Raw genomic sequence first — 72,089 nt, 5'->3', positions numbered from 1 at the left:
ACGGCCCCTTTAGCACCTTTTTAGGATCATCAGGGCGGACTTGAAGGACGCCCCTTGCCCGAGTAACTACACTGGACGGGCGCGTACCAGTCATTGGAAAGATCAAGCGCAAACTGCTTAATCTTCAAAGGAGCCACAAAGGTTGGAATTCTGCAACAAATGGTGGGCACAAACAACACGATTGGAAACCAATCGCACAGGAACAGGGGCTTGAAGATAATTGCTCAAACAAGAAAGGGTTTAAGCAATTTTGGAACGGTCTGTAGCTACGAAAGCTTCCTCCAAACCGAACACTTGATTCAAACGGCGAGAAAGAAGTTCAATGGAGACCTACCCGCGCCTCGCGGTGTGGTTTGATGTCCTGACCGAGGTCCGAACTAACTTGTAAACGAAAAGTGAGAAGAGGAGGGCGACCGACGCCGATTTGATGTCAAGTCTCTACAGAAGGGGGTTTGACGAAATGCTCCGATCAACGGTAAGAGAAGATGACCACGACCGTTCCTTGCACAACATAACACGTTCCAAAAGGCACACGACAACCGATCGAAAGTGATGGAGGATGTTGGCCGACTTCCGATGTAGAAGCGCGGTCGCGACGAGAATCTGTGTCATTTGTGTTGTTCGTGCTGATCGTGCCGAATGTGCAGATCATGCCGATTGTGCCGATCGTGCCGACAACGACCTAAATATCCGATTCATAAACTATAATCGTGATTTCTCCTGATTCATCCGTTCAAATTGAAATTCCTTCGTTCAGATTGTAGAGGGGAAAGAGACGCACATGCTGGAGAAATTTGAGATCATTCCGACGTCATAAGCTTCGGCGGCGTTGATGTGCCGGTCATGCCCGATGTGAGAAAAAAAATCTCTTGAGAACATTTCTCTCTCAAGTTGCGTTTTCGACTTTGCCTCTGAAGAGTTCACTCAAGAGGACCTGATTACTACACTCAACGACGTGGTCATTGAGTACATAAAATTGTTTGACCTCGTTTCAACTCAACCTGACAACATAACTGGTGAAATAAATGAACTATCCTATGAAGATGAGAAGCTCAAGAAGACAATTTAATTGTTAACCAAAGAAAACGAGAGAACCAATTATGTGATTGTTGCTTGGACAAAGTATGGGGATGCGGTCAACTAGATGGAGAGTCAACCGAGGCCTGCAAACTTTAAGTTTCGTCTATGATATGACAACAGTAACCCAAACAAGTTATGTAAGAAGTTGAAACCCATGAAAGGAAAACTTCCTCCTATAAGTTTTGTCAAGGGTACCTCAACTGACACTCAAGCGAGTCATAATGCAGATGAGTTAGTAACTAAAAAGGAACTAAAATATGTTGAGCCAACTAACAAGTCACGGTGGATTAATCTTGGGAGAAGGAAAGTCAGCTGGTCGGCTGGACATAAACATGACAAGAGGCCGAAGGGGTCTCATCAAAACTCATCCTCAAAACATTATGACTAATCTAAAGGTAGACAGATAGATGTCAAGCATAATGCAAGCAAAATTATAAAGACTAACACAAGGAGATCCATCAAAATAACACAAGTGTGGGTCCCCAAAGGACTGATTAACCGTGGACCCAATTAAATGTGGGTACCAAAGGTTTTAAATAGTTTTATTTGCAGGTTAAACAAGTCACTGCCTTGAGGATTCAAAATGGTACTTGGATAGTGGATGCTCAAGGCATATGACCGGAAATAGAAAGCTTCTAACCAATGTTGTAAAGGAATCTAGATCAAGAATCACATTTGGTGACAACTCCAAGGGTAAGACCGTGGACAATGGTAAGATTTTCCATGGTAACCTCACCATAAACAATGTGCTACTTGTTGAAAATCTGTGCTACAACTTGCTTAGTATAAGTCGAATGTGTAATATAGGATATCTTGTTGAATTTCATAAACAAGCGTGCATAGTCGAGGATCGACAGGGAAGTACCCTATTGACAGGGCATAGGACATGTAACGTCTATAAAGTAACTGGAAAAACAAATCATCTAATCCTATTTGCATGATAACTAAGAATGATCGAAACTGTCTGTTAGATAAAATTAGACCGGTTAAATAGAACTTAACAAAAACAAACTTCCTATGCAGGAACAGTTAAAGAATCCAATCGGTCAAGTAACTCAACCGGTCAAACAACTCAACCGACCAAGAACCTAACCGATCAAGAAGATAAGACCGGTCAGATAAGAAGGCCAAAATCATTGGGCATTCGGTCAATCTGAAGATATGAAAAACCGGAAGCCATCTGGTTAACCCAAACAACCGACCGATACAAATAGATACTTCGAGTATTTGTTGAGGATGATACCGAAGGGACAGACTTTAGTATTGCCATATTCATACAAGTCTGAAGACAATCTGCAGGCTGCAGAAGATCGTCCGACAAGATCTTTTCACTCTAGGATAAATCAGAGACGCAATCCTCCAGGTACAGGCAACTGTCCAACCGACAGTTTACATACTAAGTAAAAGACAAACCTAGCCGATTTGACCTATACACTTGAAGTCTAGACCGCCAGGTCTGAATCACTGAACCTCTGCTCAACCAATTAGATTCAAGGAAATGAAATGTGACCGTTGGCACATTTCACCTATAAAAGAAGGAGCTCAAGAGGAGTAAATGCGGTTACCAGTCCTACCAACTACAAGCTCTAAGATTAATTACAAGTTTATCTCTCTACAAGATTTAGAGCTTAAGTATTTATTTGAAGTGTGATTACAATTTCGGTGAGAATTGTACGAGTGTTTATCGAGCAGAAAATAAGTCTCGATCGGATTGTGTTTGTGTATTCTTTAGTGAATATCCTTCTCGCGGTTTCGAGAGGAAGGGGTGACGTAGGAGTTTATCTCCGAACATCCATAAAAACCTGTCTTGTCATTTACTTTCTGCCGGCCTTGCATTCTAACTGATTCTACCTAACCTGACTTACTGAATCTCAAACCGACCAACTATACACCAAACCGACCTCACCTAAATCCGGTTCTGTCCATCCAGTGTGTGCTGCTTCAACCTGAAACAAACCACTTCCGCACTTGAACTCGGTTCAAGGGTTTGTGACAGTTTGTGTAGTATTGAAACTCCGGTGTTAATATCTAACCGGATTAATCATCAACCTTTGAGTGAAACGCGCTAACCGGCCAGACCCCGGTCCGCCAGCCGCGACCTAGATCCTAACATTGTCTTTGGTATAAGAGACTTAACCATCTAAATTTTAAGACTATTAACTCTATCTTCTCTAAGGAATTAGTTGTAGGCATTCCAAAATTGAAGTTTCTAAAGATAAAGTTTTTTCTACTTGCTAGATGGGCAAACAGATCAAATCAACTTTAATAGTTAAGGTTAACATACAATCTGAAAGATGTTTAGAATTTTTTCATATGGACCTTTTCGTTCCAATTAAAGTAACTAGCTTAGGAGGCATGAGGTACACACTAGTAATTATTGATGACTACTCTAAGTTTAATTGGGTTATTTTCCTATCTTCTAAAGATCAAACTACTCCTAACTTGATTAAAATGCTTAAAAGAGTGCAAAATGAAAAATCGGTAAGCATAAATAAAATTAGAAGTGATATGGGTATTGGGTACACTAACATGACTCTATCTTCTTACATTAAGGAGTCCGGTATTAGACATGAATTGTCTAGTTCCAGAACTCCACAGCAAAATGGCTTGGCTGAAAGGAGAAACAAAGCCTTTAAGGAGGCGGCTAGATCACTGATAGCTGACTCCGGAGTGGCTCAAAAATTTTGGGCAAAGGATATCAACACATCATGTCATACTCAAAATCGGTCAATAATTAAAAAAAGATTTAATAAAATGCCTTATGAAATATACCATGGAAAAATTCTAAATGTTCTCTACTTTAGGATCTTTGGCTGTAAATGTTAAATTCATAACAATGACAAGAATTATTTGACCGATTTTGATGCTAAATCCGATACTAGTATTATGTTAGAATATTCCTCAGTCAATAAAGCCTATAAAGTATATAATAACAAAACTCTAACTGTTGAAGAATCATCCCATGTTGTGTTTGATGAGTCTGTCGAAAGTAACACCAACATATCCATTGATTTGTCTAACAGAATGGAGGATGTTACTCTCCAATCTGATAGCGAAGATGAAGTTCAGGTCAATCAAAATTCTACTTATGACCGGACTACTGAAATGGTTGAAGCTCAACAAGACCAGACTGTTTCTCAGCAGGAAGCTGATAGTCTAGATAATGCTGAACCAACTGATCGGTCAGATCTCTTAGAGCCAACCGGTCAGTCAAAAGATAATTTTGGGACCAAACTTCAAAAGGAACATAAATTATCCTCCTGAGATAATAATAGGTAACCTTTCTACGCATCTTAGGACCAGACATCAATTGTTAAATGAGTATGCGATCTCTGCTTTCATTTCTCAAATTGAACCTAAGAAGATTGACGAAACATTGCTTGATCCAGATTGAATCCTTGCAATGCAAGAGTAGCTAAACCAGTTCGAAAGAAATAAAGTATTGCATTTAGTTCCAAGACTAATTAATCAATTTGTCATTGGAACCAGATGGGTCTTTTGCAACAAATTTAATGAAGATGGTTTAGTTACGAGGAACAATGCTAGATTAGTGGCCCAAGGATATAGATAAGAGGAAGGCATTGACTTCGAGGAGTCATTTGCTCCTATCGCCAGACATGAGGCCATTCGAATTTTTCTAGCATTTGCTACTTTTAAAAACTTCAAGGTTTTCAAATGGACGTTAAGAGTGCCTTTCTTAACGGAATAATTAATGAGGAGGTCTATGTTGAGAAGCCTCTCGGATTCAAAAACCCCATATTGATGAACCATGTTTTTCGACTAGATAAAGCATTGTATGGTCTTAAATAGACTCTTAGAGCCTAGTATGACACTCTCACTAAATTCTTATTTTATCATGACTTTACCATAGGTTCTATTGATAAAACATTTTTAAAATTTGTCAAAGATTCTCATATTTTACTTGTTCAAATATATGTTGATGAAATTGTTTTTAGGTCAATTAACCCCAAGCTATATGAGAAGTTTTCTAAGATGATGACAGATAAATTCGAGATGAGCATGATGGGGAGCTAAGTTTCTTCTTAGGACTTCAAGTTGTCAACTTGAAGGAGGCACCTTCATAAACCAGGCTAAATATACAAAGGAGTTGCTGAAGAAGTTTGGCATGGAGAACTGCTCTACCGAATCTACTCTAATGAGCTCACCAATTAAGCTTGACAAGGATGAAGAGGGTTATTCAATCGACATTACTACCTATCGTGGGATCATCGGCTCCCTACTCTATCTAACAACAAGCATGCCAAATATCCTCTTTGCTGTTGGCGTTTGTGGGAGATTTCAATCTAACCTAAACAATCTCATTATGTAGATGCTAAAAGAATTTTAAAATATCTTAAGGGTACTCAAAATGTGGGACTGTGGTGTTCGAAGGATTCCAGTTTATATTTGATTAGCTACTCTGATGCAGAATATACAGGTTGTAAGGTGGACATGAAGAGCACTAGTGGAACATGCAAATTCCTTGGTGATTGACTTGTCTCCTGGTATAACAAGAAACAGACTTACATAGCCACTTCTACAACTGAAGTAGAGTATCTTGCCGTGGGCTATTGTTGTACTCAATTACTATGGGTTCAACAATAATTAAGGGATTTCGGTATTCAGGCTAATGAGTCTCCTATCTTTTGTGACAACACCAGCACCATTACCATAACCTACAATCCGGTATTGCATTTGAGGAACAAGCACATTGAAATCAAGCACTACTTCATCCGAGATCACGTTGCCTAGAAGCATATTCAACTTGAATATGTATCAACAGATCAACAAGTGGCTAATATCTTTACCCAAGCAACTCCAAGAGACTAAGTTTTCTTACTTTAGAAATATTTTGGGTCTTCTAGACCTTAACTAAATTTTCTAAAAACACAGAATGCACTTAGGGAGAACCTTCTTCTCTTAAAACTGTTTTTATTGCATTTGTGCTTATAAAAATACCATGCATGAATTTAGGGAAAAGATGTCTCTATAAAACTGATTTTACTACATGATTTTATAAAATATTTCTTGCATAAACTTAGAGGGAAATAAGTTAAGACAGAAATAACCGGAGGATTTTCTCTTTTTGAAACCGGCCAGATCATTCGACCGAAACAATTGTAGATCAAACTGAACCGCTTAAGTAACTTGGAACTTAAGCTGGTCAGTTATTTACAATTTCAATAAATACCGCTCGGTTTGTACTCAATATAAGAGAAAGCGGTATTTCTCAAATAAATAACCGATCTCTTAAATACAGGATATGTAGACAGCTATTTCAGCTATTTACATGAAAGTTTCGGTAGTCTCATCTTCGGATCAAAATGGGACAGCTGTCATATTTTGTCATTATCTGTCCATGTATCCTTCCCTCTTAGAAATTGAATAGTCATATTTTGAATAACTTGAAGACACGTGTCTCTCAAAGTTAAAAATATGACTAACATATCTGATGAATAATATATTTGACGATCATTTTTCCTCTATTTCTCTTTGTCTAATAGACTTTATGACGGTTCTTAAATGATGTTTTCCCTATTAAATGATGACTTTATTGGGAATACATTTTTTTATTGATTCACTATCCTTGAAATCTTATCTTTCCTCACTCTAGAAATCTCCTTAAGTTTAGATCTGCTGTCAACCAAAATTCATCTTCCTCATTTAAAATCAAAAATTGTCTCTTTTGCTCGAAAAACTCTGCTCATAAATTTCGAACGTGTCTCTTCTGCGATGATTGGACTGATGGTCAAAATGTTCGAATCCATCGAAGCTTCAGGCTTAAAGAAGTTCCTCGGGGGATTCCCTGTCATTTACGAACAAGTTGTTCTTGAGTTCTTTGAGTCTGCAAGGATAATAGGAGATAGGATTATCCTGACAACATTAAAAGGAGAAGAAGTCTCCTTCTCTGAAGAAACATTTTCTCTATTCTTTGAACTTCCATCGGAGGGGTTTTCAGATTTTCCCACTTATCCAAACGAAATTCTATTCGAGATGAAGTTGTTCTTCTTAGATACCTCCATTCCTGTCAAAACTCATGGAATTAAGTCTTCCCTAAAACTTGAGATTTCTCTTCTCCACGGCATCATTTCTAAATCTCTATTGGCTAAAGAAGCCACTAATGTCTACTCCAAAAAGATTTTTGAAATGATGGTGGCTATTACCAGGGATATACCCATCAACTGGTCAAAAGTTCTCTTCGATAACTTGGTAAAGATGATCTCCTCTCCAAGAAATCCAACTGGATATATTGCTCAGCTTAGCATGTTCTTCTTCTATCTTCGAGTTCATGTTAGACCCGGAGTCCGCATAAAGCCTTCCTATGTTTTCAACGATGACGAAGTCTATAACTATATCCATAGAGTAGAAAAAGCTAAGATCAAGAAAAGAAGACTTTTAGGGTCCCAAAGGAATTAGAATTTTAATATTTCCGATGATATCAAGTGTGGGGAGATCCTAAATGTCTTCGGTCTCTTTTTAATTATGAACTCCTATGAACTGATATTATTGAATTTCTGCATATAATTAATTTCTTTTTTTATAATTTTGGTAGAAATGCGGAGTAATGTTTAATTTTTAATTTTCGTAATATAAATGTCACAGGATTATTATGATTGATATAATGGGTTTTTAAAATGGAGCCTTTTATTTTCAATCAAAGCGTTTGGGAAATATGCGTCATTAATGTGACAGTTCATTTAGCATTGAGTGCGGTTTGAAACACGCTTGTCTTGTCCATTAAAAATATAGGGTATGCCAAACATTTCGCTTTACGTTTTCATTAAGATTTTCTGAAATCCTAAATTTCAGATTGTTTTGCCTTATCTCTAGAAAAATCTTCTTCATCTTCTTCACTTCTTCTAAACTCCTACTATGGCTTAAGAAACTGTGTTTTCTAACAATGTGATGCAGGTGGATTTTGAATCCATCTACGAATCTGGGATACTGGAGATGGTGACAGTTTTCCGATCTATTGAGGGTTCCGACCTCAGAAAGTTCTTAGGGGTCCATTTATCAGTTACGATGAAGACGTACATGCTTTCTTTAATTCTGCGAAGATTATCGAAGATTCTATATTAGCGAAGGGAAAGGGAACTGATATTATTCTTTCTAAAGCCAATTTTTCTAAGATTCTGAAGCTTCCAACGATTGACTTGGACTTTTCTAAGGCGATTCCCGACAATATATTATTCAAAATGAAAACCCACTTTTCCGATATTGATGTTCCTGCCAGCTGCAACGGGAAGAAGAATGATCTAAAGTGCGAGTATCGCATTCTTTGCGATATCGCTGCCAAAGCACTCCAAGGAAGGGGAGGAGCCTTTGACTCGATAATTCAATCTAAGTTCGAAATGATGGCTGCGATAGTAAGGGATGAAGAGGTTAACTGGGGATCCATATTATTTAACCTTCTCTGCTAAAAGTGTCTCCTCACACCAAAAGGAGTCTGGCTTTTCAGTCCAGATTGGCTGGATCTTGAAGCATTTGAACATGCTCACCAGTCTAGTTACTCCCCTTAATACAATAAGGTTGTGTCTTCCAAATTGATTGTACGATATATCACCAGAACAAAGAAGGGAAAGGAGTCTAACTCCGAGGTCTCCGGACAACAATCGAGTGGTGGTAAATCGACAAGTTCTAAATGTATTAATATTTCTGACCGAGTAACGTTTGCAAAGAAACTCAAATCTTCTGGAGTCGAATCTATTGCGAGCTCAAATAGTATTACCAAAACTAGTCCTGGAGAATATGGTGAAATAAACTCATCCCGTAAGAAAACTCGGTTTGAGGTAAATATTCATGTTCCTTCTCTCTTTGATGTTTCTTCTTTGCCAATAGAAGACTCTATATCAAAATCAGCCCAAGCAAAGGTTGCAGCGCCTACTGTCACTCCGTTTGAACCTGTGGTTTTAGAGGTTCAAACGGTAGCTGATTCTATTCAAATCGACGTGCTCGACAATTTTCAAACCAATTGGTCAGATTCTCTTCAAACCGACCAGTCGAATGCTCTTCAAACCGACCGGTCAGAAAACGTGGAAACCGGTTAGCCTAATACTATTCCTATTATCCAACAGGAAGTCCTACATGCGTTTGAGGTTCCCTCAACAAGTAAGGATGCTGATAAGGTGGTTGAGGTAGTCATTGATAAGGAATTAGTTCATATTCCCTCCACTCAGCAAGAGGTGATGCTATCTTTTGCTGCTTTCAATGTGGAAGTGGAAGATGTCACAAACAATTTAGAGATTACAGGTGTTTCCTCAAAGAGATTTTCCTCTTTTGATCAGATGAGTCGAGTCAGAGGAATTGAGATTAGAGAACATGTAGCGGTTCCTATACATGCCGAAGTTGTAGGGAATGGGAAAGGCCTTGATGAACCAACGCCTAACTCCCCTCTTGTTGCTAATTCTTAAGTACAAGCCTATATTAATCTGATAATTGAAGAGGTTAAAGCTGCTGCATGTGTCAAGATCGACCTATTCAACATGTGGCACCGCGCAAGACTTTTCACAAGATTCAGCAATGTGCTTCCAGACATTGAGGAATATGAGAAATGGTCTCAACTGTTGAAATTGGAAAATACTATCTTTTAATTGACCTAAACAAAAGATGTGTCTAAAGAGTATTTATGGCAGCCTATTCGAAAGGCCGTACCTCTTTTCCTTACTATACCAGCTGTAGAAAGAATACTATCCGCTTGCTAATACTACAAAAACAGATGTGGAGGTAGTAAAGCATCTTAGCGGGTTAATGGAGGAGTATTGCTCAACTACTCTTCAATTCATGCATGGCACATAATCATCGAGTTTTGATGAATCTCGGGATTCTACTCCTCGGAAAGATATAATGTACTATGATGAGGATGAACCAATGGACTCCTTTGAAAATATGCTACCCCTAAGGGAAAGGTTCGTTTTATCTACAGATCCGAATAGATTTTCGAAGGAGAAGATGAAACATCAAAGAAATACTTAATTGAGTAGGAGAGGACTTCTACAGAGGAACGTCATCATCAAATGTTTCACATTTATGATCTAAAGGGGCCATGTATTATAAAGAGAAGTATCATGTTCCTAAGGAAGACTTTGAGCGTATTCGAGAAGCTTTGCAAGTAGAGGAGCCTTTCTCTGGTGAGAATGTATCAACGGGTGTTACCCTTTCTGAGTCTGAAGAAAGTAAGAAGGAAGATGGAGAAGATCAAGCTTGCTCAAAACTATCGTCCGTAATTGACAAAGATCCATCTTCCTCTCCGAAAGTTGAATCAACTCATCAAGAAGAGCAGTCGGCTAAAGAGAAAGAAACGAAGCTCAATGGTCCAGACAGCCGACTCCTGCCCATTCTCTTTCTGGAAAATCTATCAAATCTAAAGAAATATCGGCCCATGAGATTCTTGAAGAAGAGGTCGGTCATCAAGCTATAATCTCTGCACCTCAACCTCCACTCCAAAATGTAGAACCAGAGTTATCTCTTCATGTTAGTTCTTGTCCTGATCCCATTCGATCTGTCCCTGTTGGCTTCCACCTCTCTACTCAGTCTCATTCCGAGGAGGAGTTTCCTAAAACAATGTATATCCTAAAAATCATCATGGAGGTTATGGCTCCGAGGCGAGAAGCTTTTTAATTCTTCACCTCAAGGTTTGATCGGATAGAGAGCTCGTCTGCGTCATCAGATGGAAATGTTTTGAAAAATACTCAAGAGCTTTATAAGATGAGATAAAAAAGAAACAAGATGGAACCTCTTTTCAACAAGACTCTCAATCTTCATGGCGAGACTAAGTCTTCAATTGATATTATTGCTTCTCAAATGATGGAGATGGTCAAATCTCTCAATGTTGCCGATGCGGAAACAATGGAAGAAGCTGATGCAGTTGCACGCAAATTTTAAGACAAAGAAAATGCAGTTACTAAGGCTGCTAAACAATCTTAGGTAGCTGATGAAGAAGACAATTTGACTTTAACAGAATAGGAAAATTAAGGGAATCTTCTTTCTCATAGCTCTCGTTCTAGACGTAGGTCATCTCAAGGAGATTTTACGTATCCTTCACTTGATCCCCTCGCTTCACGAGGCGGTGGCTCTCAAGCTCCACGAGGAAGAGGTCGTGGACGTGATTCTGGCGGTCATACCAGTGACAACTTTGTGACTAAATTTATGAAAGACATTGATGAAAGAACTTCAAGGGAGGGACACTAAAACTTCTTTAATTTCTGTCTTTCCTTGCTTCTTATTTGTGAACTCATTGAATTAATTTTGTTGAATCCTTGCTCTTGACTAATTGCATTTCTTGTTTGGGTTATCAAACAGGGAAAATTGAGTGATGCATGTTTAAAAACTTAGTCAATTGCTAGTTTTAATTATTTTTTTAGGATAAACAATCAAAAAGGGAGAAATTACTAAAGATACATCACTGGCTTTGATACTTTATTCTAAACAATCAAAGATGGAGAAATTATTAGATTAAAGTATCTAATTAACTTAGGATAATTAGTCAACGTTATAAAATTACCGGGTTTTGATAATTTAGTTTAAATAATCTAAAAGGGAGAAATTGTTAAATTAAATTATTAATTATAAGTGTATAAATAAAAATAGAGTTGTGTTAAATTAACTATGTGCAGATTGAAGAAAACTGGAAAGGAAAGATATCTGGTAGTTGATCAAATTTGTTATTTGATCAACTTCGGTTTCTACATTAGGCGCTTCCGGTTTTATCTCCAATTTGGTATTTCTCCAATTCGGTATTTTGTTCAGATCGGTTTTAGAGAGACGCTTTCGGTTTTATGTTAACTTCGGTATTATGAAGAAGCATGTCTAGTAGTTTATCTAGATTGTTTCTAGATAAACGCTTCCAGTTTTATCTCAAATTCGGTATTCTTTCTAAATCGTTATTTAGAGAAGCGCTCCGGTATTTTGTTAGCTTCCGGTTTTATATTAAGTTCGGTATTTTACAAAAGCGCGTCCGATATTTTGTTAGCTTCCGGTTTATATTAAGTTAGTTATTTTATAGAAGCGCGTCCGGTATTTTGTCAGCTTCCGGTTTATATCGAGTTCGGTATTTCATAGAATCGCGTTCGGTATTTTGTTAACTTCGGTATTATACTGTATTATATCAACGCGTTCGGTATTTTGTTAACTTCAGTTTTATATAAGCGCGCCTGGTAGTTTATCTAAATCGATTTTTGGATAAACGCTTATGGTTTTATATTCTCTTCGGTTTTATACAAGGCCTTCAGGTATTTAACTAGTCCGGTTTTATATCAAGGCGCTTCCAATACTGATTAAATTCGGTATTTAATCAAGTTCTGTTTTTATGAAGAGTTTCCAGTACTTGATCAAATTCGGTATTTGATCAAGCATCCGAAATACATTTTCAGCGCAGCATCAATTCGTTATTGGCAGTCTGGCACAACAGTAGAGCTAAACATATAGAAGACTGCCACGTACCAATATAATTCAAATCTCATGCGTTGTACGTTCCCAGTACACCACATCCAATTAATGAATATTATGTGCACTACATCCAGTATAGACACGATCAAAAGCGCATATTCTTTGATGTTCGTTGCATATTGCCTATTTAAGAAGAAGCTGGAGGACAATTTGTTTCACCGGTTTTCAACCTTTTTACATGAGTTTGTGATTACGATTTCTAACGAGTTTTAAGCCTTTCTGAATCAATCTCTCAAGCGCTCAAGCTCTCAAGTTCTTAAAGCTTGTAAAGTTTACTAGTTTATTACGTTTTATTACATACTACTCTTTGTGTGTGAGATTATAGCATTGTAAGTTGATAGAATATGTTCTATTCAATATAGTTTTGTGTTCTAGGAATTCGAAAACAGGCAGTTTCTAAGTCCTGGTTGTCCGACTGGGTTTGTGTAAGCATTGTACTCAAACCAAATCTTCTATTGAATATCCTTCTCAAGGTTGAGAAGAAGGGGTGACGTAAGAACCTTTACTCCGAACATTCATAAACAAACTTTGTATCTTGTGTTCTATACTTTCCTAATCTTCCAACCCCTTTATTTGTCGCTTCAAATCCAAACAAACAGTTGCGCACTTGATTCTGTTCAAGAGTTTGTGAAAACTTGTGAAAAATAGAAACCGATATTAACTTCAAATAGAGAGTTAATATCAAAGTAAAGTGTATAAGCGTTCAATATAGTCCGACCTCGTCTCTATTGTTGCACCCAATCCTAACCGTATTAAAATAAAAGACTTATATATTTAACAAAATAATTTTTTTCTCATGTTTTAAATTTTTTTATATAAATAAAAAATAAATCTATAAAATAAAATAAATACTTTATATTTATATATATATATATAATATTAAAAAAATCAGATTAATAATAATATATTACATATTTATTATTATTTATAGATTCATTTTAATATGTATTTATAGAAAATAAATAATATTAAAATATTAATAAAAAGTCAAAATAAAATATCAGTGATATATATATATATATATATATATATATTAATTTTTTATTTTACATATTTATTAAATAATAAATTTAAAATATCATTATACATATTTAATATTTATTATTAAATATCTTATCAAGTTAACAAAATTAATCATAATTAAAAATAGTTTAAAATTATTATTTAAAAATATACTTAATATAATTTAAATAATTTATGATATTTTGTTATGTTTTAAAAAGTTAATAAATAATTATTATTTTATATTATTATTTCATAAAATATATATATATATATTTAAATTTAATATTGAATAAAAATATTAAAATATTTTTTAATAAAGTAAAATTAGAAGAACTAAAAAATGAAAGACAGAATAATAAAAAAATTAAATATAAAAAATATACATTTATCTAATTATCTTAACTTTTAAAATTAGTTTTTAATATAATTTAAACTTTTTATGAGTATTGGGAGAGTCATCTAATTATGTATTTTAAGAAATAATATTAAAATTAATACAAAGTTAGGTAAAAAAATTATAAAGTATCTTTAAATAAAATAAATCTTAATCAATGTATTTTTGTGAAAAAAAAAATATATTTTTCTATCTACAACACAAATATGGAGAGAAACTAAACAAAATAAATATATTTAGGTTTTTTGAGATAAGAGTCAAAGCAACTCTCTTTCAATTGCAAGTTTGCTTAAACTATGTTATGCCGCTTTGAGCTCTTTTAATATTTGTCTGAGCATAACAAATTTCCAACGTAAAATAATAAAATATATTGTTTATGTTTCAACATTATTCATGAAAATAAATTGTCAAAGAGTTGGGAGGCCTAATGTAAATTCAAATTTTGTGAACTTATAAAATTAAAAAAAAATTTATAATTATATATTTTATAAAAAAAAATAATTAACTATATAAATTAAATATATAACAATATTAACTAGTATAAAAAAAATATTTCAAAGGATATATCAAAATTATTAATATAATAAGTTATAAAAGATAAAATATACCATAATAATTTATCAATTAACTAGTATTCATTCAACAAAAATACTCCTCCTTGCATATTTTGAGGCCCAATTTTCAATTAAGTCATTATACGCTAAACACTCTTTTTCAGTTAATACCATAGTCAATCCATTTGTGATATATTGTGTATTATATCTCTATAATGAAAAAAATATAATAGACATTTTTAAATTAGAAGAGATAATGAAGATAAATATAACAAGAAGAACAATAAAAAAAAAATTTAATTTAAGAGCATTAAAATTAACCTCAAAGATGATTTTCACAATTAAGGTTGGATTTATGATAAAAAAAATTAAATTATTAAAGATGGAAAACAACTAAAATATAAACAATATAATTAAGGTTAATATATAAAAGTGATATAATAAGAATAAATAGAAAATGAGCTTAACATTGACTAATATTAAGGATAAAAAATAATGAAATATTTAGATATAATATGGAGAGAGAAAAATTATTATATTACATATAATAGAGAGAAATAAGTAATATATATTATTATATAATATGGAGAGGAAAAAATATATATACATTATTATATATAATATTGAGAAAGAAAAAGTTAACTAATTATAATTATAAGGAAATAAATATAAAAAATTTAAATAAAAATAAGAGAATATTATATTATATACTAAAAATTTGAAAGATTTGGGGGGCCCTAAAACGTGGAGGGCCCTATGCAACTGCATTGGTTGCATTGCCCTTCGGCCGGAGCTTGTGACATCACAATACTTAAAATATGTCATTAATCCATTATGAAGTGGCGTAAAAGGATAGACTAAATTTATTGTTAAAATTTTGAAAAATATAAATATTAATTGGCTAAAACTTATTTCAAGTGAAAAATCTTATGAAACATTCCTAATCCTAATTTTCTGGACTAAGATAGAGATGGAAAATTTTACTATACTTAAACGGAAAACAGTAACATATGCGGAAGCGTTTTATACTTTATAATGAAGTGGCGCTACAAATTTCGATCTTTTATAACAAAATACGGTCATTTACTACAAAAATATGGTCTTTCAGACTATGTATCAACAATTACTCGGTCTTTACAAAATACGGTCATTCAGTATCGATCCCTCCTTCCACACACATCCCATGCACCTTGTCCCGCTCCAAATCTTCATTCACCTGTCAATTAAAAAATATTGTTGTGTACCTACACCACACAAGCATTGTGAATATAAAGATCAGCAAATATTTAATATTTCAAAACCAGGATGTGATGATTTACTTATGCATAAAAAGTTCATATAAAAGGTATTTAAAAGCTTCTTTGAATCAATGTGTGGGTTTACAAAGTATATCATCATTAGTGAAGGTACAATAACATCTTGAGCACATATTTGGCCCTAGACCTTCAGAGTTGATCCTGAAAATGAAGAATTTGTTTTGAGCACATATTTGGAAGGACACTCTTCAGAGTCAATCTCTAAAGTCCACAACTTGTTTAGAAATTTTTCTGTATGGGTAAGATATTCCAGAGCTCATCTTAGAAGTCTAGTCCTATAGAACCCATCCTATATTTTGGAATTAGACTACAAGAGCTCATCTTGAATAGCACTTCTCCCATATCCGTCAATTCTTCATCGATACTTTGAATCCATAATTCTTTTTAGTAAACATATCATATTTTGGAAAACAAATCACACTTTAGAAAACAGATCATACTTTAGAAAACATATCATACTCTAGAAAAACATAGTTTAATCTTTGTTCATCATTAAAACCCCGAGTATGCAATGAAATCATGATTTAAAGACAACATGCATTATTTATAGAATATACATGAATTATATAGACCTGTGTAGGTTTTTAAAGACTTTTTTAGAGAAGTTTGCTTGCCTTATATTTCAAAGTTGTTAAGAATAACTAGTCTTCAATGGCTTCTAAAGGTTGGTTTTTGTTTTTTGTTGAAGAGAAAATATATTATCTTAATGGAATGAATTCAGGGTGAAGAATATATATGATAGGATCGGCTTTATCGATAGAGACGGGGGTCTGGCTAAGGATGAAGGCTTATGAAAAACAGTTTGAAAGAAATCCTGTTAAGGATTTAATTCGCTTTCTATTCTACGCAAACTTGTGTAAACACTTGAAACGGATTCAAAGCGGAATTGTTTACATGGGTTTGAAGCACAAGATGAAAAATGAAAAGATGACAGAAAATGAAGAACACAACAGTTTGTTTATGGATATTCAGAGAAACTCTCCTACGTCACCCCTTCTTCCAACCACCGGAAGGATTCATTATATGATGAGAATCAAATACAGTTTACACACACACTTAGCTCACTATTGAACAGAACATTTTCTGTTCAATTACAAGAAGATGAAGAATATCACTCAACTAATGGTGTTTTGATTCTAGCTCTCTCTCTCGATTCACACACAGTACAATCAGAAAGAAGCTTCAAGAAAGTAAGTTCAGCAAGCAAGATGATTGAGTAGTCTCTCTCTGCAAAATTAGAATGCTTGTTCGTTGTATGATACTTCGGTAGATCGTTTTTTCAGTGCTTCGTCCGTTGCTCTAAGGATTGGTTAAATACTTATCAAGAGCTAACGGTTGAATCTTCAATAATTAAACGTGGCGCTCTTCCATTGGAAAGCCTCCATTGTACACAGCATGTTCTGAGCACAACGATCGTGGCCGTACCGAACTTGTAGTGCGCCGAATATTCCATCAGGGATGTACCTGCAAAACGGGTAATGTGAGGAAAATTCTCTTATGTGGCATTCCTTGATTGGATGCATATAACTATTGTACTAATCTTCACAGGAAAGTGGAGCAGAAATAAGGTACAGCTATAGCACGTGGGTGGGAGAAATGCTAGATTCAAGCATACTACTTGAATTAGAGCATTAAACGTATTTCAGTTAGACGGATCAGTCTAATGAAATAAGTCAACTCCTTCTGATGAAAAACGTCTATTAGACCGCCTGGTCTAATGTACTTAGACTCGCGTCTATTATCAATAACCATTAGACGGGTACGTCTAACTCCACTGAGTTAGACTACCACGTCTAATTTCGGTTCTACCTCAGACTTGTCTGAAGGAGTTAGACTCACGTCTAACTTTCAATAATTAGACAACCCGTCTAATTATAATAACCATTAGACCGGTACGTCTAACTCTACTGAGTTAGACTACCACCTCTAATTCCAGTTCTACCTCAGACTTGTCTGAAGGAGTTAGACTCACGTCTAACTTTCAATTAATTAGACAACCCGTCTAATTATAATAACCATTAGACCGGTACGTCTAACTCCACTGAGTTAGACTACCACATCTAATTCCGGTTCTACCTCAGACTTATTTGAAGGAGTTAGACCCACGTTTAACTTTCAATTAATTAGACAACCCATCTAATTCCGCGTATTCATTAGACTACCCGTCTAATTCTTTACGTCTATTAGACTTACACGTCTAACTCCGATGAGTTAGACTGTATGTCTAATTCTATTAGACTCGCGTCTAATTCCGTGTATTCATTAGACTACCCGTCTAATTCTTTACACGTCTATTAGACTTACACGTCTAACTCCGATGAGTTAGACTATATGTCTAATTCTATTAGACTCACATCTAATTCCGTGTATTCATTAGACTACCCGTCTAATTCTTTACGTCTATTAGACTTACACGTCTAACTCCGATGAGTTAGACTGTACATCTAATTCTATTAGACTCACGTCTAATTCCGTTTATTCATTAGACTACCCGTCTAATTCTTTACACGTCTATTAGACTTACACGTCTAACTCCGATGAGTTAGACTGTATGTCTAATTCTATTAGACTCACGTCTAATTCCGTGTATTCATTAGACTACCCGTCTAATTCTTTACACGTCTATTAGACTTACACGTCTAACTCCGATGAGTTAGACAGTATGTCTAATTCTATTAGACTCACGTCTAATTCATGCGTCTATTAGACTGCTTCGTCTAACTCCGTTGAGTTAGACTAAGCGTCTAATTTCATTAGACTTGCGTCTAACTTAATGCGAATGGAGATCAAAATCGGTCTTATGATTCTCATTAGATCCAAGTCTAAAGATATGTTGTCTTAATACACCTGTATCAAAACACATAGATTATTTCATCATCAAAATTGCAGTGGGTAAATTATTTCAACACTTAGTCAAAATAATTTGACCCAACAATATATATATATATAGTTGCATTCAAGGTCGGTTGAGATAGAATGAGGTGGTATCTTACTACTTAAGATTGCTTGTCATAGCATGGGGTGGGTAAACTTACTACTTAAGATAGCAAGGTATGGGCATGTCTTAGTATGAGGTGGGTAAACTTACTACTTAATATGGAAAGGCATTGGCAGGTCTTAGCATGAGGTGGGTAAACTTACTACTTAAGATAGTTGATCATAACATGGGTTATTCATAACATGAGGCAGATAACTTAATACTTAAGATAACAAGGCATGGGTAGATCCCAGCATGAGGTTGTCATAGCATGAGGTGTGTGAAGCATGATATGGGTGAAGCATGAGGTGGGTGAAGCATGAGGTGGGTGTCGCATGAGGTGGGTTAAGCATGAGCAGAAGTCTCGGTCAAACCTCTTGGTCGGATCTCTGAGTCCTAACTCAGAATATCGGTCAAACCTCTCGGTCTGATCTGTCGGTCATAACTTAAGAATATCGGTCAAATCTCTCGGTCCTACTCAGATTTCCTTGGTCAGGACCAAAGATATTCGGTCAGATATGGATTTTAGGGTGTTACATCTTATATCTTCAACAAAAGTTAGATACACAAGTTTCACAATCTAATTCCCCATTCTTTTGCGCAATTTCAAACTCTTTCGGAAAAGGTATGTTTAGATGCACAATTTTAATTATAAAGTCATCGTTCAATTTTATTTGAAAAAGAGAGAAAAGAAAGTGATAAACGCAAACTTACATGTTATTAGTTTGCACGGTGATGGGTGACAGAAAAAGGATCAATATATATTTTCATGTTCGTCCAGTCCACATTATATCTCCTTCATGTATTTGAACATTTAAATAATATTTGTATTTTTTTGTGTTCATAATTTTTAAAAAATTGAAAAATTAAATTTTGGCCGAAATGATCAAAATATTTAAATTTTGATAGGCGAACATGTATTAACCCATAATAGTTATAATATTATTGGAGCATAAATTCTTCATAATAATTTTTAATAATTGAGAATGAAATCCTTCTTCCAATATATTGTCTTCATCTATAATTTTAATGACATTCACATTTTTAATTGTCATTAGTATATGGGTAACCACAATTGTGGATTTTCTAAAGTTAACATTTTAGCACACTAGTTCGTCTCAAGGTATCTTGTACAAACTCTACTTCCAGCACACTCGTCGTCTCATCAAGAAGTAGATGTTATTATTTTTGTTAGTCTTGGACTATGATCCTAAACAATTGGTTAGAATTTTCTTTAGTCCCGAATCTATAATTTTATTGATAATATCTAGGTTCGATCATGAATCATAACAGAATCATAAATCTCTATGTCCATAAGTTGAGATTATTAACTAAGTGTAAGAGTACATAAATTCATTGACAAAAAAAATTGAATTATCAAAAGTTGACTATTCCAATTCAATACACCGTCTCTCTTATTTCTCTATAACGATGGAGATTATGAGAAATGAAACTATCGCCTATGAATTGGGGGACTACAACTCTATTTATATTATCTTTTATTTATTATTTAATCCATCATAAATAATAAATAAATATATGGTTTTTACACATAATAAACTATACCATACCAACAACCAGACGCGACTTAGTCCAATAATTCAAATACTTTAATGATCACTTTATTAATTAAGTTATGAATAAACAATAACTCAAACACATATTATTTACATATATTAGCCCAATAAATCAAAATCTCATACTAGGGAAATATATGTAACTATATGAGTTCATCTCTATGTGCAAATAATATAGCTATTATAAATTAAGTCACTCCAAATCAATCTTGTCCATCAATTATATCAACATTGAACCAAAGTGATTTTAATTACATTAGTTTGTAATTGAATCCATCAATGATCACAAAAATTAATATAATTAAATGACATAGATCATAATACGAATGTGTAGCATAAAAATAACATCCAATGTGATCCATCATGTCACAATTTAACTGGCCCTATTGAAATCAAGATTTTCTATAAAATCTAGTTGTTGTTTTAGTTGGAATTTTATTAAGAATATAAGTTGTAGTCTTTATTGCTTCTCCCTAGAGATATTCAGGTAAGGTAAAATGAGAAATTATGCTTCTTACCATATCCTTAAGAGTTATTTTGTGTCTCAGATACACCATTCATACTTAGAGAACCTAGCATAGTGTATTGAGGTATAATTACACAATCCTATAGGAATTTAGCAAATGTTCATGGACGTTGTTCTCCTGATCCATCATATGGACCATAGTATTCAACATCATGGTCAGATCTGATGGCCTTAATTCTTTTACCAAGCTTATTTTTTACTTCAACTTTGTATTCCTTAAAACGTCCAATGTTTGAGACTTTTCATTGATGAGGTATATATAACCATATCTTGAATAATCTATGAACAAAATAAAATATTGTTGACCATTCAAAGAGGCCGTAGGGAATAATGACCCATATACATTAGTATGTATGAGTTCTAAGACATTTGTAGTTCTATTGGTACCGAATTTTTTATGTTATTTGCTTTCCCTTAGTACATCCAACATAAATCTCAAAATTTGAAAAATCATGGGAATAAAAAATTCCATCACTTACAAGTCTTTCAAATATGTATTTCGATACATGACATAAATATTTGTGCCAAATTGATGCAAATTTCTCATTTGTTAATTTTATTTTAGTATCGCGTGTACTTATATGCAAAGTTTCATTATATGAGGAAACCGTATCAAGTAAATATATCATAAACCGATAAAAAAAACTCGTTACAATAATACTTGAATTTAAAAAAATAATAAACTAACTATTACCAAATGAACAACAAATATCAAATTTATCCAAAACAAAATAAATAAAAAATCGTCTAAAAGACGGTACAACAAAAGTGTCTTTAAATCCAATTAAAAATCAGTTGTTAATAATAATCTAAAATATTCAATAGCCTAAATATAAACCGATTTTCTATCGGTCACGAAAATGAATCTTTCATCATTACTGGCTTTTGGCAGCTCTAACAACCCTGCATAAAAATACTAATGTGAGTAGTAGCACCAGAATCTACCCACCAAGCGCGACTCGGTACTAAGTTAAATTAACCTCATAGTAAACTAAAGTAAGAAGTTCACATTTCTTTGCATGCCACACATGATATTTGGTGTAGTCCCTCTTCTTGTGTATGGTTTGTCGACAAAAGAAACAACTGAATTCCTCATTTTCTTTAGTTTGTTATTTCGTGCGGGATCACTCACAACTTATTTAGGGTTATTTATTTTGTTTATTTATCCCTGAAGCTATTTTCCAAAGTCAAGTGAGCACTTTCAGTCTGATCTTGCTTCAATTTTTTTTCCTCTTGTACACAATAAGAAATGAGCTCATTAAGAGCTCATTTCTCTTTCTGATAGTTATAATTTATCTTAAATGGTTAAATTGTACAGGAAAAGAGATCAAAATTCACGAGTAGTTCATTAGAAATCATTAACTGTAGTACAATTAATTTTGATTCAAGGTGAGACATTTACATAATATACTCCCATATATTTCATTTTTTTATTTCATTGAGGTTAAGCTCTCAATAAGCATGCTAGTTTCAGCTTTATAATTTTTTGAAAAATGTTTCTCAATTTTCCTTAATGAAATCCTTAGCAATAATAACTTTAGAGAAATAACCCCTAAATGATTCTGGAATTCCTCTTTTAATGATCATCATATTGAAATTAATTCCAATATTTCAGGTATATATTATAGAGTAATTGTATATTAGTTGTTATCATATAAAGATTAAATCCTAATTAATTTTATTTATTAAATATAAATGTTATGAGCTTATTTAGACATCTATAACAAATATGAGGACATATTTGTGTAGAAGAAAAATACCATTTACAATTTTGTTGATGAACCGAACAGTAAATGAGTATATTATGGCTAGTTCCACAAACTATAAACAAAAAACTAGAGGTATTGTTCACTCTCAAGAACACTTAAGGGGCTATCAATAGAAGGTTGGAAGGCCTAAACTCACACACATCACACAATTTGATCAATGTCCACATCAATAGTTGGAAGATCCAAGATCAAGAGAAGATAAAAAAAACGATTTAATGAACGGTTCTTCATTAAAGATTCAGGTAAGTTTTTGCAACTAATATTTACCTCAATTTAACGATATAGAGTGTTAAAATTATAAATTTAAGGAATAAAGATCTAGATTAAATAATCTAACAAGTGGTATCGGAGCCTTTTCTTTATAGATCTATTGAAATTTAGGTTAATAAATTTTGTTTTTTAAGAATATGTAAAGACATTCAAATATGGTCTTAATCTAATTCGACAAGATTTAATAAGTTATGTTTCTCTCTACTAATGTGAGCATTTTTTCATGTACTTTGGTCGGGGACCATGAAGACTCAAATGGTTTATGAAAATTTCAAAATTTTGTGCTTTACTAGCCACACGTAGAGACGAAATTGAGTAACTTCACATCCACTTCCTACTATGTCATTGCAAGTTCACTATATGCTTGATTGAGGACTTGTTTCATATGGAAGAAGATGCATATTTTTACTCAAGAACAAAGAAGATAAAAACTCTGTAATCGGGAAAGAGATTTCACATTTATCACAGCTTGAGTTATTACATCTTATTTGTTTAATATAAAATATGTCTAGAAAGTATAAGATATTAAAATAATCATCTATATTATATACATATTAAAATAAATACCCTAAACTTTTATAGAACAAATATAAATTAATAATTTTAATATCTCCTCCTCAAGTTGCAATCTTGTGAAAATCTCTCAAATTTAACCATTTAAGTAATTTTTGATTTCTTAAAATATTTAATGCTTTTGTATAGAAGTTTGACGAATGGTCTTCTGAATATACATAATTTGAAAGAATAAAACCCACTTTGAATTGATCTCAAATAATATGATAATCAATATTCTAATGTTATGTCCTTTCTTGAAAATTTGTATTTTGTGTTATATGAATAATGGCCTTATTGTTGAACCAAAATAGAATAGGTAGTGATGTCTCATGCATCAAGTCCTTCAAAATATAGGATATCTATTGGATCTTGCAGACCGTTGTCGCAAGCTTCTGGTTTCAGCATCCGTCGAAGATCTATACGGTGGTTTGTTTTCCAATTTACAAGTGAGATTTATCTATGAAAAATATGAATCATAGTTCGAAGAAGGAGAATGATCCCTTTGTCTCGCAACAAATAGAAAATGATTTATTCAATCACATAGTTTAGGCTCCTAGAAGATGATGCCCTTACCGGGAGAAGATCTAGTGGATACGGGATGGGGCTTGTAGCTTAGAGGATTTTAACACAGTCTTTTATGAATCCGGTGGTGACTATATCAACACCAATGTGAGTAGGATCGCTTAAGAATGCTTCATAGTTGAAAAAATGAGCACTGTAGAAATACACGTCACTCAGTCAAAGGGTTTTTTGAAATAAATATAGGAGGTAAAGTCATTGAAAGGTGTTCCTAGCTTCACGCTATACCCATAATAGATCTTCTACTCACTTTACATGTTTTCCAATTTGCATCTCAATATCCTTCAAATTGAACTATTTTTTTTAGGAAAAACGAGTTATCGTCATTTCATTACAAATTCTCAAAAAAGGAAAAAAAACACGAGTTTTACAGGATCATTCTAGACAGGCCTAGAACGATTTTGAGTTCGTAACAATTTCTGAATAAACTCTAAAAAGCTAAAAATGAAAACATATTATCTCATTACAATGTATTCAATTCTAGTGATTTATGTAAAAGGTAGATTATAATTTCTACATATATTCTAGTTTTGCTCTGTGCTTGGAATTCTCCTCCATGTTCCCGCGAGGGTGCCACAATCCAAGATGATTTCTCTCCATAGCTCTTCAAAGCTCCTTCTTGTTCTGCCATAAACTCTTGTGTTTCTCTTCTACCATATGTTATAGACCACTACTTCAAAGCCACATTTGAATACGTTTGTTGCTAATCTGTTTCCTTTGGATTTGAGTACTGTTATCTACTTGATTTATTTCCATTCTTTTGGGAAACTGATCAGCTCTAGACTCTTTGCAAAACGATCCCAAAGCTCCATAACGATACTATAGCTTCTAAACAAGTGATCAGTGGTTTCCTCGTTTCCATTGCATAGTAGACAATTCACGTCCGGGATGCTCATATACTTACTAATGCGGTCTCGAGTGCTGAGTCTTTCCCAAAAAGCGAGCCATGGGATTTGTTCAGACCACACTTTCAAAAATATCCTTGAATTTGTAATTTTTCATCCAGAAGTTGAAGAATTTGAACCTTTCCTTCTTCTCCCATAACAGTTTTATCAAACAATGGTCAGAGATTCCTGGGTTCAGAGCATGAAGTTGACTTTTTGTAAATTGGCTGATCCATTTCTCGTTGACCAGACATTTGTCAATCCTGCTCTTCCTGATGTGCTCATCCCCTCGCGTAGAAGACCAGGTGAAGAAGTTCCCAGAATTAGTAGGCTCAATGCATCCCATATCTTTGATGTAGTAATTGAAATCGATCATATCCTGAATGATTTCAGATTCTAGACTACGAACGGTTTCATTTCTAATTACATTGTAGTCACCGAGTGCGGCCCAAGGCTTATCACCACCAATCCAACTCCTAAGATAATTCTAGAGAAACCTCTTGTTTGTGCTCGAGTTGATATAATATACAATAGCAAGATGAAACTCGATTCTAGAGATTGTCTCTGACCTCTACCAGAATGGTTTGACCATTGGAGAAGAGAGGTTTGACCTCAGGAACCTTGTTGACCCAGATAACCCAGATTCTGTCTGTTTTGTCATTTAAATTATGTATAAGTTTCCAGCTACTATCAATACACAACTTACTAACCTTCAAATTAAACTTTATGGCTTGAAGAGTAAAAAATCCCAAATATGGTGTCCTTTTAAATATTTCGTAACATGTAAAGTCGCTTTCCAATGTGGCATATTTGGCCTAGGAATAAATTGGCTTAATTGTTGCACACTATAAGCAATATCGTGATGAGTAAACTTCAAATAAATCAGCTTTCTAGTCAAACGCCTTTATTGTTCTAGATCTAGTAGTCTTACACTTTTGAAGTCTTCTAAATCCAAACATTTAATCATTGCGTCTTAGTTTCTTTAGCCCCTGTTAATCTAGTTTCATTTAGAATATCTAGAATGTACTTTTTTTTATTTATTTATGAATATCCTACTATGATATGAATACATTTCAAAACCTAAAAAATATCTAGCTTCACCCTATATCTTTTACTGAAAAATAGTTCATCTAGATTTATTCTAACTTTCTTGATTTTATCAATATTATCTCCAGTAATTAAAACATCATCTACATAAACTAATAAATCTATAAAACTAGATGATTATTTTCTAATGAAAAGGCTATTATCATGCATTGATTGTTTAAAACCATAATCAATAAGACATTTAGAAATCTCTCTTTGTCCATTATATGGACGCTTGTTTTAAGCCATATAAATATTTTTTAATTCAAAATTGTCTAGGCTTGGCTTCATCGAAATGATTAAGAGGTAACATGTAAATTTCTTCATCTAATTTACCATGCGAAAATGTATTATTATTTACATCAAGTTTGTAAAAATACCATTTATTAGAAGCAACTAAAGATAATAAAATAATCGTGACTATTTTTGCAATTGGTGAAAAACTATTAGTGAAGTCAATACATTCCATTTGGTTGTAACCCTTTGTAACAAGTCTCACATTTCTTTTCTCTATGGTTCATCTGCTTTAAATTTTGTTTTGAATACATATTTTGTTCCAATCGTCTTCTTTTCTAGAGTCTCCAAAATCCAAGTTTTATTTTCATTTAGTCTTTAACTCTTCATTCATTTGTTTTTCATTACTTATCATTTGATGCCTTTTTTATATAATTACGGTTCCTATATCAAATTAGCATTTGACAAAAAAAAAACATTGTGTACACAATCTGTGCATATTGTCTCCAAAGAAAAAGTTAAAAGATTGTATTTGGAAGTCATTTTCTATTCTTTTTCACTTGAAAAAATATTTGTGACAAAGTCATTCATCCGGTGATGGTTTTGTTTTCTCTCTTGTACTTCTCCTAACTTCATCACTTGTTTTTTCATTCTTTATTTGATGTATTTATAATGTTTCTAATTTTGTCACATTTTCTATTTCTGATATTTCAATAGTTTCTAGAATCGAGGCAATATTTTGTTAGGTTCTTTACTTATGAGCGTAATAAGTAAGTTATGGCCTCTCAATACTTTTCGAGAAAATGATCATTCAATGTCAATATGCCTGTGTGTTTCTTCATTTTGTTTTAAATTTATTTCATTTGTCTTAAAGGGAAAAACTGTTATGAAAAATAACATCTTTTGGCACTATGACTTTGTTATTATTTAAGTCATACAATTTATATCCCTTTTGCCCTACTAAATAACCTAATGTAACACACTTAATACTCTTGGTTCAAATTTTGATTTTTGAGACCAATTATTCGAAGCAAAACATAAACAGCCAAAAGTTTTAAGACATTCATAGTATGGTTTAACTTTATACAACTTGGAATATGGTGTTTCCCATCCTAGAATTTATGTTCTCCGAATGATGAGGCGAGTTAATACTAAATAGAATAAGGCCAAAATTTTAAAGACGGTTTATAATGATACATGAGTACTCTAACTACATATAAAAGAAGTCTAGGCTTTCTTGTAACAATGTCATTCTGTTGAGTCGTATAAGCACACATTTTTTTTATTAGTTACTCTCTTAAATTAAAAAATGATTGACAAACTCTACTTGTGAATTTTGATCCACTATTGGTTCTCACTATTTTGATCTTTTTCTCAAATTGGGTCTCATTTGCTGTAAATAAAATCATCAACGTGTTTAAAACATCAAATTTATGTGACATCATATGTTATTTTTTTAAATAAAAGAGAGCTAGCATGACACCCCACAGCCAAGACTCCCCGCTTAAACTAAAACATATGTGTCCATGTATATCTTGAAAAATCATCGACCATTGTTAACATGTGGGGTATTTGTTATGCAATTTTCACTATATGAGCCCAGAGCCGGCCCTGGGGTAAGGCAACTAATGCACTTGCATAGGTCCCTCCACTTTTATAGGGCCCTATTTTTTTATATTTAATAATATTATTTTTTCCTCTTTTTTCTCCTTTAATATTAAATATATATTATATAAATAACTTTTTTATCTTCTTTTTAGTCTCGTATTATAATATATTAATTATTTATATTTTATTTTATTAATTAAAATTAAAAACAATATATTTTTTTTACTATTTTAGGGGCCCAAAATTTAAATTTGCATAGGGCTCCCAAAATCTCAGGGCTTAACTTTGACTCGTGCAAAGAAAAAGTTATTCTATGTTGCTTAACTTTAACACAATGTTCACAAACTTACATATCATTCTTTAAACCTGGTTGAATATGTCTTATTACAAATTCAGAAGCATGCCCTAATCTATTATGTCATTTACTACTATAAACTGAAAAATATCTTTGAAGTGGATCATTAAAAAAAATTAAAAAATACAGAATAGTCAACTTGGTTCCATGTTCCAAGTTTTTCATTACTTTTAAGGTCTTACAAAACAAAATTTTTATCAAAAAAATGTATCTTATGTTCTCATAATCAAATTATTTTGAAATTGAGATTAATTTGTATTCAGAATTAGGTACATATAAAATATTTGCAAGTTTAATTTTTTGATTTAAATTAACACTACTTAATATTGTATATTTTTCTATTTTATACTTATTTAAAAAAGATTTTATCAAAACATATATGTGAACTATCACTTGAATCAATGATCCACATGTTTTTCTTTTCTATACTAGCATAAGCATAGTGATTTGATTCAATTTTACAATCATCATGCATAAAAGCTCTAAACATGTTAAGGCTAAAACTAGCATTTTCAACTTTATTATAATGTTTAGAGTTAGGTTCAGCGGACTTACCTACTAAATTCAAGTACACTGGATTGTTTCCATTACCAAATAGTGTCACTAATTTTCTTAAGACATCAATTTCCACATTTGAATCTTTTTGAACTGTAGTGCTACCATTTCCTCTGTCTTTCATTCATAGTGGATTATTGCTCATAATAATATTTATTGCATTCTTGTCTTTTTTTTTCCTTTGAACTAGTCGGGATACCCAATTATTGTGAAGCATAAATCTTGCAGGTGTCCTTTAATTCGATAATTATGGAAATAACTATTTTTTTTATCTTTGTTGACTACAATTCTTTTCCTTTTTTATATGACATATGTTGCAACATTTCTTTGTGCCCCCTTTTATGCTGTATTTTTGTTCAATTATTTTATCTCTTTAGCCATCATCGAAATATTATTGTTCAAATCTTGAGTTTTATCTTTATTTTATTTTTTCAACATTTATAAGCAATATATATGGTTCCACTACTGTTGGTGGATGATTCATTATTAGAATATGAGTTATGGTATACTCATAATAGTTATTTAGTCCTTTTAAAAATTGAATCATGTTGTTGAATTTATTATTTTCTTGTAGTATCTTCTTGATTTTGTCGGTGCATATACCAAATGCTGAACAATAATAATACACCGTGAAACATATAGACTGTAAATCATCCCATAATTTATTCATTGCAGAATAATACTCTCTAATTTCATTGCTCATTGTTTTATTTCTCTCTGTTGATAATTTAATGGAACATTCCTCACTCCGTATCTGGTCGTTATTTCCTTCCAAAGTTCTTATGTTGTAGTCGCATGGAAAAAAATTATTTAAATTAAAGCTCTTTATGTTAGAATCTTTATTCTTTAGTTCTATAATCTTAATACTCTATGTCGATAAATTGAGATAAACATAAGTTGCAGAAACATACCTGAATCTGGAATGAAGAACGGTTCATTAAGTTGTTCTTCGTTATTCTTTTCTTCTTGATCTTGGATCTTTTCTTGATCTTGAATCTTCTTGTTCTGGATCTGGACCTGGATCAGAATGTGGATCTTCTTGTTCTGGATCTATACCTTGATTGGAATGTCTGATGTGGGTGAGTTTTAGTCTTCTAACTCTTTATCAATAGCCTTCTTGAGTGTTCTTGACAGATGAGCATAAACTTTTTGTCTGATGAGAAAAACAAATTAGGTACACTATCTATATGAGTTGGGGACCTAGCCCTAATATACTCATTTATTATTCGGCCCATCAACAAAATAATAAATGGTATTTCTGTTTTTACACAAATAATCCCTACATTTATTATAGATGTCTCAACAAGCCCATAATCTTTATACTTTAATAGATCACTTTAATTGGGTTTTAATCTTTATTATGATAACAACTAATATACAATTATTAAATAATATATGTACCCAAATATTGGAAATAATTCCAGCACTTTAGTCATAGAATTCCATACCCACGGTCACACTAACACGTATGCTTTCACCCATTTATCCTGAAGTTTTTCTTCAACTGGACATGGGTATCTCTCTTCGATAAATTTATCCTTTGATTTTACCTATAACGCAGTTCAGATAGATAACTTCCAACTTATATAGTTATCACCTATAAGTGAAATCGTAACTAACGATGTTCATGGATTATCCATAGTTTGAATCGTCATTGATTCTTCATCGATCCTTATGATTGTAATTTCAACTTATAGAGATATGGTACTCTCATATAAGATCTCTTAGAAATATGAATAAAATCCCCAATAACTTCAAGAACAAAAAGAAAAATTGGACTTTTTTTATTATTATTATTGATGCTGTTTAGCTAAAACTGTTAGATTTTGGATTTAAATATATATGTAGAACATATTATTAGATTAAAGTCATGGACTTAATGACTATGAAATAAATAATTGTAGATACTCGTTTAGTATTTGTTTATTTGGTGACGTGACAAAACAAGTATTAATAATATGGTGGGCCTTCTTATATTGTGGGCTTTAACAATATATGGGCTTCAACTAGGGTTAGGTCCCCGAGACAAGTATTATTTAAGAAACAGGAAAGGGAGATACAAAGAAGAACTCTCATGCCTTCTCTCTCTCAACTCTCCTCCGTTTTAATGTCCTTTGATTTCTCCCGTCAATATCAGAGGAGAACGGATAATACTTAGTCTTGGAAGACCTAACCGTTCCTTTCAAGAACAGATCAATCCGGATCTACAATGGGATCATCTTCAGGTACACTTCCGCTACGTTATAATTATAGTCTATATTCATGATTAGGATAATGATAAACATTCAATCAGTTGGTATCAGAGCTATCCTATTTATGAATCGATAATTTTTATAATGATCGTATTTGAATCTATATTGGTTTATTTATTTATTTATTTTTTTAATTAATAATAAATAAAATATATTATTTTATTTTTATTGTCATTACTATTAAACTACAAGATAAATAAGGAAATAATATTCTCTATTAAGAAAATAAAATAAATAAGGGATTGCTAATATAATATTTATTATTATTATTAAATAAATAAGGAATTGATAATATAATATTTTTTATTATTATTAAATAAATAAGGAATTAATAATATAATAGTTTTTATTATCATTAAATAAATAAGGAATTGATAATATAATATTTATTTTTTATCATCATTAATAAATAATTTATATTATATTAAATAATATTAACGACTAAGAAATGAATTATTAGAATCTGTTTTATTAAATTAGATAATAATATTAATAATCTAATATTTATTCCATTTAAATAAAATAATTTCATCTTCAGATGTCACCAAAGTGGCCTCTATTTCGTAATCATTTTATTTAAATTCTTAAGGATGGTTGTATATTTTTTTTATTTCATGCGTTTATTGATTAACCCAAAGGTTAATCAATACTTGGCAAAATATAAAAATACTCGTGGTAATAAATTTGTGATAGTTATAAAGTTTTCATGTGGATTATATTTTTATCTAAAGATAAATTTATTAGTTTTACAGAATTTATTGTCAAGATTTTATTATTGCAACAAGAGTACCGCTTACAATTAAAATTATTATCCAAAGATTTGGTTTTAATGTTGTGTTTGGTATCTTGCGATGGGGTTAACCATAATTTGTTTATTATTTAAATATTTGTAATAATGTTAGTGTTTATATTTTTTGTTAACTTCAGGATCTGGTTTTTTGATATCTGCTAACTATCCAGTCCCCATTTTATCGGGGGATAACTTTAAGAACTGGAAAGAATCCATTTTGATTCATTTGGGCTGTATGGATCTGGACTTAGCATTAAGGATAGACCAATCCGCTCCCCTTACGGATGTAAGCACTGCTGATCAAAGGCAGATGTTTGAGAAGTAGAAAAGGTCTAATCGTTTAAGTCTGATGATCATAAAGAAAAGCATTTCAGAAATATTTTGGGGTACAATATCTGATGATATCACTAAGGCTGAAGAATTTATCATCGAGATAGAAAAACGCTTTACTAAAAGCGATAAGGCGGAAATGAGTACTTTTCTTAAGTCACTCATTACCATGAGGTATCTCGGGAAGGGGAACATAAGGGAGTACATCCTTAATATGTCCAATGTCGCTTCAAAACTGAGAGCACTCAAGTTAGACCTTTCAGAGGATATGTTAGTCCTATTGGTGCTACTCTCACTTCCTGCTCAATACGATTAGTTCAAAGTTAGTTATAACTGTCAAAAGGAGAAATGGACTCTTAATGAAGTCATTTCTCACTATGTTGAAGAGGAAGAAAGAATGAAGCACAAAAGGACTAAGGAGGTACATATGATTGGAACCTCGAAAAATGTCGACGGCAATAAAAGAAAGTTTAAGGCCGTGAAGATTGAGACTGCTAAGGCTCTAGTCCCAGCTCCTTAGGCTCGTCCTATGGAGAAATCTTGCTTCTTTTGCAAGAAGACTGGACATGAAAAGAAGGATTGTGCCAGCTATCATAATTGGTGTGTGAAGAAAGGTACTGTTCTTACTTTGGTTTATTCTGAAGTTAATCTAGCTTCAGTGCCTCGAAACACTTGGTGGTTAGACTTTGGTTCAACTACTAACATCAGTGTTTCAATGTAGGGTTGCCTAAGCCACCGAAGCCCAATTGATGCTGAAAGACGCATTTACTTTGGAAATGGGGAATCGGTCGAAGTGGAAGCAGTTGGCAATTTTAAATTGTTCCTAAGTAATGTGCATTTTCTTGAATTAAAAGACACTTTTATTATACCGTCATTTAGACGGAATTTGGTTTCTGTTTCTTATTTGGACAAATTCGGTTATTATTGTTCGTTTGGAAACAATGAAGTTACATTGTCTTTGAATTCAAATTTGGTTGGTTTTGGTACTTTTATGTTGAATGACAATTTATACATGCTTGACACTTTAACTTCATATCATGAAACCCTAAATGTGCAAACGAAAGATACTAAACGAAAATTAAATAATTCAAGTTTATTATGGCACAAACGTTTAGGTCATATTTCGAAAAATCGAGTTGAAAGACTCATTAAGGATGGAATCCTTGATTCCATAGATTTTTCGGATATTGAGGTTTGTGTTAACTGCATTAAAGGTAAACAGACGAAAGTGAAGAGGACAAGTGCTTATCGAGCTACAGAAGTCTTAGAGTTGATACATACAGACATTTGTGGACCATTTTCCACACCTTCGTGGTATGGTCAACAATACTTTGTATCATTCACATATGATTATTCTCGATATGGCTATCTTTACCTCATAAGGGAAAAATCTGAGGCAGTGGACATGTTCAAAGCATTTAAGGTTGAAGTTGAAAATAAACTCAACAAACGCATTAAGATCATCATATCTGACCGTGGAGGTGAATATTACAGTAGAAATGATGGATCGGGTGAACAACGTCCAGGCCCTTTTGCTGACTTCCTTAAAGAGTGTGGAATAGTCCCTCAATACACCATGCCGGGTTCTCCTAGCATGAATGGTGTTGTAGAGAGACGTAATCGTACATTAAAAGATATGGTTCGAAGTATGATATGTGAAACTACTTTGCCAAAAAAAAATTGGGGGGAGCATTGAAAACTGTAGTCTACATTCTTAATCGAGTACCGACTAAGGCGACAATCAAAATACCTTATGAACTCTGGACTGGGCATAAACCCAACTTACGTCATTTTAGGGTGTGGGGATGTCCAGCTAAAGCAAGGAATTATATGCCAAATGAACCAAAGCTAACATCTCGTACGGTGAGTAATCACTTTATTGGTTACTCAGAACGGTCAAAGGGGTATAAGTTTTATGATCCCACATCAAGAAACATTTTTGAGACGGGTACTGCCACGTTCTTTGAAAATGTTGAGTTTGGGGAAGAAATACAGTTTTAGACTTTTCTTTAGAGGATCAAGAAATCACCAAAATGATTGACCTGACACCTCAAGAAGGATTAGTCATTCTAACTCCCATACAGTTTCAAGATACAATTGATGAACCCATTCAAATTGAACGGGAACACCAAGTTGTAGCTGAAGAGCAAACTCAAGAAACTCAAGAACATATTGTTCAAGAGCCAACGTTATTACGTATATCCACTAAAGAACGGAGAAATGTCATTCCAAATGATTATGTGACATTTCTTCAAGAAAATGAGGACAATGGTGGCATGACTGAGGATGATCCTATCAACTTTTGTCATGCCATGAAGGGTCCTAATTCGGATAAATGGATCGAAGCAATGCGTGATGAGTATAAATCAATGCAAGACAATAAGGTTTGGGAACTTGTCATATTGCTAGAAGATGCAAAACCCGTAGGTTGTAAATGGATTTTTAAAACCAAACGGGATGCTAATGGAAATATGGAGAGGTATAAAGCACGTCTTGTAGTTAAAAGTTATACTCAGAAAAATGGAATTGACTATAAAGAGACTTTCTCTCTGGTTTCTTCGAAAGACTCTTTTAGGACAATCATGGCTCTAGTGGCACATTTTGATTTGGAGCTTCATCAGATGGATGTAAAGACAGCGTTTTTGAATGGTGACATTGATGAAACAATCTATATGGTACAACCTGAAAGTTTTGAGGTCGATGACCCGAAACAAATGGTTTGTAAATTAAGAAAATCTATCTATGGACTAAAACAAGCGTCTCGCCAGTGGTATCACAAATTTCATCAAATAATTCTTTCATACGGTTTTGAAATGAATGTAGTTGATGATTGTGTTTATCAAAAGTTTAGTGGGAGTAAATTTATTTTTTTGGTTTTGTATGTGGATGACATTCTGCTTGCCACAAACGATATGAGCTTCTTGCACGAAACTAAGAAATTTCTTTCGAATAACTTTGAAATAAAAGATCTTGGTCAAGCATCTTTTGTATTAGGGATCCAAATATACCGTGAAATATCTCAGTATATTCTTGGGTTATCTCAAATGAGTTATATCGATAAAGTGCTGGAATGATTTGGCATGTAGAATTGCAAACCAGGAAATACCCCAGTTACCAAAGGAGACAAATTCAGTTTAAATCAATGTCCAAAATCAAGTTTAGACATCCAAGAAATGCAAAAGATTCCATATGCTTCTGTAGTTGGAAGTCTTATGTATGCACAAGTATGTACGCGTCCAGATATTGCGTTCATAGTTGGTGTGTTAGGTAGATATCTCAATAATCCTGGAATGGATCACTGGAAAGCAGCTAAAAGGGTGATGAAATACCTAAAGAAAATAAAGAATTATATGCTCACATATAGGAGGTCAGACCATTTGAAGATCGTTGGGTATTCTGACTCCGATTTTGCAGGTTGCCCAGATAGTGGGAGATCTACATCTAGCTGCGTTTATACATTGGTTGGAGGAGCCATTTCTTGACGTAGTGCCAAACAGACACTTGTTACCAACTCTACTATGGAGGCTGAATTTGTGGCATGTTTTGAAGCATCACATCAGGGAATTTGGTTAAAGAATTTTGTCACAAGGCTGCGCATTATTCCGGGGGTCGAAAGACCTATTAAGATTTTTTGTGACAATAATTCAGATGTTTTGTATTCCAATAACAATAGGAGCTCGTCGAAGTCAAAGCATATTGACATTAAGTTTCTACGTGTGAATGAAATGGTACAAAGTGGTCAGATTTGCATCGAGCATTTAGGAACAAAATCTATGTTAGTAGACCCCCTAACTAAAGGTGTAACACCTATGGTATTTTACGGGCATACTGCACGTATGGGTGTGTTACAATTTAAGAAAGCTTCATTATAGTGGGAGAGTATGCTACAAGTAATTTTTTGTCAATTGCGCGATATTTTCTAAAGCACTTTTCTGATCAGAAATAAAGTTTATTTTTGACACTTTTGTACATTATATTCAAAGATAACGATCTCATTAAGTTTGGACCAGAGAAAATAGACATATTCAGGTCACATTAATGTGATTTTCTCTCTACATGTTTCATAATTGATCTATGTCGTTTGATTGTAGTAGTATCAGTGATTATTGTTAGTTTATCCATAAATATGACGAATGCTTCTTTAGTCTATATTGCTATGATTGATGGACCGGATTGTTATAAGCCCTTTATTTTTATTGACTGATAAATTGAGCTCTTGAAGAATAATGTGTTCATTCGGATACATATTAATTCCAGTGGGAGATTGTTGGATTTTGGATTTAAATATATATGTAGAACATATTATTAGATTAAAGTCATGGGCTTAATGATTATGAAATGAATAATTGTAGATACCCGTTTAGTATTTGTTTATCTGGTGACGTGACAAAATAAGTATTAATAATATGGTGGGCCTTCTTATATTATGGGCTTTAACAATATATGGGCTTCAACTAGGGTTAGGTCCCTAAGACAAGTATTATTTAAGAAATAGGATAGGGAGATTCAAAGAAGAAATCTCATGCCTTCTCTCTCTCAACTCTCCTCCGTTTTCTTGTCCTATGATTTCCCCCGTCAATAACAGAGGAGAACGGATAATACTTAGTCTTGGAAGACCTAGTCGTTTTTTCAAGAATAGATCAATCCGGATCTACAATGGGATCATCTTCAGGTACGCTTCCGCTGCGTTATAATTATAGTCTATATTCATGATTAGGATAATGATAAACATTCTATCAAAAACAACAGAGGTTACAAGAGGTGATATACCCGATAAGCAAATTTTGATATACAAATTAAAATCTCTTATCATTTATCTCTTAAACTATCTTATAATATTTAAAATCACCATCTAACTTATTAAAATGAAATAACTAATTCTAAAATAAAATATAACTATATGCAAATAGATAAGTATCATTAGTATTATTAGTTTCTATACAAGAACCCAATCTGAATCTAAAAATGCTTCAAGATATATCTTGTTTTGAAAAGGATAAAAAAAAAGTTGATTGAAAGAGTTCCTTTTAGATATCTTACCAAGTAAAGAGTAGAATTTCAATGACACATAAGTGATTTATGCATATATTGAGAAAGTTGTTGTACTACTTATGAAATATTTGAACGTGTGTAGTTTAAATAAAAAAAACTTACCAATTAGTCTTTGATATTGAGATGGATCCTCTAAATGATTTTGAGATTCATTCTCAAATTTTGTACCCTTTACCATCGACGTTTTAACAATTTTGCATCCCATCATTCTTGTATCATCTATTAAATCGAGAATGTATTTATTTTGATTTATACATACCATTTTTGTCTTTTCTGATTTCCAGTCCAAGAAAGAATTTTGCATTTCCTAAATCCTTAATTGGAAATTTATAATCAATAAGTTTCTTTGTGTTTGAAATCCCTTCAAGATTATCTCCTGAAATTAAGATATCATCAACATATAGTAATAGACCTCTTACACTATAATCATTTCGATTGAAATACAAACTCGGCCTGTAAGCGGTTCGGTTTGGTCGGTTTATAGACCAAAATTTACAATCAAACCGTTAGGTCGGTTTGCCTAAATTATAAACCATCGATTTTAGTTTATTGATTGGTTCGGTTTGATCGGTTTGATGATCGACTCGGTTGGTTATTCGGTTAGATCGGTTTTTAATAAAATAACAAAATTTTAAAATTAATAAATTAGCAAAAATATATTTTTTCAGAATCTGTACCCATTACTAAGTTCAACAAGTCAAAAAGAAACTATAACAATGACCAACAATTGAACAAAAATTCAAGTACCCACTTCAACAAGTCAAAAAGTAACCATACCAGTTTTAAGTTTTCAATAATTGAACAAAAATTTAGTTAACAAACAACAATTAAACTCAAAAATAGAAATATTAAAATTAAAACAAATACCAACATAGAATTTATCACTTTCAACTTCCAACCTTCAACCTCCAAATATCTGCATAAAAGTAACAAAATTAAAAATTAAATATGTTAACTTTGATTATATAAAATAAAATACCAATAAAAAATTAAGCATAGTTAAAAACATAAAACTTACCAATCGAAGTCTTCAAAACAACTTAACCAAACTTTACAATTCATCATTCAGCACCAACTTAATCGACAATTCTATAATAAAAAGTTATAACAAATAATTAAACAAATACTAAGATTTAAAAAAAAATATGATACCTTCTTCAATAGCTTCAATATTGTCCAAATCAGTCCATTTTTGTCTATTTCCGATACAATAGGCTTATAAAGTAACTAGTTTTGGGTGCGCTTCAACTGCTGTGGGAGTCATCGAGCTAGGAGAGGGATCAAGAATTCTTCCTCCCGTGCTAAAAGTCGGTTCTGATGCAACTGAAGAAACTTGTACAGCTAAGACGTCTTTATCAATTGAAGAAAGTATTGGATACTTGTATCTGTTCTCTTTCCACCACTTCAACAAATCAAATTTGTAATCCAGACTCAAAACTACAATACTATCGGATAAATATATTTCAATCTCATATTTAATTTCAAATGAATCCTCTTCCATTACATGTTGCATGAATTGATAAGCAAGTGAGAAATCCTCCACAATATTTTCATCCATATTATTTGCACTGATAGAACTATCAGCATTCATCAACTTCATCTTTTGCTCATAAAATTCGTACAATTTAAACAAACAATCTCTAACTAAGTTGTTTTTTTCATTTGCATCACATACATTATACATATTCCGAAAGAAAAGGTTGACATATCTAAACTTAAATTTGGGATCCAATATAACTGCAACTAATAATAACATATTGTTTTTCTGTAAATTTCTCCAGTACTTGTTGAATTTTAAATACATCATCTTGGACATCCGACTAAGTAAAGGATCTCCACTCTTACACATATTGCTCAACTTCAATTGAATTCCCATAAGCTCATTAAAAAATGAGCTAGATGTGACATACAAAGTCGCTGAAACATTATTAGTAGAATCATATAAGAGTTTCAAAAATGGTAAGAAATGTCTAGCATTTTCCCAATCAATCGTCGACGGAGGACCCAAATACTTTTTCCTCTTTCCTTTTGCCTTGCCATTTTCATCAATTAATCTTCTTCTTCCATAAAATATGTCAAAAACTTTTGATCTTCCGTTAAGTGATCAAAAATTTTTTCAAATTTCTCAATTGCTTCAAGCATCAAGTAAGTAGAATTCCACCTTGTGGGGATATCTTGATGCATCATTTTTTGGTGGAAAATTTCAATTTTTCCTCTACATTCTTAAACAACTCTAACCTATAAGGTGATGATCTTACAAAACGTATCGCATTACAGATCTTCACAATTGATTGGTTTTGCTCCTTCAACCCGTCTTTCACAATTAAATTTATAATATGTGCAGTACAACGAGCAAGAAGATATTTGTTTTCTAATATCGTGGATTCCCCATTCTTTGTCACTCGATTTAAATGACTCATTGCAACGTCATTCGCACTAGCATTATCAAGCGTTACACATAAAATCTTTTTTATTCCCCAATCTACCAAGCAAGTCTTTATTGCATTTCCTATTGTCAAGCCTTCATGATTAGGAATATGACAAAAATTTAAGAACTTCTTATTCAAAGTCCAATTTTCATCAATCCAATGTTCAATCAAACACATATAATTTATATTTTGGATTGATGTCCATGTATTAGTGGTAAAACATAGACGTTCTTGTTTCAACATCTTTTTTAGCTTCTCCTTTTCTTCAAGATATAACTTCATACAGTCTTTAGCGATTGTAACACATGAAGGAACAACAAATCTTGATTCTAAGGATTGAGCGAATTCTCTAAACCCTTCACCCTCGACTGCACAAAAAGTTAATTCTTCCATAAAAACAATTTTGCCAAAGACTTTTTAGAAGATTCATAATTGTAGTGAGTAACTTTCAAATGATCACCTCCAACACCTTTTTTGGTATGAAAACACAAAACATTTTGTTTTGTCAATGAATTTCTAATGGGAGAATTTTACATTGTGTCCTTAAATGGTTCCACATATTACTTGTCCCATTAGTTTTGGAGGCACATGCATAATCCTTTCCACAATAGTTGCAAAGTGACTTAGGTGCATTTGAATCTACTAGCTTTGTAAAGTGATCCCAAACTTGAGATCTTTCATATTATATTTAGGAATATTGATAGTATCAGATTCTTGTTTTTTTTCTTTTACCAATAGTAACTTCATTAGCTTCAATAGTAACTTGAGTATCACTTTCTCCATTACTAGATCCATTAGTAACTTGAGTATTCCTAACTTCATTAGAAACTTGAGTATTATGTTGAGATAGAAACTGAAGTTCTTGGTTATTCATTTAATATCAATCTACATTATAAATATACAATATAGTTAAAACTTAAAATAAGATTGAATATTGAATATTGATTATCAAATTATCAACCTGCTATTAATTAATAAATGATAAAACGGTTATTGTATTGAGTGTAGTAAATTTTAAAATATGAACTAATATTGATTATAAACTAATCAACATAATCTTGTTTATAACCGTTAATAAATTATAGATTATATAAGATGATTAAACATGCCTAATAAAACATACATAATAGTTCACCAAATGTTCACCAAATGAATACAAAATAACATCATAGGACACTAAAAGTAATAAAAGTTCAACTTAATAAAACATACAGACTTGCCAAACTAATTACAAATGTTAAAATTTATGTCGATTTGTCGAACTATCAAAGTCTCTAATCTCTATTGAAATCGGTTGAACTATCAAATATTGAAAATGTAGAACACATGCACCATATTATTAACTTCTCAGCAAAAATAAAAATTTAAATCTAAAAGTGTCTTCAATGTCCAATAATGTTGCTTCTATTTATAAAAGATGATGTAACTTCATTGTTCCTGTCTTTCGGGCAACTTTAAAGTTAAACATAATCACTTTACCGACCAAACAATCACTTTTATGTATGGTTTTTATGTATAAACCATTGCTCATTGTTATGTAAATAATCACTTTGAATATAAAGAAGATCTTCATTCATATACTATGTCTATCAAAATATATAATAATCATCTTATTGTAGGCAACACACCAGTAACAATAAGAAAGAAACAAAAATGCAAAAACACAGTGAAGATAAGTTAAAGCTACAAAGTATACCTACTTACCAAACAATAACTGAAACAATAGTTCACCAAATGAATACAAAATTTCATCATATAACATAAAGAGTAAATAGAAGTTCAACTTATCAAAAGTTCAAAATATACCAGGCTTAAACATAATAGGTCGACATCAATCTTTGAAGATTTTCTATTGCGCCTGTGCTTGTAGATATTAGGTCGAGCTGTCAAACTATCGAAGTCTCTAATCTCTATTGAAATCGGTTGAATAACTTGAATGTGTTTATTAAATCGATCTGTAATAAAAGTGTAGAACACCTGCAACATATCATTTTCTTCCTTAATAGCGCGATCCGTGAAGAAGGAGGTGAAGATTGTCTTTATCAGTTTAGAAAAGTTTATCCATGAAATGAAATGAAGACGAAGAGACCCTCTAGACTACTAATCTAGCTAGTTTGCTACTGCTAGTATGTTAACATCATTCTGCTACTAGCCTACTATCAACATTATTCTACTACTAGCCTACTATCAATATTATTCTACTAGCCTGCCTACTACTTATATTCCCTGCTTCTCTCTCTCATATAATTATAAACCTAAAATTATAATAAAACGGTCTGGTCGGTCGGTGGTCCGGTTTAGCAATCAATGAATCGATGCACCGAAATGGAAAGCTTCAGTTCAAGATTTTTCAGATCTTCGATTTCTTGGTTGACCGGTTCGGTTTTGAGCGGTTCGGTCCGGTTCTAGACATGTTCAGATCTATTGAAACTAGATTCTATAAAAAAAATACATATAATTATATATACCATTGTTGAGAAAAAAAATTTAAACTATAAAGGCCTTCTCTCAATTTGCAAATTTTTTTTTCATGCTTTGGATTTCGAATAAATCGGTTGCAGTTTAGATAAATATTTTCCAAAGCAGATTTGATACTAGAATCACTTTTACAAATATTTTTTAAATCAATGTTATATGTACTTTTCTCATTTGGACATATATTTGTTCCAATAGAGTTAAGATTGACTCTGTTATTCTTAATGTCTATGAATCTAGAGTTTTCTAAATTGAATACATCACAAGTAGATTTATCAATTGTTTGTGATGTTTCTTCATTAGAAATATTATTCTAATCAAAAGACAAATTAATGTGATCATAATTTGTGTATTGATTTGTGATGGTTCTGATTTATTTAAAATGAAATATTTGTTCATAGAAAACAATATTTCTGGATGTAACTATTTTATCTAAATCAAAGTTATATAAAAGATAAAAAAAAATTATTTGAAGGATATTTGATTAAAACACACTTAATCCCTCTTTTATACAAGATAAATTTGATTTGTGTGGACATGTATTAGTCATATATCATAGACATCCAAAAAAATTCAACATGGTGTAAACAATTTTTGTTTCATGTAACACATGTTTTCCAATTCAATGTTGATGTGGGAATTCTATTTATCAAATAAGTAGCTGTAAAAAGTGAAAAGGGGCAAAACTTTATAGGCAAACTGGAATAACTCATTGATGATCTAACTATTTCAAGAAGTTGTCTATGTTTTTACTTTACAACATTTTATTGGCGTGGTCTATAAACACATGTTGTTTGATGATTTGTTCCCATTTGCTCGAAGAAAATTGTATTTCAAATTTACAAACTCAATTTTATATCACTTCTAACTTTCTTAATAGTTTTTTACTAATTTTTACTAGAAAAAAGAAATTTTGAAATTTTGTTAAAAACAATAGTTTTGTTATAAAAAAAAATCTAAATGCATCTTGAATAATCATCAACAATAATTAACATATAAGGTTTTTTTTTAAAGATTTTTTTTTGTGGGGACCCCAAAGATCTATATGAATTAAATCAAAAACATCTTTTGTCATAGTTGTGCAAGAGAGAAAATTTAAGCGATGACATTTTGAAAGTAAGCATGTCTCACAATGAAGAACTTTATTTGCATAATTTGAAAAAATAAAATTCAGTAATTTATTTGAAGGATGCCCACATCTTAGGTGTATCCTGTAATAATCATTAATAGAAAAACATTAAGAGTACTAGAAACTATTTTTTTACATAAAATTCATTTGCAGAAGAACCAAAAAACAGATTCTCAATCCTTTTTTCAAATTCAAACAATATGTTCTTATTAAGGTCTTGCAATACACAAATATTTTTAGAAAAAATACAATTCATTTTTTCATCTCTAATCAATTTAACAAGAGATATTAAATTGTATTTAAAATAAGGTGAATATAGTACATCCTTTAAAGTAATTTTGTCACTTAATACCAAATTACCAATTTCATTTACAATCTTATTTGAACCATATGCTAGATAAAAAAAATTATTTTTCAGTTAGAAAGTTCTTGTTGTTACATATATGACTACTTCCCCTAAATCAATTAGTCAAACATGCTTTTTATTTTTCAGATCATTTAAATTCATGTTTAATTCGTAAATAGTTGATATGAAAAACTTTTAGTTCGAAGACATACCTGCAGCGAAGTCAAGATCAATGCAACTTCCTTTTCCTTTAGATGAACTTGTTGTTTTTCCACTTCCTTCCTTGACAACCTTCATAAAATTCTGAATTTCCTTATATTGAGACTTTGAAATCTATACTAATTCATTTTATTCATCAAAATATGTTGCATTAGCTATGATGAATATGTCTTCTTCTTTCTCTTGTTTGTCCACCATTTAGGGTAACCCACGATCTTGTAGCATCCTTTCTTAAGATGGTCATTCATGTTGCAATGTGTACACATATGTGTTTTATTTCTTTGGCTCACATCTTCAGTTCTATTTCTTGTAGAATTGTTGTAGAAATTTTCTTTCACATATTGATGTTTCTCTTCTTCTCAACATTAAGAAACATTATAAATGTCTTGTATACATTTGATTTTGATTCCATAGCTAGGGGTGAGCATAGTTTGGGTTGACCCAAACCCCCCAACATAGCCCAAAATATTAATTTGGGTAAATTAATTTGGTTTAGGTTGGGTTGAATTTGGGTTGGATTGAATTTAGATTGAGTTAGGGTTACTTACCCAAATTAAATTAATTTAATTTAATTATCTCTTATCAATCCAATATAAATCAACCATCTTTCAACTTCCATATATTCTCTTGATTTTTACTATGATGATCTCAATTACAGTTAAATGAAAAATAATTGAAATTTTTAGAACTCATTAATAATATATTAATTAATTATAGTCTAGCCATACAAAACTAAATATCAATATTGTTTTAAAACTCTTTAATGAAATAATTTATTTCTAAAAATAAATAGAGTTTACCATATTCAAGACTTTATTTAGTATGAATTATATACTATTTAAATAATTCATATTAATCTCACATATTATTTCTTCAACTAATTTAGTTATTAAAATATTAAAATAATTTCAAACAAATCAAAAATATGTTAAACGGATCAAAAGAATGTATAATAATGTCAAAGACATATTAGACGGGGCAAAAAACAAATTAAACGGACCGAAAATATTAAATATGTCACAAGTGTGTTAAACGTGTTAAACGTGTCAAAACGTGTTAAACGTGCAAAAACGTGTTAAACATGCCAAAACATGTTAAACGAATTAAAATAAGTTACATACTTGTTAAAACTAAAAATGTATTAAACGAGTTAAAATAGGTCAAATGAATCAAATATAAGTTAAACGAGTTAAAAATGTGTTGAATAAGTTAAAAACGTATTAAATTAGGTAAAACCAATCAAATCATTGTTAAACAGATTAAAATGTGTTAACTAGAACAAAAATATGTTAAATATTAAACGAGTCAAAAACATAATAAATGTGTTACAAACTAAAACGATCAATGAAGAAGGGAGAAGTAAGTTGATTATTTCTGAAAAACTAGAAGCGAAACGTTATGCCGGGGCGGGGTGGGATTTAATTTGGGTTATCCAACCCATATTATTCGTTAATATTGGTTGAATATTGGGATGAATATGGGTTGGGTTTACCCATTTCCATACCCCTATCCATGGCCAGTATTGAATTTAACAAATTCTCATAAAGAAAATGAGCAGATTGCTCTTCTCATAATCCTTTATAACTTCTTTTTCTAGTTTACAGCCTACACAATCTTGTTGACTTCTATCAATGTACATCTTTGGTATGGTCGTAAATATAACTGCTCATCCCAAGACAATCTAACTTTAGAAAAATAATCTTCAAGATCAAGATTACCTTGTTTAGTTATATAGATGTCATTTAACTTGTATTGAGTTGGTCAGTTATATGTCTCATAACTAGACTTGATTTCAACCCATAACTCATTTGATGTGGTTGCACTTTTGAAATGAATTCTTGCTTTCTTTTCAATTGTATGCATGATCCAAGATCTGACAATGGCATCAATCATCTTCTAAAGTATTGCATCTAGTGGATCTTCAAGTTTAGTGCAAGACCATCAACGAAGTTCATCTTCATCTTTTCCATCAATGACAGTTCATTACTTTTGCTTCATTCAAAATAGTTCGTCCTAGTTGCACCTGAAATCTCTTCACTATGTAATGTAGAGTGGATCTATTCAGTGTCTCTTCTTAGTTATCATTCTTGATGAATCGGTAGAAAAATAAGTTTCTCCGCGATTAGGGTTTTCAAGAAAGTTTTTCTCAAATTCTGTAAGATTACTTAATATGTGCCTTTGTTCTCCTATTTTGTGTCTTTAAGTAATGTCTCCTTTAATGTTAAAGTTCTCTAATACCATATAGAGATCTGGTACTCTCATATAAGGGACTCTCATATAAGATCTCATTGATTCTTATTAGATAAAACAAAAATAGTTAAAAGAAATTATCACCTTATATACGAAATTTGATATATAAATATCACTTTAGCCCTTAAACTATCTTATAATATTTAAAATCATCATCTAACTTATTAAAATAAAATAACTAATTTTAAAATAAAATATAACTATTTGTAAAATAAATAAGTATCATTAGTATTATTAAAATATAAACTTGATAATGATATTTATCTTCATATTTAACTTTTTACGTCATTTCTAATTATTCCTTTTTCTTGCGCCTTTTCACGCTTTTCCGATTTTTGATTTCATTCTTTGTCGAGCTCTAATATCCTATCATAAATTTAAGTCCACTATCTCCTTGATTGAGATAGAAGAATATAAATATTTTTACTCAAGAACAAAGAAGATGAAAACCTATAATCCAAAAAGAGATTTCACATTCATCACAACTCTTGAATTATTACACCTTATTTGTTTAATATAAAAAAAAAAATCTAAGAAGTTCAAGATATTAAAATAATCCTCTATCCTCTATCCATATTAAAATAAACAACCTAAACTTTTATATAATAAAGATAAAATAATAATTTTAATAGATAATGAAAGAATGAAGAATTGTTTTTGAAAAATTCAAATTTCGTTGCTTTACTAGCAATAGACATACCAAAGACGGGCACGAATTGAACAATTTCACATACTACTTTCTACAATTTGTCCCTTCAAGGCATTTAAAGGTCTTGCATAACAGTGAGGATTTTTTATTTGAGAAACCGGGTGGCCCATACGACTACAAAGGACCAACCAGTTATGGTACTGGGCTTAAAATAACCTGATTATTTTATATAGCTATTGTTGTTATAATCTCCCTATAAGAGTTAGCCACATTATCAACAGACAGACACACAGTTGCACTCCATCACATTTCCGTGCTGTCCCTTGCTTCAAGCTGCCATCGATATCACTATATCATCGCCGTCATTGTCGCCTTACATTTTCCTCCTTGTTCAGATTATTGAGATGTCTTGTGTTCATTATTGAATTGCTCATGGTACATTATTTACATACTAAAATTGCAACAAAAGTTGGTAAAAACAGGTGTATTTTGTACAGACTTGCAGGAAAGCACAAGAAAACATATGAATGAAAATGGCACCAGCAGAAGAAGAAGAAAAAAATAGAAAGAGAAAATGAAATAAAGAGCACCACACCACACCACACCACACCACACTTTAATTTTTTTTTTGCTAAACCACCACACCTTGTTGAATGTCTGTCTGGCTGTAGTACCTCCCTTCAACGATGAAAATGGATACAGCAGGATTCGACGCCATAAGACCAAGACAATGATACGCGTAAACAGCTGCAGAGCATTTGAAGCTCCAAAGAGTTTGATTGACCAACACACTCAAGGCAAGGTCTTGGTTCTATCGTCTAGGTTCAGACAAGGTCTTCCCCTCAAAAAACTCCCCCAACATGTGATCAAGATCCTCTGGTGAGTACCTTATATACTTTTGCGGATTCTTACCATTCTCAACCAGTGGCCTAGCATACATACAAAACTATAGTTACCACCATTCTTTCACTTCCCACAAAAAAGTTAATCAAACAAGAATACTCACCCAAACCGTCTAATGAAAGATCTATATGCTGGCAATAGGACTTCCGCAACTGCAAGTCTAAGAGATTCTCGCAATTCTGAGTCTGGAACTGTCCATTGGGACTGTCGTTGATGAAGCTCCTCAAATTGGATATTAAATGTCTTCAACCTGATACCCATACCAAAATTGTATTTACTTCTCTCTTAATAATTTAATCAACTCTCTCTTTAGAAAATAAAATAATTATTATAATAGATCAAAGGAATTCACAAATTGAACTCCACTTACTTGTCTTTCACTATCGTTCTTGAAACTCCACTACTATTCGGTCCATCCACACCAACTCCACTACCCCCACCAGAAGAGGTCAGCCCTTGGACTGATAGACACTGCAGAATCTGCAAAATCAAGAAACCAAAATCCCATTCAAGCTCACCATAAAAAATATTTAGTTCTACAAGTTTACTATTTACATATATATCATACATTATCTATTTCACTCTGCTGAATATAATATACATGAAAACCCTGAAGGAGCAGAAATAAGGTTCTAAACAACTATATCCATTACATTCTGCATGGACTTATATCTCTCTTCTTCTTTTTCTAAAAGAAAAGGTGAGTTTGAACCCTTAAGCTCTCACTTAAGAATAAAGTCTCCAATGACTAGACTAAGTTCTGTGTTGAATAAAATGACTGTACTTCTCATTCATTTTAGCACAGAAAATAGACCATCTTCAGGATACAAGATCCATCAGAAAAAAATATAAGTTGACAAAAAATGGGCTCTTCTCGGACCTTTTATAGAAAAATGTTGTGTATATGGAAAAGGTGTCAAATAAAATGGGAAAATATAACAATTATGTAAGATAAGAAGGAGAAATTCTACTTTACCAGTATCTAGTACAGTTACAACTAAACTGTTATTAATTACTGATATTTCTTTCTGACAGAAAATGAAAATTCTAATTTAAATAAGATCTTGTTTGAAATCTACTTAAGGTTAATGAATTCTAACCACAATCTTTCTTGGCAAAAATGGGACTTTTAAGCAAAATCCATTTTATTCCAAAGTTGCTCTTAATATTATTGAAATTTAAAAAATAAGAAAATGGCATGCTAGAGAGAGAAAAGAATAAGAGGGGTAAAATAGGAAAAATAGATTAAAAACAACACCTATTGATGATGTTTTCTTTATCTTAAAGAAAATAGTCTGGTTTTTTCTTTCAGCCTAGATAAACAGTTGGATATTGAACATAGCAAACCTTTGCCCAAGCAATTCTCTTGTACTGATTTGCATGCTGTTGCACAATCCTCCTGTGTCTTTGGATCCAATCATCTCCCAGTAGATCCTTAGCCTCAGACCTGAATTCATGCCCTGATATTAGCTGGAAACTAGGTATGCTTAACATTGAGATAGGACTTACTTTCGCACAGATCTGACCATATAGTGAATGTTGTTCATGAGGAACAAGTGAGTGAGAGAGGGCTCTCTGTATTGCTTTGATTTTGCATCAAGATTATTTTGGAGAGCCTGCATTATTCGCATTGTTACAGCAGCCAACTGAGAATCTGCTTTACCTCCATTTTCAAATTCTTGAAAAAGTTGTTTCAACGTTGATTGATAGCTGAAGATATCAAAAAGACATTTGTTTTCATGTTTATCCACCACATGTTTATATATATATATATATCATCATAGGAAAGTTTTTTCCCAAATAGTATAATACAGAAAGGACAGCAAATATACTTACTCAAACAGGAATTTCACATAGTTAATGACGTAGCTAGTGAGAGGATGGACAGTTCCATCTGCAACTGTAGTTTTTGTTGCATCTTTCTCGACTGCTTCCTCAAAATCCCCAAAAGTCTCTTGCGCAGTTTGGGCAAGTTGCTTTGCCAATCCAGTTGCAGAAAGTCTAATATCATTGCAATATTTCCCTTTGAAGAGTGTTTCAATCTGCCAAACATTACGCATAAGATGAATAGTAGCCCGATGGAAAGAAACTGCCCACAAAACTATGGATGTGTTTCAGGTTTTCTAGAGTTTGTTATGATATATAAATAAAGGGTTTACATTTCTATTTTAATTGGCTAAAACACATAAAATGATTAACCATATTCTGATATAAAAAAAGTCATGTTTTTCAGTGTGTAATTATTGAAGTATAGATTATAATACCTCTGAATGAAGTTCTCTCATTATCTCATACATGTCTAAAAGGACAAATAATTTTTCTGGCGATCTCTTGCTTTTGGCAATTGCATCGCCAAAACTAAGGAGGACAGCAACGCTACTTGAAGTGACATCAGAAAAGCACTGATCGTCAAGAGTACCTAACCCCTCAAATAATTGATCGCAGATTTTTCGTTCCCCAGCAAACAGTAGCTTGACCTGTTTTTGCGGAAAAGATGTTTAAGAACATGTGTATAGACATGTGTATGTCAACCAGTGTAGACTTACAGCTATTCTCATGAAATGAATCCAATTTCCAATCTTAGCCTCTAAAACTTCCCATTGCATTCTTTGAACATCATCCTTGCCCAACTTTTCAACACCCAATTTGCGAAGACTTTCTTCTAAGGTAAGAGACCGAGCATCCCTAGAAGCGAAACAACAATAAAGTGAAGAATTAAAGTCAAATGATCTCATAAGGAATGTGTCAAATCGTGAATTCATTAGAAATCAAGATAATTGGATATATCTGTCAAAGATTAAATCTTTAAAATATCTGTTAATCAAGAGATATGTTACCAATTAAGAGGACATTTTATTTATTTGACTTTACTTTAATTATTATAATTCTCATTCCGTAATTATAAATAGAAGGTAATGTAGATAACTAGATATACATTATGATAAATGTATATTAAATAAATCACGACAATAATAAAATACATCTTCCTACATTGTGGAGGGTCATGCTAGTTTCCTACAATAAAAAAAATCATCTTACGCTTTCTCTCTGTTTCACTAAAATCTGCAGGTTGAAACTCTATCATATTTTACTCACCTTCAGCACACTAAGCCAGTCACGCCCCAGTTGAATCATCTAAAACTTCAAGCTCTTGTCAATTCATATCACATTTCCAGATCCAAGGGTTCTTGCTATCAGAAACTTTGTTACGTCGCTCATCAATTCGTCATATGTTGCGTCATCTATTCGACCTTTATTCTTTTAATTGGGTTGGGTTCCTTTGATTAGGCAGTTGCAAATCTCAAAGCATTTCATAATTCGTCCAAATCGTGTTATCAAAATAAGAAAGAGAGACTATCAAGAGATGGATTGTAAATTCAGGTGCATCTGATCACATGACTGAATACTTATCATTACTCCACAATTAGGTCCCTTGTCATGATAATGCCCAATTCCATTTCCCTTTTTATTGATGATCACACGCGTCTCATATGGAGGTAGCTGATAAAATCTACGATTTGCCAGATCTTCCAATAATTCTATACAATGATTCAAAATAAATTTCAAACGTTCATTAAGCATTCGTAACAAATAATGCAAAGGAATATTTGACCTTCAGCCTTGGAAACTTTCTCAGTTCTAACTCAAAAACATACACCTTCTCAAGGTAACTCGTTCCCTCCTATTCTCATCCAATGCTCCAAAAATATATTTGGGTGAAGATGTTTACATTGCCATCAACTTAATCAACCGCCTCCCATCACATGTCCTCGATTTACAAAGTCCGGTTCAACTTCTCCTCCATTACAATCCTTATATCAAAGTCATCTCCCAAAACATTGAATCCAAAATTTTTGGTTGCACATCAATTGTTCGCACCCACGACAAAAAAACATAGCAAACTTGATCCTAGTTCTATCAAGTATATTTGTTTTGGCTATTCTTCATTTCAAAAGGGGTATAATTGTTATTACCCCCAAATAAAAAACGACTTCAATACCATGGACGTCTCATTCTTTGAAGCTCAACTCTATCATAATATTCAAGGGAAGAATTTGAGTGTATCAATATCATGGTATTCATCCTAAACCTCACATCATTTCCTCAACATCTCAATACCATCACTATCTGAACCACCATTCATCCCTTCTCAATCACCAGCCTCCTAAAGCTTCATTCATCCCTTCTCAATACCATCACTATCTGAACCACCATTCATCCATTGCCTCCACCGGTTGAAAATGAACTTCATGTTTCCACATGACGAAGTAAACATTTAGCACCTGCTCATGAATTCAAACTAGATCTGAGTCCAACATAAATTTCATTAGGTATGACACCAAATTGTGAAATTCCTTTGGATGAAACTCTTGACATCTCAATTGCTTTCAGCAAAGGAGTCAGATCATGCACAATGCATTTTATATCTAACTTTGTCTCTGTCACAGTTAATAGGTGGAACCGCACATAAAGGAGATCTCCTTTAGCTGCTTTTATTTACTTTTTGCTTTATGTCCTCCAAGTCCATGTGGACCTGTGGCTCTTTTGTATTGGATACTTTCCCTTTTGTTGGTACCGGATTGAGCCGTATGTGGCTTCTAGCTCTAGGGTTTTTATTTTATTTAACGTTGGGGAGGTAGGTAGGTGAGGGTTTATGATATTCTGATGAACCTCTGTAATCCCATCTCCTTTTAACTCTATTCTCACATACTCTTCCTTTATCCCATCCTTGTCTTTTATTTTGCTTCTTATCTCCTTCTTGGTTCATTGTGTTACTGGTTCCATCTCTCACGGTCTCGTACAACCAGAAAATCACCGTGCATGTATTACTGATTTTTTACAAGTATGCTAAATTTTATTCATGAGGCTCTTACACACCCCGAATGGAAGAAGATTGTCAATGAGAAAATGGAGGCTCTTTGAAAAATCGCACTTGGTCCATGTACAAACTTCTCAAAGATAAAAGTGCCATCGAATGAAAGTGGATCTTAAAAACATAAAGAAGGCCAAATTGTCGAGAGATTCAAAGTTCATCTTGTTGCTAAAGGTTTCTCCCAATCTTATCTTACAGGATTGATTATCAAGAAACGTTTTCCGTTGTTGCAAAGTTGAACATCACCATAATTCTTTTATCCCTGGCCACCAATAGAGATTGGCCACTTCGTCAACATGGTATGAAGAACGTTTTCCTTAATGGTGATCTGAAAGAAGTATAAACACTATCGAGCATTGATGCTCAAACTAATGAAGTACGTTGACTTCACAAATATCTATAAGGGCTCAGAATGTGGTTTCAAAAATTCACCTCATCCGTGTGCTTGAGCACGGATACTCACAATGTCAAGTTGATCATACTATATTTTTGAAAACATCATAGGAAAATAATACGTTGATGACATCATCATGACCGACGACAATGAAATTGAAATTGCAAGACTTACAAAGCTCATTAGGAATGAATTTGACATTAAGAACTTCGATACTTTGAAATTCTTTCTGGGCATGGAACTAGATCAATTCAAACAAGGATTACTTTTTACCACAACGAAATACAAAATTGGATTAGTTAAGAGAAACCGACATACTTTGCTGCAAACCTGTTGATGCCCAATGGACCCTTACACAAACTCGGAACAAGCAAGGATGATGCCCCTACTGATAAGGGAAGATACCAACGTCTTGTAGGACGACTCCTTTATTTGTCTCACGCATGACCATATATCAGATTTACGATTAGCGTGGTTCACCAATATATATGAATTGCCTACTCAAAAGATCATATGAATGCAATATTTAGAATTTTGATATATCTTAAAAGTACGCCAAGAAATGGCCTCCTCTTTAAACAAAATGATGTTAAAACTATCCAAGTCTACTCCAATGTTGTTTGGGATGGTGACCTCCCAAAAAGAAATCTACTTCTGGCTATTGTACGTTTGTAATGGGGAATTGTTGTCACTTGGAAAAGGAAGAAACAATATGTTGTCGCAAGAAGTAGCGCGGAAGCCGAATATTGGGCTCTGGCACTAGTCATTTCCAAGGGAATCTGAACACAACTTGTTCAGAAAGAACTGAGAATAATCATTGGAAAGCCTATCATGTTTCTATGTGATAATCAAACATCAATAAGTTTTACTAAGAATCCAGTCCACCATGACAGAACTAAGCACCTTAAGATTAACTAGCATTTATTTTTTGAGTTAAGATTAACTAGCATTTCATCGAAGAGAACGTGCTAAACAGTCAATTTGAACCATTGTATGTGTCATCCTATAATTAAATTGCAAATATTATCACCAAAGCTCTCCTAAGACCAAACTTTGACAAATTAAGAGGCAAGTTGGGCATGAACAATTTACTCTACCCAACTTGAGGGGAGTGAAGAATTAAAGTCAACTAACTCTCATAAGTAATGTGTCTAGTCGAGCATTCATTGGAAATCAAAATATATGGAATACATATCCTGTCAAAGATTAAGTCTTTTGAATATATGTTAACAATTAAGAGGATAAGTTACTTAGTTGAGTTTATTTTAATTATTGTAATGATCTCATTCAATAATTATAAATGGAAGGAAATATCGATATATACATATTATGACAAATGTACATTATATTATAAATCACCGCAATATATAAGATATAATATCTTCTACTTTCTCTCTTTCTCTCTCAATTAATAATATCTTCATAAAGCAACAAACATTTACACAAGCTGGAAAAAAAGCCACTCAACTTTTTGCAACATCAGTATAGGATAATGGCTAAGATGTATTATATGCTAACATTCACATTCATATTTAATCGTATTTTGAAAGAAAATGGATAAGAAATAAAAGAATTCCATCATATGCTTGGATGGAAGGTACTCAACACCACAGATTAGCTTTTAAGTAAGTTCATAAAACTTCACATCACCTCACTGATAAGAGAGAAAGGGTTAGGGGTGGTATAGTAATTTGGTCAAGAGAGTGATAAAATGTGAGAATGTGAGAGTATTGAGGAACAGACTATGTCTGATATTTTTATTGTGTATTGAATTACATTGGCTAGGTGTTTATACAAATATATTGATATATCTTGAACTAGAATTAGTTATAAATCTTGAATAGAGAAAGGATGAGGAGTGAAGAATTAATGAAGGGAGAAAGAACACTAACGGCTAGGGTGAATACAATGGGATGAGAGAAAAACTCTAACAAAGAACTCAACTAATTTTCATTTCATATTCTATTCTTCACAACTAACAGTTCTAATTATACTACTATATTATAAGTTATAACTGTCACTTTATTCCCGCCACGATATTTAACCCTAATACCCTTTTCCCTTGTATCATATACATGAGTTATACAAGGAAAATAAAATCAGCGATTGATTTCTTGAGTTTTACAATTTGTTCATAATCTCCAATGAGCTCAAATAAACTTCAATCATGCATAAAACTGAGATTTTTTTTCCTTATATGATAGTTGACTCCTTTATCATTTCTATAGCTGACAAAACGAGTTAAGAATTCTAGCAATTATGAGGACGTTTTAGACGATTATGAACAGTGGCTGTTAGGGTAGAATGGTATAAATAAAGGAGTTAGAATTTAATATGACGAGAAGAGAAACCCTAGCTCCTAGGGATGAATTACAAATTGAGATAAAGGCGAGAAGAGAAAACCCTAACCCTAGTGTGGAATCGTTTAGAGAGAGAGAGAGAACTTAGGAGAGAAATAGATTCATAAACTACATTCACCGTATTAAATTCTAACAAGTCCTCCTTTATTTATGCTATTCTACCCTAACAACCACGCTTCATTACCCTTCCACTAGACGTTCTCATAACCTCTAGACGTCTTAATTCCTTTTGTTAGCCCTAACCCTTGCACTCTCATATTACTGACCTGGATGTTCTTTTGACCTCTACATTAAATATGGACAGGCATAATTGGGCGAATAAAATCAAGACTCAACAAGAACAGAATGACTCCTAGTTTAACTCTTCGGAAAACGGCCAGCCTTGGATACTGTGGTGTTTTGAGAGAGAAACAGAATAAATTAGCACAAACTTAATGATAGAGAACTGCATATAATTTGAGATGTTGTAAAATATACACAACACAACTACGATACTTTGTGATGTGACGAGGCATGTTTGGATCTAAGCTTATGGTTTTACAGTACTCAACAATACCAAACACCCTATGCCAAGCCAATCTATACTAGCTCCCGTAAATGAAGTGTCAAAAGAAAAACATGCCCATATTATATAAAATTTGTGAGAGAACAAAATTAACTTATTACCTGTATATTTTAACCAACTGCTGCTGATGACCAGCTTGAACCATTTGTTGGGCTAAATTATGCAGTAGCGGCAAAATCCTTTGTGGGATGAGAGAAGGTGGTGTAAAAACTGCGTTTTCTAAGTCGGCATTATGATGCCCATGATTAGATAGATTTTTGCCACCTGAATCACCTGCTGACTCTGGAGATGGCCTTAATGAACTTGGAAGGCACTCAAAAAGGCGTTCTGGTTCCAAGGGTTTGCTGAAATTACAGATTTTAAAGGTGGGAGTATATTAGAAACTAATAACACATGTTTTTTTAATCTATTACACTTAAGGAAGTTTGAAGATGAACCCAACAACAAAACTAACATATTATCCAATCTGGAGTTCAATTAAATACAAGGTAAAACACTAAGCAACATTACATTTGTCAGACAGTTACATAAAGGGAAACCAAAAATCGGAAAATCAACAATTAAACAACACAAATAACTACCAAAATCTATTGTCATACTGCAAAAGCAAATGGAAATACATTTTTCAAGGCACAGTAACAACCTCATTTAGAAAGTGATTTTCCCAAATGCTTTGTTGTATCTAGATCCCATTAGGAAAAGCAAAATGTGTAGCTGTAACTCATATTTTTTCATTCTCTTGTAAGAAAGTGTAGATGGATTCTAAGTTTGATTTCTTTCGTTGAATGTTAGGATCTACATAACTGAGAATTTTCAACATATACAAATAAAAGGGTCTCAAAGATTCATCACCACTTATTCAAAAGGATTAGGTGAAACAAGGTGCAAACGAGTGAGTCAAGGATAGAAGTCATCTGATACGAGACAAGTTGGATACAAAATCGTTGAAACACATTAATAGAGAGGAGACAAAATCATAGATAAACACAAAGCATAGAGTGCAAAAGACGGAGCCTCGAGAGAGGGTGACAAAATGATGGGAGATGAGGCACAAAAGCGGGAGAGAAAGCACAAGAGTGGAAAAGAGATATAGGTGAGAAGAGAAGACCCTTTCTGCTAGGGTTGAGATACAATTTGAGATTGAGAGAATATATGAAATCTAAGAAGGGATAACAGAATATTCAACTAAATTTCAGCTTGCTAAAACATTACAACTCCTCTTGTATTTATACTATTCTATACTAACCATCACTCATCATAACCGTCCTTACTTGTTACTGTTAGACTTCTTAACCCCTTTCTTTAATTATTCCTTCTTTAATTGGTCTTACCCTACCTCTCGTATCACAGTCATACAACTTTCTCTTTAATTTTTCTGCCAAACTGAAGATAGTTATAATTTCCATCAATCAGAATGCATGACAGAATGATAAGAGACTTCAAAAATTAGAACATAGTTCTCAAAGGGGAAAAATTAGAAACATTATATTTCATCAACAATGAAGAGAACAAACCTATGAGATGATATAATTTGCTTGAACTCTTCTTCCAATTTGGAGATAGCTTTAGCAAGTAGATTGTTTGAATGGTTGATTACGCCATCACTGCTCTTAAAGCTTTTATTGTTACTGAAAAAGTTAATATTTCTTTTCAGTTGCTCAATTGCTTCAAGATAGCTTTCCAAATCTTCATGTGGGCCTTTAAGAATATTAGACTCTGCCTGCACGTCACAATTGAAACTAACAGTCAAGCAAATAGTAAGATACAACTTGGAGAATGAACATCTTTCAGAAGAAGCAAACATTGCAAGTTTAGGAAGAAAAAATAAGGAACCACTTTAATGTTCAGAAATGAAATGTGCTTCAATTTCCTCAATTATTATGTTAAGTACATGATTAGACCAGTTTATTTCAGCAAATCATGCAAGATGGAAAAGAGGTCAGCCTAGTTTATAATTTCTGGTCTGGTAGAAATATCTGCATTAGAAAATATTTCTTGAAGCCTATTATGCTCTTCTAGCTTAAAGGATCTTGAATGAGGACATGACTACCATATTTCTGAAAATTCCATTATAGTTCTAATCATGTATTTCAATCTGTGATTAATTTTCTTGACAGTTTTCCACTTGCGTATCTTTATTCTGGATATCAAGAGGGATATTAAGTATTCATATCTTCATCATCTTCCAAACACTGTCAGAATTTTATAAGATGTTGGATTTTACAAAGTCTAACCAATCCCTTACTAGAGTAAAACAGACTTATTTATGCCTCTTTCTTTATTCTAGTTATGCAAAATTTTGTGTGTTTATTTTGAATTGATTTGGAGGCATTGTGAAAATGAAAATGGCTATTCTAGATAATAGAACAGCATATGTATATATGTGTCTTCATTTATAGAAATAACAACTCAATAAGAGTTTTTTCAATAAAATATGTAGAAAGATTGAGAATTCTAGAGGAGCTCCTCCCTATCACTCACTATAAACAAAACTTTAATTGAAATCCATGCAGAAATAAATGCAAAGGTGAAGAAGCGGAAGCAGTGAAGAAAGGTCAAACGAACCTGACGAGTGAGATCAAATTGAGACAGTATAACTTCTGCTGCCTTGAGAGTTCTGTCAATGTTCTCGTGAGCTTTCCTTATAGCGTGCGTCCTAATCTGCAGAATCAAACCAAGTATATATTTATGTAATTGGAGAGTAGAGGCTGATCTCAATTCTCAACAAACAAAGAGCGAGTACATAAAGTCCGTTCGTTAGCCAAGGAAATGCTGAAACAAATGAAGATCGGATGAACTGATCTAATTTAGCTGCTTAAAGAAACATATAGTAACAGAACTAGGGATCTTCGATGGTCATATGTTTTACAAGTAATCTAAGAGAATATTGGCATAAAATATGATGAGATTGACCTGAGTAGGACGCATAGCCGTTTCTAGAGTAGAAAGGCGGTGGTCAAATGAACCGAGCACAGTGACCATGGTATCTGTAATGGACTGACTCCTCTCAAGTGCCTCTTTCATCTTTGCTGCTCTTTCACGAAGCAAATCAACTGCCGCCGGAGATACTGCCGGAATCCCCATCTCTCTCTCTCCTGGATTCAGTTTCCTTGAGGGAGAAACAAAAAAAGTGGGTTCGTTGAAAGAGAGACAGATAGATCAAAGAGCGCGGAGGCAAAAGTTGACGGTTCGTCGTTTTCTGTCTTTGACAGCTTATCTTTTTCTATTTCCTTTTATTTTCCTTTTAGACCTCGTTTGATTTAGGATTTGCTTTTATTTTTTTATATCACATCAATATCGTTTTATCGATTCAAATTTAAAATAATCTTATTTTATTTTATTAAATTTTAAATATAAAAGAAGGTTTTAGTAATTAAATTAATTAAAAATATAACTAACTTAATTTTTTATTTAACAAAAGTTTTTAAATTAAACTTAAAAAAACTAAGATCAAACAAGCTCTTAACCATGACAACTTATTAACGTGACAAGCTTGTAGATTCTCCGGGGCTTAATGAGTTAATTCACTTTCATTAGGATACTGTGATTTTGAAATTAAGATGATTTGAAATGATTTGAGTTAAATTTGGGATGATTAATTTATTTAATAGTTAAGTTTGGTTATGATTGATTTAATTTATATGTTCAGAGTTTATTTATTTTTTATATTTATATTATTATTTAATAATTAATATTATATATATATATATATATAATGTTATATATATTTATTAATTTATTTTTAAATATTAATAAATGATTTAAATTAAAAAAAATTATATTTTAAAATAAATTATATTAATATATTAATTTTTATAAAATTTTGTTAATATATAATTTTAAATATGAGTGAATGATTTAAATTAAAAAATAATATATTTTAAAACTGAAAATTTCTTCCTTTAATAAAAATTTTGTGTTGTAGAGTTATAAGGAATTAATACGAAGGCGAAGACGAAGACGAAGACGAAGTCATCGAAAGTTCATGAATCATTGTATATTCTTGCTTCTACAACTGCAGCTGCAGCTACTGCTACAGCTACATCTCTCGATCAAGAATTACCAAATTCCCCCAAAACCAAAAAATGAAAGTAGTATTTAAAACAAGAACATCCCTGAGTGACCTTTTCAACATGTTTCAAAAACTTAATGAAAAACAGAAAGAAGTTGGGAAGGAAATCAGGTTTGGTTCTCTTCTTACATTGGGTGTCTCCAAGTGCCCTATTCATTATTCGAAATACGTGGTCAGTATTTTTGGCTCTAAGAAGAGTTCTCTGGTATTGGCCAACGGTGATCACATCTTTATCGATGAAGACCTTATCTAGTCTATGTTGAACCTCCGTAGAGGATCAATGGACATAATTGAGTTCATTGGGATGGACATACATGACCCTAATTATTATTCATTCTTGAGGGCTTTGAGGGTCAGATGGAGCGTAAAGAAATTAACTTCAGCTCCTGAAACAAATTCTATGATACCCAAGATATTAAGTAACACTAGTGCAAACAACGATTTCAAAATTGACTTTGTTGTCTTTGTTGTCTCAAGTTTTTTATTTGCAATTCAAAATTCACGATCCAGGTAAACATTTTTTTCAAATCTATTATATATCTATTAATTTGTATTTGTGAATACTTACACATGTATTATATTAATTTATGTTCAAAATTCTCAAATCCTTAATGAATGTTGAGAACATAAAGAACCTTAATTGGTGTAAATTCACACTACAATGATTGGTTGAAAGTTCCCGAAAATGGAAAACAAATGAAGCAAAAGATATACAATCCTATTTTGATGGACCTCTAACATTTTTATTGGTAAATATTATATTCACTTATAAGTACTCTCTTGTATATGTTTTATAGATATTAAATATTCACTAACATGTTTCACTTTTCTTTTAGTTATGCTACATAGATGGTGCTGTTGTAAATGGTGTACGACATCCTTATCAAAGGTCTTTTTCAATCATATGTTGCTGGGATGACACCACATTGTCATAGATTAGCATGTTAGAATCTCGAGCATGTGATTTTGGACATGGGAGGGTTAGGGCACGCCTACCACTTAATGAAAATGAACCTGTGATTCCAGTTAATTATTTGAAATTATCTCAAATTCTAGTTTATTTTTTGGAATTACCTGAACACGAGATGATGGATTTAGATAATCCAACGAACAAAGAAAATGTATTGAATTAACAAATTTTAACGAATTAAATTTACTTACATTTGTATATACTTTCATGTTTTTGAGACTAATAAACTATTATGATTTTAATCTACAGATGTTAATAACCAAAGTCTCCCAAACTTTTAAAGATTAGGAACAACATCTATTATATCTATCAGGCGAGTTGGAGAAACTCAACATTGATCCTAAGCCTATTTTTTAGGTCGGTTTCCTGAATTTGATAAAGTCAGAAGTGTACATAAAACACTTGAAAGTTAATGAAGAGGGTTGTGTAAATAGGCAATATCCTCCAAAGGTGGCAGTCGGGGACAATTTAGATAGTGAAGGCTTGAAAATGAATAGTCCCCTGATTGAAGGCCCCTTTGAGAATGTAGATGCGGACAATGAAGATAGTTCACCACACTCTATTACTTGGAATGATTTGAGCGAGTAATCTAAAGCTTCTGAAGATGATCAAGATGAGGGGGGATGCGTTAATATTAGATATTATCCGAAGAGGAAGATCACCAAAATTCTTGTGCGCCTTTAATCCCTATACATAAAAATTGTATAACAAACAATGAACAATTGTTGGCCGATTTGGTTTTTTCTGAAGAACTAGATCAAAGGTAAGTAAAGCTTTTCTCAAATTTAAATAACAAAGTAATTATGTTTTAAATGAATGTGCTTTGCAGGGAGGTACTCTTCAATGACTCTCCTAGTGTAACACGTGCACTATTTCAATCAATGAGAGAATAAACAGAAGTTTTCAGTGAAGTAGTGGACGCTTGGACCCATATTTTGAACACGCAATTTATGAGGGTTGCAAGGCATGAAAAACGAATAATTTACTTTTTTACATCATCATATGTAATGCTGCACTTGGTTTTGTGTTATGTATTATGCTCAATGTTAATGATATTGATAATTTAGAATTTATTTACAGGTTTATATGGAACATGATTACACATTATTTGCGTCTACACTTAAGGAAGAGATGGTGTATTGTAAAATAACAAAAGAAGACATCAACAATGCTGACCTTGTATGTAAACCCTTCAAATAATGAATTTCGTTTATTCTTATATGCAATGATATCCAATAATTCTTCTTTTTACAGATATTCATACTGGTCTCTTTGGGTATTACTATATTATATGTGTTAATATGGCTGTTGAGAAAATTAAAATACTAGACAACAGGGGACTTTCGAGTGGTATTACATTTAATGCTAAGTATACCGGTATAAGAACACATATGAGTTATTTTGTTTCTTTTTAAGAGATTTAGGCCTACTTCAATTAGATGATAAATTAAAATAAATGACCTTTAAGTGTCTAAAATTGAAGTGGCAAGATCCTAAAAACACCACATGTTGTGGTATTTATTGTATGAGGCATATGAAAACTTATAGAGGAGATTGGACTAACTGGAATATTGACATCACTAAGGCCAATGTAAGTGTTAAACATATATTCTTTATTCACACTTTTTTTAATTGATTTGTTTATACTTTTTCTTGTTGTTTTGAAGGCCGAAGAAGCTTTGAGCACACTCAAGATAAAATACCTATACAGAATTTTTATGTCAGACCTGAATGCAAATAAGAACAAATTAAAGAATTCACTTAGATAAGAGTTGTATAAATGAATTTTAATTATTATATTTAACATTGTGCACTTATTATTTATGGTGATAATAGTTTTACATATTGTTGCGGTTTGTTTTCTTATCATTCACTTATATGATAATATAATAGTGAAATTTTCATGTAAAATTACTACCGAACTAAGGTAAAAATATTTATACCTTAATGTAAAATTGTTTATTCCTTCATGTAACACTCACCAGAGAATTAAATAAAAGAAATAAACGCTACATAGTGAAACATGCGTTACCTAATAAAGCTTTTTTCACTTATATTTATATTGCTGATAGTTTTGAACTAATCACTACCTAATGAAGCTTGCTTCACTACGTATCTTCTGAAGCTTGTTTCACTACGTATCTTCTCTTCATCTTTCTCTCATTATCATCAAATATTCTCTCTCTCTCTTGTCTCTCTCCCTCTTAACTCTCTATCGATGATACCTCAGTATGTTCCGTTAGTGAGTGAAACATAGTAATATAAAGCCAGAGATGCTTGTTTTATTAGAGCAAAAGTTGGAGCGATACGTAAGTCTGATCACTGAGAATCTTAACGTATTTGGTGCCTATGATGTAGATGAGATTCTACCACTTATTTGCATATATATTGACGGAGCATTGATGGCCCACATGTTGAGTAGATGGAGTCCGAAAAGTCGTCTTTTATCATTGGGATGTTCACATGTGCTCGACGATTGAGGAATTTCAAGTAATCCATAGGTATCGATATGATCAACTCATGCTTTTGTTCTTTAATGATCCTTTACCTCAATTTCCATTCGAGATTCTCTATAACTTCAATGGTTGTAGAATGTATGACGCTGAATTGATCACTATTGATGATTGATTTATCAATTTGCGACACCTTAATGATTTCATTTGGCGTGTCTAAGGAGTGGACATGACCATTAGCCACAAACAAATCAAATTATTCATGCTTGTGGTTCTAGCTCATTTTTTATGCCCCACTGAAGGCCGATAGCCTTCGAATAGGCTCCTTGGGGTAGTTTCTTCTCTGATGGAAAATACCTGAGGGTTGGCTAACCTTGTACTCGCTGAGACACTCATTGTTCTCCGCGACTTTATTCCAGACTCAATTTCCTATTCCATCCGAGGATCACCTCTAGTCCTATAAGAGGAGTGATATGATCGGCTTAATCAATAGAGACGGGGGTCTGACGATTGATGAAGGCTTATGAAAAAAAGTTTGAAAGAAATCTTGTTAGGAATTTAATTCACTTTCTATTCTACGCAAACCCTTGTAAACACTTGAAATAGAATCAAGTACAGAATGTTTACTTGGGTTTGAAGCTTAAGATGAAAAATGAGAAAATGACAGAAAAGAACAACACAACAATTTGTTTATGGATGTTCGGAGCAAACTCTCCTACGTCACCCCTTCTTCCAACCACCGGAAGGATTCACTATAATATGATTCGAATCAAATACAGTTTGCACACACTTAGTTCATTCTTGAACGAACACGCTCTGTTCAACTTACAAGATGAAGAATATCACTCATCTAAAGAATGCTTTGATTCTAACTCTCTCTTGATTAACACACAGTACAATCAGGAAAACAGTTTCACAGTATGAATGTTCAAAGGTTTGATTTCTCAGTAAGTAAGATGATCGACTGATTTCTCTCTCTATAAATTCCGGCCGTTCGTCCGTTGTCCTTAGGAATCTTTAAGTATGCATAGATACCAACGGTCGAATCTTTAGAATGATACGTGTCACTCTTCCATTGGAACGCCTCCATAGTACACATCAGATTCTGAATACAAGGATCGTTGCCGTACACAACAGGTAGTGCGCCGAATATTCTTCAGAGATTTACCTGCAAAACAAGTAGTGGGAAGGATATTCTCCTACGTGTCATTAGTTGATTGGTTGCATAGAGTTGTCGTACTGATCTTCACAAGAACGTGGAGCAGAAGTAGCTAACAGCTATAGCACGTGGGTAGACGGGTGCTAGCTTCAAGCAACTCCTTAAGAAAAGCAATTAGATGCATTTCAATTAGACGACCTCGTCTAATGAAATCAAATGTTCCCGTCTAATAACAAAATCCATTAGACCACCTGGTCTAATGGGATTAGACTTACATCTAATTACAATCACTTCAGACTAATCTGAAGGAGTTAGACTACACGTCTAACTTTCATAAGTTAGATTGCACGTCTAACTTTCTCTTTCTATTAGACTGCACGTCTAACTCCATTGAGTTAGACTGCACGTCTAATTCCGTTCCACTTTAGACTAATCTGAAAGAGTTAGACTATACGTCTAACTTTCACAATCCATTAGACTACACGTCTAACTCCGCTGAGTTAGACTGCACGTCTAATTCCGAGATTCATTAGACTGCACGTCTAACTCCACGCGTTAGACTGCATGTCTAATTCCGAGATCCATTAGATTGCACGTCTAACTCCGCTGAGTTAAACTGCACGTCTAATTACGAGATCTATTAGACTGCACGTCTAACTCTGCTGAGTTAGACTACACGTCTAATTACGAGATCTATTAGACTGCACGTCTAACTCCACTGAGTTAGATTGCATGTCTAATTACAAGATCTATTAGACTGCACGTCTAACTCCACGAGTTAGACTGCACGTCTAATTACGAGATCTATTAGACTGCACGTCTAACTCCACGAGTTAGACTGTACGTCTAATTCCGAGATCCACTAGACTACACCGTCTAACTCCGCTGAGTTAGACTGCACGTCTAATTACGAGATCCATTAGACTGCACGTCTAAGTCCACGAGTTAGACTGCAAGTCTAACTCCGCTAAGTTAGATTACACGTCTAATTACGAGATCTATTAGACTGCACGTCTAATTCATACATCTAATACCAAATTTATGAGCCTCATTAGATCCAAGTCTAATGAAATTTGATTTCGATACACCTGCATCAAGAACAGTTAGACATATATATAATCCATTCATCATTTCATCATCAAAATTGCAATAGTCAAACTATTTCAACATATGGTCAAAATAATTTGACCCAACAATTTCCCCCTTTTTAATGATGAGATTGAAACCTGGCATAGATAACAAATTAAACATTCATCATATAAATGTAAACAAACCCCTGTTTCCATGCAAATATTTTCAGACACACAGCGTTTAGAATATCAAATTCATAAACCCACAAATATGAGTGTTTTCAGAAGAAACACACAAAACATTGTTCCAAAAATAGCAGAGATAAGTTCACAACAAAACATCATCAAAACATTTTCAAAAACTTCATCTAAAATGAAAATAAATTCTATTATAATCTTCTTCTTCTTCTCCTTAATCATTTTTCTGGAAAGGATATTCTTCAACTTAAGAGGTGTCTAAGACTGTAGTTAGAGGAGGGTTAGAAATATCTCTTTTCCTTTTCTTGGACTTGAGCCTCTTCACCCTGAGAACATATTCAACAACCTTCTGGTTGTTCATAGTTTTGGAAGGAAGGTAAAAACTTTTACCGGGTTGATCTAGAAGAAAGCAAAGGAAAGCGCTGAGAGGACCGTCAAAACCAAAGATAGTTTTCCGGGCAATGACCATTCTGACAAGGTTTCCGAAGAGGAAGCTTGTCCAGTTGACGGGCACACCCCTTGTGATAACTACCATTATCTCGAAAACCTTAGTACAATACTTGTAGGAAGATTCTTTTGCTAGAAGAAATTTAGATATAATTTCGCTTAGAAGAGCAAACTCATCTTTCAGGAGATTTTTCTTCCCGTGAATATCCATTTGAGGAGAATCAGAGAAGACTTTCATCATAGTAAACATGATTTCAGGAGGGGAGCGAGGAAACTCATGAATACCTACAATGGGAAGTTGGAAGAACATACCGAATAAATCTTCGGTGATACAAATCATCTGACCCATAACAATCCCAACAACTAATTTGTCTTGATAAAAGCATGATGTTTCGAAAAATTCACGAACCAACAGTTTGTGATAGAGATGATGAGGGGTGAGGAATTTTCTCAACCCAGAGGCTTTCAAAGATTCAAACATCTTATGTATACCAGGAGATTTCAACGTGAAAACTGATTTGAAGTCCACTTGAATAGATTTCGGTGAGAAGGAAGACATTTCGACTAAATAAACAAGAACTGGACGATTCAGATTCTAGAGAGAGAGACTCGAATTCGGAAGAGTTGAACCATTTGAGCAATCCTACTCATTAAATATTAAAAACCTAGCGTGTAGTTAATATGCAATGATCATTTTTACCGTCAAAAACTCAGAAATCTGTTTCCAAGAGACGTATCATTTAATATTAATCATGAATATGCACAGTTAATACTAAACGTACAGATTAAAGTTATCAGAAATATTAGTCATTTTTCATGTATTGATAGACACGTGTCTTCAATTCTTTTGAGGAATGATTGATTTAATTTTTTTTGGCAGGAATAGGTACATGAGCAGATACTTAATCAAAGGACAGTTGTCCAAATAGCCAGAAGATGAAGGATCCAATTACACAAGTAGTTAAACGTTTATTCTTCTTTTAACATTTTCAATTTCCATTTAGAAATCCGTCTATTAGACGTATACGTCTAATTATGCAAAAACATCACGTGCAATATGTGTGTCTGGTTAGATGTGAGCATCCTTTTGCTCATGACGTAAAAACGTATAACGTCTATTAGACGTATGCGTCTAACCATGCAGGTTAAATAACCAATACAAATATTCCAAAGGAAAATTAAACTACTAGAGTAGACGCACGTCTAAGTAGTTGTGTTTCTCAAACCCTTAATCCTTATGACGTATTAACACCTCTGTTTTTCATGTCTGCTCAGTTACATTTTGAATAATACGTTCCCCCTCAATTTATGCATGTAATCACATCAATCAAGATGAACAAGACCTAAAATGTTTCTAAAGTGAGAAAACTTAGCTTCGGGTAGAGGCTTCGTGAAGATATCTGTCGTTTGTTGATTTGTGGGAACATATTCAAGACGGATCTGCTTCTTATTGACGTGTTCTCGGATAAAATGATGCCTAATTTCGATATGCTTTGTCCGAGAATGCAAAACTGGATTGTAGGTGATTGCGATAGCACTAGTGTTGTCGTAGAAAATTGGAGATTCCTCAACCTCAATCCCATAGTCCCTGAGCTGTTGTTGAATCCACGGGAGTTGAGAGCAATAGCTACCAGCTACAAGATACTTTGCTTCTACTGTAGACGTGGCAACAGACGTCTGTTTCTTGTTGAAACATGAGATTAAAAGATCCCTAAGGAACTGGCAAGTTCCACTCGTGCTTTTTTCTATCAATTTTGCAACATGCATAATCTGCATCTAAGAAACTAATCAAATTGAAACTGGAATCCTTCGGATACCACAGTTCCACATTTTGAGTTCCCTTTAAGTATTTAAGAATACGTTTAGTAGCAGTAAAATGAGAAAGTTTAGGATTAGCCTGAAATCTGCCACAAACTCTAACTGCAAATTGAATGTCTGGCCTACTAGCAGTTACATATAGTAAGGATCCGATGAGTCCTCTATATGTTGTTACATCGACACTTTGGCCACCTTCATCTTTATCTAGTTTACTAGAAGAACTCATTGGAGTGGCTGCAGCAGAGCAGTTCTCCATTACAAACTTCTTTAGCAGTTCTTTGGTGTATTTGACCTGATTGATGAGGATCCCTTTTTCTAACTGACGGACTTGAAGCCCAAGGAAGAATGTTAATTCTCCCATCATGCTCATTTCAAATCTGTCCTGCATCAGCTTAGAAATTTTCTCACACAATTTGAGGTTAGTTGAACCAAAGATAATGTCATCAACATATACTTGAACAAGTAGAATGTGAGAGTCTTTAGTGAATCTAAACAAGGTTTTATCCACAGTTCTAATAACAAAATCATGATCAACAAAAAATTCAGTTATGGTGTCATACCAAGCTCTAGGAGCTTGTTTCAGACCATACAATGCTCTATCAAGCCTATAAACATGATTAAGTAGCACATGATCTACAAATCCAGGGGGTTGTTCAACATATACTTCCTCAATCAATTTCTCATTTAAAAATGCACTTTTCACATCCATTTGAAAAACCTTAAAGTACTTAAATGATGCATATGCTAGAAAGATTCTAATTGCCTCAAGTCTTGCTACAGGTGCAAAAGACTCATCAAAATCGATACCTTCCTCCTGTTTGTATCCTTGAACAACTAAACGAGTTTTGTTTCTAATGACTAAACCATCTTCACTAAGCTTGTTTCTAAAGACCCATCTTGTTCCTATAACTGACTTATCAGTTGGTCTAAGAGTAAGATGTCACACTTTATTCCTCACAAATTGGTTTAACTCCTCCTGCATATCATTGATCCAATCTGGATCAACTACATCTTCACCAATTCTCTTGGGTTCAATCTGAGAAATAAATGCAGAATTGACCATTTCATCCATCAATTGACGTCTTGTCCTTCGAGGAGAGAAGGGATTTCCGATGATCAATTCTGGTGGATGATTTATGTTCTATCTGAAGTTGGATCCAAGGGGATTGGTCATATGAGTTGGTGACTCCGCGACGTCTAAACTCTCAACATCTTGTTGAACAGAAGTTTGTACATCTGGTTGAGCCTCAACCGGATCAGCCACTGGATCAGACACAGCAATCCGCTTGTCCAGAGTTTCTTCTTCTTCACTCATAGACTCAAGACTTGTCGCTTGTAGTCTGTTAGCAAGATCAATGGGTTCAATGGATTTGCTCTCAACAGGCTCATCAAAAACTACATGGAGGGATTCCTCAATTGTCTGTGTTCTTTTGTTGTACACTCTTTAAGACTTACTTACAGACGAATATCCTAACATGAATCCCTCATCTACTTTAACATCAAAAGCGGTCAGATAAACCTTTTCATTGTTATGAATAAAACATTTGCACCCAAATATCTTGAAATAAGAAACTGTGGAAATTCTCCCATAATACAGTTCATAGGGAGTTTTATAAAAACATTTGTTAATTATTGATCGATTTTGTGTATAGCAAGCAGTGTTAATGGCTTCCGCCCAAAACCTTTGAGGCACATCTGATTCAGCGAGCATGGATCTCGCGGTTTCCTTCAGGGTCCTCACTCTTCTCTCAGCAATGCCGTTTTGCTGTGGAGTTCTGGCACTAGACAACTCGTGCCTAATTCCAGTCTCCTCAAGATAGGATGTTAGGAATCTGTTAGTGAACTCAGTTCCCTGATCACTTCTAATGCATGCAATGTTCAAGGATTACTGATTCTAAATTCCTTTAAATATTCTAATCAAATTTTCAGCAATTTTATCCTTTGATGGTAAGAATGCAACCCATGTAAATCGAGAAAAATCATCAATAACAATTAGGGCAAATCTCATTCTTCCTAAACTTTTTGTAGGAATTGTACCAAAAAGATCCATATGTAATAGTTTTAGGCAACGGCTGGATTGTGATTTCCATTTACTTTTGAATGATGATCTGCCATGTTTACCTAACTGGCAAGCAGTGCATATCTTGTCCTTTGAAAACTGCTTAAGAAAAGCAATTAGACGCATTTCAATTAGACGACCTCGTCTAATGAAATCAAATGCCCCGTCTAATAACAGAATCCATTAGACCACCTGGTCTAATGGGATTAGACTTACGTCTAATTACAATCACTTCAGACTAATCTGAAGGAGTTAGACTACACGTCTAACTTTCATAAGTTAGACTGCACGTCTAACTTTCTCTTTCTATTAGACTGCACATCTAACTTCGCTGAGTTAGACTGCATGTCTAATTCCGTTCCACTACAGACTAATCTGAAAGAGTTAGACTATATGTCTAACTTTCACAATCCATTAGACTGCACGTCTAACTCCGCTGAGTTAGACTACACGTCTAATTCCGAGATTCATTAGACTGCACGTCTAACTCCACGAGTTAGATTGCACGTCTAATTCCGAGATCCATTAGACTGCACGTCTAACTCCGCTAAGTTAGACTACACGTCTAATTACGAGATCTATTAGACTGCACGTCTAACTCCACGAGTTAGACTGCACGTCTAATTCATACATCTAATACCAAATCAATTTAATGAGCCTCATTAGAACCAAGTCTAATGAAATCTGATTTTGATACACCTGCATCAAGAATAGTTAGACGTATATATAATCCATTCATCATCAAAATTGCAATAGTCAAACTATTTCAACATATGGTCAAAATAATTTGACCCAATAATTTCCCCCTTTTTGATGATGAGATTGCACGTCTAATTACGAGATTTATTAGACTGCCCTGCACGTCTAACTCCACGAGTTAGACTACACGTCTAATTACGAGATCTATTAGATTGCACGTCTAACTCCACGAGTTAGACTACACGTCTAATACCGAGATCCATTAGACTGCACGTGTAACTCCGCTGAGTTAGACTGCACATCTAATTACGAGATCTATTAGACTGCACGTCTAATTCTGAGATCCATTAGACTGCTGCACGTCTAACTCCGCTGAGTTAGATTGCACGTCTAATTACGAGATCTATTATACTGCACGTCTAACTCCATGAGTTAGAATACACGTCTAACTCCATGAGTTAGAATACACGTCTAATTCATACGTCTAATACCAAATCAATTTAATGAGCCTCATTAGAACCAAGTCTAATGAAATCTGATTTTGATACACCTGCATCAAGAACAGTTAGACGTATATATAATCCATTCATCATTTCATCATCAAAATTGCAATAGTCAAACTATTTCAACATATGGTCAAAATAATTTGACCCAACAAGGAGTTAAACCTATTTGAGAGAAATAAAGTGTGGCATCTAACTTCAAGGCCGACTAATCAATAGGTCATTGGAACAAGATGAGTTTTTCGAAACAAGCTCAGTAAAGATGGCTTAGTTGTGAGAAACAAAGTTCGGTTGGTAGCTCAAGGATATAGACATGAGGAATGAATTGACTTTGAGGAGTCATTTGCACCTGTAGCTAGACTTGAGGCAATCCGAATCTTCCTAGCTTATGCATATTTTAAGAATTTTATAGTTTTTCAAATAGATGTGAAAAGTGCATTTTTAAATGGTACTTTAAATGAAGACGTATATGTTGAACAACCTCCTAGTTTTCTAGATCACTCTTTACCAAATCACGTTTTTAAACTTGACAAAGCTATATATGGTTTGAAACAAGTTCCAAGAACTTGGTATGATACTTTGACTAAATTTTTGTTTGAACATGGTTTTGTCATTGGCACAGTGACAAAACCCTGTTTAGATTTGTTAAAGATTCTCATATACTACTTGTTCAAGTCTATGTTGATGATATCATATTTAGGTCAACTAACCCCATGTTATGTGAGAAATTTGTCAAGCTAATGGAGGATAAATTTGAGATGAGAATGATGAGAGAATTAACCTTCTTCCTCGGTCTTCAAGTTCGTCAACTTGAAAAAGGAACTTTCATCAACCAAGCCAAATACACCAGTGAAGT

General features: G+C 33.1%; 1 protein-coding gene across 1 annotated transcript; it reads right to left on the bottom strand.

Annotated features, from left to right (window-relative positions):
• Positions 1–47,125: 47,125 nt before the first annotated feature.
• LOC124945672 (exocyst complex component EXO70A1-like) lies at positions 47,126–58,930 on the bottom strand. Its single transcript, XM_047486141.1, has 12 exons — positions 58,699–58,930; positions 58,351–58,446; positions 57,300–57,505; positions 55,887–56,129; positions 50,140–50,278; positions 49,858–50,070; positions 49,430–49,635; positions 49,103–49,303; positions 48,941–49,040; positions 47,964–48,073; positions 47,697–47,843; positions 47,126–47,619 (listed from the first exon to the last, which is right to left on the bottom strand). Exons 1-12 carry the CDS (start codon positions 58,867–58,869, stop codon positions 47,502–47,504), a joined length of 1,950 nt encoding a protein of 649 aa, XP_047342097.1. The 5' UTR covers positions 58,870–58,930; the 3' UTR covers positions 47,126–47,501.
• Between the last annotated feature and the right edge of the window lie 13,159 nt (positions 58,931–72,089).

This window comes from Impatiens glandulifera, chromosome 7 (assembly GCF_907164915.1).
Source record: "Impatiens glandulifera chromosome 7, dImpGla2.1, whole genome shotgun sequence".
NCBI classification, from domain to species: Eukaryota; Viridiplantae; Streptophyta; class Magnoliopsida; order Ericales; family Balsaminaceae; genus Impatiens; species Impatiens glandulifera.
The sequence above is the reverse complement of the archived record's forward strand: the minus strand, read 5'-3'. Positions and strand labels throughout refer to the sequence as shown.

Excerpts from the sequence above, each read along its gene's own strand:
- LOC124945672 (XM_047486141.1), bottom strand. The coding sequence starts at position 58,869 with ATGGGGATTCCGGCAGTATCTCCGGCGGCAGTTGATTTGCTTCGTGAA. Across the intron at positions 50,279-55,886 it reads CAGTTGGTTAAAATATACAG|GGATGCTCGGTCTCTTACCT; the intron begins GTAATAAGTTAA and ends TTTCGCTTCTAG. Across the intron at positions 49,636-49,857 it reads TGAGAGAACTTCATTCAGAG|ATTGAAACACTCTTCAAAGG; the intron begins GTATTATAATCT and ends AATGTTTGGCAG.